General features: G+C 37.4%; 3 protein-coding genes, 1 long non-coding RNA gene and 3 other non-coding genes across 8 annotated transcripts in view; 3 read left to right on the forward strand and 4 right to left on the reverse strand.

Annotated features, from left to right (window-relative positions):
- Positions 1–4,644: 4,644 nt before the first annotated feature.
- LOC147948407 (small nucleolar RNA R71) lies at positions 4,645–4,751 on the reverse strand. Its single transcript, XR_015585900.1, has one exon. It is a non-coding gene; the product is annotated as a small nucleolar RNA R71 (small nucleolar RNA).
- A 26,228-nt stretch (positions 4,752–30,979) lies between these two features.
- On the forward strand, positions 30,980–33,689 carry LOC104720192 (uncharacterized). Its single transcript, XM_010438145.3, is given in 10 exon segments — positions 30,980–31,245; positions 31,388–31,699; positions 31,799–31,935; positions 32,024–32,090; positions 32,328–32,427; positions 32,570–32,733; positions 32,870–32,916; positions 33,008–33,058; positions 33,150–33,487; positions 33,489–33,689. Coding segments are annotated over 10 exon segments (1,335 nt in total). The 5' UTR covers positions 30,980–31,172; the 3' UTR covers positions 33,535–33,689.
- A 77-nt stretch (positions 33,690–33,766) lies between these two features.
- LOC104720203 (uncharacterized protein At4g08330, chloroplastic) lies at positions 33,767–35,219 on the reverse strand. The gene is made up of 2 exons (XM_010438152.3): positions 34,902–35,219; positions 33,767–34,383 (listed from the first exon to the last, which is right to left on the reverse strand). Exons 1-2 carry the CDS (start codon positions 35,006–35,008, stop codon positions 34,002–34,004), a joined length of 489 nt encoding a protein of 162 aa, XP_010436454.1. The 5' UTR covers positions 35,009–35,219; the 3' UTR covers positions 33,767–34,001.
- A 1,059-nt stretch (positions 35,220–36,278) lies between these two features.
- On the reverse strand, positions 36,279–37,395 carry LOC104720229 (uncharacterized). Of its 2 annotated transcripts, XR_015577911.1 has the most exons (4): positions 37,143–37,395; positions 36,908–37,038; positions 36,753–36,821; positions 36,279–36,571 (listed from the first exon to the last, which is right to left on the reverse strand). It is a non-coding gene; the product is annotated as an uncharacterized LOC104720229 (long non-coding RNA). The 2 variants fall into 2 exon arrangements; XR_015577913.1 differs by lacking the exon at positions 36,753–36,821 and having other exon boundaries at positions 37,143–37,388.
- A 6,075-nt stretch (positions 37,396–43,470) lies between these two features.
- Positions 43,471–43,577, forward strand: LOC147948408 (small nucleolar RNA R71). The gene has a single exon (XR_015586147.1). It is a non-coding gene; the product is annotated as a small nucleolar RNA R71 (small nucleolar RNA).
- Positions 43,578–59,828: 16,251 nt separating this feature from the next.
- Positions 59,829–63,659, reverse strand: LOC104720234 (uncharacterized). Its single transcript, XR_015577915.1, has 5 exons — positions 63,534–63,659; positions 61,454–63,129; positions 60,794–61,376; positions 60,311–60,705; positions 59,829–60,235 (listed from the first exon to the last, which is right to left on the reverse strand). It is a non-coding gene; the product is annotated as an uncharacterized LOC104720234 (transcript).
- An 8,259-nt stretch (positions 63,660–71,918) lies between these two features.
- The window catches only part of LOC104720252 (putative transcription elongation factor SPT5 homolog 1), a 6,423-nt gene continuing 6,252 nt past the window's right edge, over positions 71,919–72,089 (forward strand). Inside the window, exon 1 of the mRNA XM_087481194.1 lies at positions 71,919–72,089. This exon is cut by the window's right edge and continues 527 nt beyond it. The gene's annotated coding sequence lies outside the window, so the exon portion shown is untranslated.

The following is a 72,089-nucleotide window of genomic DNA, read 5'->3' on the forward strand; positions in this document are numbered from 1 at the left end:
GAAGAACCAAGGTCCAGAGTCCCACTCGACCGCCCACTCGACCAGACACTCGACCGTGTGCATAGAGGGACTCGACCGAGTGGAAGCTGCACGAGAGAAGCCAACTCGACCGGTCACTCGACCGAGCACCGGGTCGAGTTGGCCGAGCCGCCTAGCTATTTTGTCTTTTAGCATTTTTAGGGCTTCCACTACTTTTTCTATTTAAGGACCTTGTACGCAGCAGCCACCAAGAGTCCAGCTTTTTAGAATAGTCAAAAAACCTAGTTTTTACCCTTTTGGGAATTATTCCTTTTGTACTTTTATTTTTATTAGATCTTGTACTTCTTTTAAGAGAGAAAGCACTAGATTCTTCAATATTGTTGGTTTCATAACTTTCAGAATATTGAAAATTCGAGTTTGATTCTTTCTCCAATATTATAGATCTTAGCTTTATCTTTCATTTGATGCAAGTTTCAGCATTTTTTGGGTTTATGACTTTGATGTTCATCATGTGTTCTTGTGAGTAGTTGCTTAGGATCTTGAGGATGGGTTAGGCTGGGCTGTGTTTGAGGTTTGTTTGATTTGGTCAAGCTTGATTGTGGTAGAATCTCTTCTAGGCTAGATGTTCTTAATGCTGATCCTATAACTGAGAGGGTAGGGTTTGATTTCAAGCATCTTAGCATCACACCAATGTTTAAGAAGCATAGATAAGGCTAGATCTAGAACTTACCATTAGGCTTGCTAAGAGATTAGAGGTCTTGTTTGGTCTGAGATATATTGCTTAATGCCTGCTTGTGTAGATTCTTTACTTTGTGAGAACAAGTCTAGAGATGCATAGGTTTGATTTTTTCTTGCCATGAGAGTGGATTAAACATGTCTTAGACTTATATGTCTAGAGATTAGCTCAAGTTGTTTGAGATTTGTTGACCAAGTTAGATGACCTCAATCATTAGTCCAGCCCATGAATCTCTCCTCAAGGCCTTCCTTGTTTATTGATTTCTAAGTCTTAATCCTGTTGTTTGATCGTTGTTTGATTCGCTTGTGTATTGCTCTATTTTTCTTGCATTGCTCTGTTTCACGGATTTGCCCAGCTCGACCCTGCACTCGATCTACACTTGATCGAGTGCTTGCTCGAGTTCATCCCCAGAACTCTTATTTATGATTTGTAGTTGTCTTCTCTTAGTGTCATGTTCATTACTTGTCTTGCATTAGTTCATTAGCATAGTTTCTATTTCTGTTCTAGCTTCATATTAGTCATAATCATTCTGTTCCATTTATATTTAGCATCTAGTTCTAGTAGCTTTACTTTCTGCTCTTTACATTTCATCAGTAGGATTGTTAGTGACAAACATCCTTTGCATACTTGGCTTAACTTAGGCTCATATACACATCTTGATTGTTCACAAACTCTCAGATTTGATTGACACCTCTTATACTGCAACTGCATAAGGGGAATTGAAACACCCTGCCATCCATTCATTTCATATCTCACCATCACTTACATTCATCATCCATACCACAAATATATCATGTTTCACCTTCTCATTGCTTCGTGTGTCTGATAACACCGAATGGCATCCAGATTTTTGATCCACGTTCTCTTCAGTGTGTTTTCCTCGGCTATAACAGTCAATACAAGGGCTATCGTTGTCTGTTTCCTCCCACAGGAAAAGTCTACATATCACGGCATGTCATATTTGATGAAAATGACTTACCGTTCAAGAAAGTATCAATCATTGATCCCTCAGTATGATACACCTATCTTGCAGGCACGGCAAAAAATGCAGATAAATCCACCTCCTCTAATACCTGATCTGATTCAGTTGCTACAAAAACTGACTCCATCTAATAAAGAACCAGTCACTGCAGAAAACACACCTGAAGAAGTTCTGAATAATGAAGAAGAAGAGGATGTAGTGGGAGTTACACAAGAGGAGAATCCAATCAACAATGTCACAAACGCTCATCCTATGACAACAAGATCCAAGGCTGGAATTTTGATGTTCATATATTTCACCTTGTTTTACCTTAGAATATTCACATATTTTGCATGATTTACTATCTAGTTTGGCCATTATTGAGTAGCTTTAGTACTGTTTATGCATTAGAGTAGAATTTCATTGCATTTGCATAGTTTTTAGCATAAGCAGGTGATTTTGGATCCTAAGGAGCATGGAAGGATGCTGAGGAGGATTGGAGCTATCAAGTGAAGAAGACAAGGGAGCTAGAGAAGAAGAATCAAGGTCCGGAAGTCCACTCGACCACCACACTCGACCAGACACTCGACCGTGTGCGGAGAAGGACTCAACCGGCTGAAAGAAGCAGAAAAAGAGGTCACTCGACCAAACACTCTACCGAGCACCTGGTCGAGTTGATCGAGCCGCCTTCCTATTTTGTCTTCTAGCCATTTTAGGGCTTCCCCTCTCTCCTATATAACCCCATTGTACTCTATGGCCGCAAAGGGAGCCACTTTTCAGAGAAAACAATCTCTAAACCTAGTTTTTACCCTTTTGGGAAATATTTTACTTTTAGCTTTTTGCTTAGATCATTAGCCACTTGTTTTATTTTCTCTAGATTTTCATACTTTGTTGGTTTCATAACTTTCTGGGTATTGAGAATTTGAGTTTGATTTCTTCTTCAATATTGTAGATCTTTGTCTTATCTATCTATTCATGCAAGTTTCATTGATTTCTGGGTTTATGATTTTGTTCATCATGTTTAGTGATTGTGAGTAGTGTGTAGAGATCTTAAGGATGGATTAGGCTGGATAAGGGTTATGGTTGTTTAGATTGGTCAAGCTTGCTTGTTTATAGATCTCTTCTATATTAGATGTGCTCTATGCTGTTCTTATACTGAGAGGGTAAGAATAGATCTTAAGCTTCTTAGCATCACACCAATGTCTAAGTTGTTAGATAAGGCTAATGCTAGAGATTATCATGCTTATCCCAAGAGATTGGTTGTGTAAGGTGATTTTTGATATTAATGATCTGGTTGTTTATTGCCTGGTTTTATATGTTCTCAGCTAGTGAGAACTAGGTTTAGGAGTATCTAAGCTTGATTGTTATAATCATGAGAATGGATTAGCAAGTATTAGAAGATCATTGTCTAGAGATAGCTCATTGTTGATTGAGGTTTGTTGACCAGTTTAGATAACCTTAGCTTGAGTCCAGCCCATGAATCCATCCTTAGAACCTTTCTTTGTCTATTGATTTCCTTGTTTAAATCCTGTTAATCGCTCGCTGTTTGATTTGCTTTTGTTTTGCTCTGTTTTAGTTGTTGACTCTGCTTCTGTTCTTCGTACTAAGTCACTCGACCTAGTACTCGTTTCTGTTCTGTTTATGTTCTTCGTTTTGCTCTGTTTTAATTGTTGACTCTGTTTATGTTCTTCGTACTAAGTCACTCGACCTTGTACTCGATCGAGTGCTTGCTCGAGCTCGTTGCAGAGTGTGTTGTTTATGTTCTGCAACTTTCTGTTTCATTTGTTGTTTCATTCTAGTTTCATTCATGTTTCATTGCATTCATACCTGTTCAATCCTGTTTCATTATTTGCCTTGCCTTAGTGTAGAACATGTTCTTGTTTAGTATCATTACTGCCTTTTTTACATTGTTTACTTTGCATTTAGTATCTTGTCTTAGTAGTTTTACATTCTGCATTTCATTATTGTCATTAGGTTGCTAGTAATAAACCTTCATCATATTTGGCTTAACTTAGATAAGTGTTCACATCCTGATTGCTTGCATCACACTCATTATGGTTTGACATCCTTTATGCTACAACTACATAAGGGTAATTGAAACACCTTGCATCCACCTGTTCATTCATCATCTCTATCATCATCCATTCATCATCCACACCATAAAAATACCATGTTTTAATTTGGCGTCGTTGCCATTTGAGTGTTTGTTTGTGACATTTAGGATCTACATAAGTCTAAGATTAAGTTCTATTGCTCCTTTGATCACTACTGATTAAGATTCTTCCTCTGCTTGGTTGTTTTGAGTCTCAAGTACCAACTCGACCGTCTGTGCGATCAAGTACCTGATCGAGCCACAACCCGGATTCAAGCAGTATTCTCGTCTCAGTCGGTTCAGTCTTCAACTTAAGCTAGTGCTCGACCGAGTGTCAGTTCGAGTCAGTGATCGAGTCAGTTGATGCAAACAAGATCCAAGGGAAATCAGAATCTTTAGAGGTATCTTGATTACATCAACGCCTACCAAGAGACCTGAGACAGCAGAGAACAAGAATCCTCCAAGAACAAAAAAATCAGTTGCTAATGGAGCAACAAAATAATCAATATCAAAGGCCAAAGAACATTGGTGCAGGAGATGCACCAAATACACATAACCAAAGAACTGGTATAGTTCCTCTTGCAGTTGCCAACAACAACTATGAGATCAAGAGTGGTCTAATCACCATGATTCAAGCTAATAAGTTCCATGGTTTGCCCAGATCCCTTAGACCATCTTGATGAGTTTGATAGGATTTTTGGACTCACCAAGATCAGTGGTGTTAGTGAAGATGGCTTCAAGCTTAGACTGTTTCCTTTCTCACTTTGAGACAAAGCTCATCTATGGGAGAAGACACTTCCAACTGGTGTTATCACTACATGGGATGCTTGTAAGAAGGCCTTTCTAGCTAAGTTCTTCTCTAATGCTAGAACTGCAAGGTTGAGGAATGAGATTTCTGGTTTTGCACAAAAGAACAATGAAAGCTTTTGTGAGGCATGGGAGAGATTCAAGGGCTTCCAAACTCAATGTCCACACCATGGATTCAGCAATGAGTCTTTGCTCAGCACCTTATATAGAGGGGTCCTACCTAAGATAAGGATGCTTTTGGATACAGCCTCCAATGGTAACTTCCTCAACAAAAATGTAGAAGAAGGCTGGGAGTTGGTAGAGAATCTAGCACAATCAGATGGAAATTATAATGAAGACTATGACAGAACAGTAAGGTTTGTCTCCAATGATCAAGAGGAGAAGTATAAGAAGGACTTGAAAGTAGTTAATGAGAAGCTAGATAGAATTCTACTCAGCCAACAAAAGACCATTCATTTTATTGGTGAAGAAAACTCTCAAGTTCAAGATGGGGAGAGAGAGTTGGCTGAGATTTGCTACATGCAAAATCAAGGAGGATTCAAGGGTTACAATCAATTCAAGAACAACAACATCTCCTATAGAAGCACCAATGTAGCCAATCCTCAAGATCAAGTTTATCCACCGCACAAGCCCCAATAACAAAACAGCTACGCACCCAAGCAACAACATCAAGGGTTCCAGCCTCAATTGTGTCCCCCTCCAGGGTTTCAGACCTCCCAAGGCCAAGAACCAGATTTGAGAGCTATGATGCAGCAATTGTTACTTGGGCAAGCAAATGGGCAAATTGAGGCAGCAAACAGGTTTGTTGAGATGAACAAGCGGAGGGACAATACTTACAGTGATCTACATGCCAATTTTGACACACTGAATTCCAAGATTATGACTATGGAGAGCAGATTAGATTCTTCTCCAAAGCATGACCAACACAAGGGCAAATCTATTATGAAATCTACAGAGTTTTCCAATGCTATCAATCTCCGCAGTGGAAGACTCTTACCAACGAGACTAGGAGCACCGCCAGACACTGAGGACAGTGAAGATCAAGATGGGGAAGGGTTTCAACAAGAAGAGACTCAGAATAAGGAGACTATTGAACTCGATGAGCTACTCGACCGCACACACGATCGAGCAGCTGATCGAGCAGTTTCTCAGGAGAAAATCAAGCCAGCTGCTACCAAAGAAAAAGAAGTCCGGTTCATTCCTCCTCCTTACAAGCCTCCACTACCTTTCCCAGGAAGATTTAAGAAGCAGATGGTTGAAAAGTACAAGGCATTGTTTGATAAACAAATTAGAGAGATTGAGCTTAGGATGCCTCTAATAGATGCTTTTGTGATGATCCCTCCTTAACAGAAATTCTTGAAAGATGTTGTGATGGAAAGGATCAAAGAAGTTCAAGGGATGGTGATTCTTAGCCATGAGTGTAGTGCCATAATCCAAAAGCAAGTGAACCCTCAAAAGTTGAGAGATCATGGTTCCTTCACTCTACCTTGCTCTATAGGCCCTTTGACCTTCAACAGATGCCTTTGTGATTTGGGAGCCTCAGTGAGCCTAATGCCTCTATCAGTTGCTAAGCTCCTAGGGTTTACAAGGTATAAGCCATTCAATATATCTCTGATCTTAGCTGATAGATCTGTAAGATTACCACATGGTGTTTTGGAGGATTTACGAGTTAGAGTTGGAACAGTGGAAGTTCCAACAGACTTTGTAGTCTTGGAAATGGATGAAGAGCCAAAAGATCCTTTGATTTTGGGAAGACCTTTCCTAGCCACAGCAGGAGCAATAATTGATGTGAGAAAAGGGAAGATTGATCTCAACTTGGAAGAGGACCTCAGAATGACATTTGACATTGTAAAAGCTATGAGGAAACCAACAATTGGAGGACAAGTCTTTTGGGTTGAAGAAATGAACAAATTAGTAGGAGAATTGATGAAAGAGCTAGCAGAACAAGATCACCTTAAAACTGTTTTGACCAAAAGTGGAGAAGAAGGGTTTCTCTACAAAGAAAGCAAGGCTTATGAAGAAATATTGGACTCACGTAGAGAATCTGACAATCCAGAGGTTTTGAGGGGCTACTAGCATCAAGAGAGGAAGTCTGGTGAGTTCAGATAGCAGATACAGAGAGCTCGACCGCCTACTCGAGCATGCACTCGACCGAGCACCAACACCACTCGACCAAGTGCCCTGCCGAAACTTTCATAGATGACTGGTCTGAGCTAAAAGCACCAAAGGTATAACTAAAACCTCTCCCATCTGGGCTAAGGTACGTTTTCTAGTTGAGAACTCTACTTATCCTGTAATAGTGAATGCTAAATTGAGTAGAGAAGAACTTGATTTGCTAGTTGTTGAGCTAAGGAAATTTAGGAAAGCTATTGGTTATTCTTTGGATGACATTAAAGGAATTTCACCTAGTCTCTGCATGCATAGAATCCACCTTGAAAATGAATCTTACTCCACCATTGAACCTCAAAGAAGGCTTAACCCCAACCTAAAAGAAGTAGTTAAAAAGGAGATTCTTAAGTTGCATGGTGCTGGTGTGATCTATCCTATTTCTGATAGTACTTGGGTCTCACCAGTACATTGTGTCCCTAAGAAAGGAGGAATTACTGTAATAAAGAATGATCATGATGAATTAATTCTTACTAGAACCATAACAGGACATAGAATGTACATTGATTATATAAAGCTTAATTCTGCTACTAGGAAAGATCATTTTCCTCTTCCATTTATTGATCAAATGTTGGAAAGATTAGCCAATCATACCCATTACTGTTTCTTGGATGGATACTCTGGATTTTTCTAAATTCCTATTCATCCTAATGATCAAGAGAAGACAACATTCACATGTCCATATGGTATCTTTGCCTATAGAAGGATGCCATTTGGATTATATAATGCTCCAGCAACTTTTCAAAGATGCATGATGTCTATCTTCTCTGATCTTATTGAGGATGTTGTTGAAGTTTTTATGGATGACTTCTCTGTCTATGGAGATTCCTTTTCTTCTTGTCTTGCTAATCTATGCAGGGTTTTCAAGAGATGCGAGGAGACAAATCTAGTTTTGAACTGGGAGAAGTGTCTCTTCATGGTTGAAGAAGGGATAGTTCTTGGTCACAAGATTTCAGAGAAGGGTATTGAGGTTGACAAAGCAAAAATTGAAGTCATGGTCCAACTTCAACCACCAAAGTGTTAGAATTGGCAGAAGTGATTAAGAGTTTGAGTAGCTTTGAAAGAATTTAGTATGACAAACAAAGAGAATGTGTGAGAAGATAAGATTCCACTAGAATATCCTTTTACAACATGTGAATACAACCTTAAATAGGTGAACCAACTAGGGCAACCCCTTTTACCGAAATAGAAACAAACGATAGAGACATTAAGAGAGAGAGAGAGAGAGAGAGAAGCATTCCCAAGCTGATAGCGACCCCTCCGAAGTCAACTTGCTCACCCGTGACTCTTTTTGTCTTCTTCTTCCTAACAGCTAGATTAGAGACTTCTCGAACACATGATGGGCTTGATGGACTTCACTTCTTCTCTTCTCTTTGTGTCATCAAGAGGCCCGGTATTGTAAGTGTGTACAGACGTCCGTACGGTACGGTTGGCCCTCCGACTTTAGCTTGATCAATACAAAGACAGTCAATGATATAAGAAGCTTTCTTGGTCATGCTGGGTTCTACAGAAGATTCATCAAAGACTTTTCAAAGATAGCTAGGCCATTGACAAGGTTGCTTTGTAAGGAGACTGAATTCAACTTTGATGAAGATTTTTTGAAGGCTTTCAAGGAGATCAAAACTGCCTTGATATCAGCTCCAATAGTCCAAGCCCCAAACTGGGATCTTCCATTTGAGATTATGTGTGTTGCATCAGACTTTGCAGTAGGAGCAGTTCTAGGTCAGAAAAAAGATAAGAAGCTGCATGTTATTCACTATGCTAGTAGAACCTTAGATGAAACTCAAGGGAGATATTCAACAACAGAGAAGGAGCTTCTTGCAGTGGTATTTGCCTTTGAAAAATTCAAGAGCTACTTAGTAGGATCCAAGGTAATTGTGTATACTGATCATGCTGCTTTGAGGCACATCTACTGAAAGAAGGACAACAAACCAAGGTTGTTGAGATGGATTCTACTTCTCCAAGAGTTTGACATGGAAATAGTTGATAAGAAGGGTATAGAGAATGGAGTAGCTGATCATTTATCCAGGATGAGGATAGAGGAGGAAATACCAATTTATGACTCAATGCCAGAGGAGAAACTTATGCAACTCGAAGTCACTCGACCGACTGCTCAAGCAGGCACTCGATCGAGTGTGTTTGGCCACTCGGTCGAGCAGGATCAGATGGAGGAGTGGATGGCACTTAAAAGTGAAAATCTACCTTGGTATGCTGACATAGCCAATTACAAAGTGTGTGAAGAAATCCCAGCAGACATGGATCCTTACAAGAAGAAGAAGCTCCTCAAGAACATCAATGGATACTATTGGGATGAACCTTAGTGATGTTCATATATTTTACCCTGTTTTCCCTTAGTATTTTCACCTCTTTTGGATCATTTGCTATCTAGTTTAGCCATTATTGCATAGCTTTTAGGACTGTTCATGCATTAGAGTATAGTTGCATTGCATTTGCATATTTTCTTGCATAAACAGGTGATTTTGGAGCCTAAGGAGCATGGAAGCAATGCTGAATAGGAGTGAAGCTATCAAGAGAAGAAAGCAAGGGAGTTAGAGCTGAAGAATCAAGGTTCGGAGATCCACTCGACCGCCCACTCGACCAGACACTCGATCGTGTGCGGAGATGGACTCGACCGAATGGAAGAAGCAGAAGAAGTGTCAACTCGACCGGTCACTCGACCGAGCATCACGTCGAGTTGACCGAGCCGCCTAGCTATTTTGTCTTTTAGCATTTTTAGGGCTTCCACTACTTTTTCTATAAAAGGGCCTTGTATCCTTCAGCCACCAAGAGTCCAACTCTTTAGAATTCCACAAACCTAGTTTTTACCCGTTTGGGAATTTATGTTTTTTTTTTTATATTTTCTTAGATTTTGTTCTACTTTTGAAGGAGAAAACAAGAAATTTCTTCATATTTGCTTGTTCAATAACTCTCAAAGTATTAAGAATTCGAGTTTGATTCCTTCTTCAATATTGTAGATCTTTGCTTTATCTTTCTAATGATGCAAGCTTCGTTATTTCTGGGTTTATAGCTTTGTTCATCATGATTAGCATTTGTGAGTAGTTTGCGTAGGATCTTGAGGATGAAAAGGCTGGATTTTGGTTGTGATTTGTTTAGCTAGGTCAAGCTTGTTTGTTATAGATCTTTTCTAGGCTATATATACTCTATGCTGATCCTATAACCGAGAGGGTAAGGTTTGATTTTAAGCTTCTTAGCATCACACCAATGTCTAGGTTGCTAGATAAGGCTAGATCTAGAGATTATCATTAGTCATGCTAAGAGATTAGATGTCTTGCTTTTATATGATCTTTGCTATGTGAGAACTAGTTTAGAAATATATGAGCTTGATTGTTTTTGCCATGAGAGTGGATTAACATGTTCTAGGAGATCATTGTCTAGAGATTAGCTCAAGTTGTTTGAAATTTGTTGGCCAAGTTAGATGACCATAATCCATAGTCCAGCCCATGAATCCCTCCTCAAGATCTTCCTTGTCTATTGATTTCTTAGCTTAAATCCTGTTGTTTGCCTGTTCTCCTTGCATTTAGTATCTAGTCTTAGTAGCCTTTACTTTCTGCATTTTACATTTATCATTAGGTTGTTAGTGACAAACATCCTACATATTTGGTTTGACTTAGATATATATTCACATCCTGATTGCTTGCATAACACTCATTTAGGATTGACATCTCTTATACTACAACAGCATAAGGGAAATTGAAACTCCTTGCATTCCACTTGTTCATCATCACATCATATCACCCACCATAAAAACTCAAGTTTCAATTTGGCGCCGTTGCATTTTCAAGATGGGGACTATCAAGCTCCGCCTCACTGAAGACTTCATCATGAAGTTTGACATCAAAAACTCAAGTTTCAATTTGGCGCCGTTGCCCATTGGAGTACCAACTCGACCACCAACTCGACCACCAATTTGGCACCGTGTCACGATCGAGTACCTGATCGAGTTTAGACCCGGATACAAATAGACTTCTCATCTCAGTCGACTCAACCTTCAACTCAAGCCTGTGCTTGACCGAGTGTCAGTTCGAGTCAGTAAACATGTTTCAAAACAGTATGTTCAATTATGTACCCATGCACCAGCAACCAGGTTTCCAGGCTCAATTGTGTCCCCCTCAAGGGTTTCAGACCTACCAAGTCCAAGAACCTGACTTAAGAGCTATGATGCAACAAATTTTGCTTGGGCAAGCCAATAAGCAGATTGAGGAAGCAAGGCAGTTTGCTGAGCTGACCCAAAAGTTGAATTCTTATTCCAATGACCTGAGTAACAAGCTTGAGAGTCTGACCTCTACATTCAAGTACATGGAGAGCAACATTGCTTCCACTTCAGCTTCTACACCTCCTCAACTCCCTGGAAAAGCTGTTCAAAACCCAAGGGAGTTCACAGCAAAAGCCATTCTTATCCATGAGGAAGATGTCACTGAGGACAGTGAAGTTCAAGCTGGGAAGGATTGGTCATTTCTTGAAGCCCAGAGGGAAGATTGTGCACAGCAGACTGAATCCGTCAAAGCACTAGACCAGGTACTCGAGCTGGCACTCGACCGAGTGCCAGATCGAGTGGTCGATCAAGCTGAGGATTATGGAGCTATCAAGCCTGTCAAGTACATTCCTCCTATTTACAAACCGCCTCTACCATTCCCAGGACGTTTCAAGGCACAGAAGCTGAAGGAACTAAGGGAAATCATTGAGAAAAAAAAATGATGGCTTTGCAACAAGAGGAAGTGAAGGTTTTGAAGGAGGAGGTTGTCATATAAAAGAAAGAGGAAGTGATGGCCATACAAGAGGTTATCATTGCTTACCAAGAAGAAGAGAGAGGACCTGCTTTGGAACAGTATGCTCCATACCCTCTCTACCAAGATATGCTGCTTGAGATGTCAAAGAAGAGAGCTCAGAATCAAGAAAAGAAGGATCTTGAAGAGATTGAGGGAGTTATCATCCCAACTAAACTTAAAGATCCAGGTCCATTCTATCTGCCCTGCTCATTTAGCTATCTTCACTTCAACCAGTGCTTATGTGACTTGGAAGCATCTATCAGTGTAATGCCTTACTCTATAGCACAAAAGCTTAGGCACACTGAATTCAAGTCCACCAACCTTCACATAAGTCTTACTGATGGATCAAACAAGGATGTGGTTGGTAAGTTGGAAAGCCTTCCAGTCAAGATAGGCAAGGCCATAATCCCCACTGACTTTGTGGTTATAGAGATGGATAAGGAGCCTGAAGACCCTATCATTTTAGGGAGACCATTCTTAGCCACTACTGGAGCTGTTATAGATGTCAAGAAAGATCTTGTAACCTTGAACATAGCTGAGGGTTTAACCATGAAATTTGACATCTATAACCCAACCAACTTGCCTACCATTGGTGGTCAACCTTTTACTATCAAGGACAAAGGTGATTATGAGGTCTCAAGTGAAGTGGAAACTTCAAAGGCTAAGCTCTCATCTCAAGAGGAGTCAGTTGAAAAGCTCAAGGGTTCAGTTCAAGAGTTGACTGATCTGGTGAAGGATCTCCAAGTCAAGCTTAACAAGAGGTCTTTGAAGAAGGCAAGACCAAGGCTCAAGATTAAGAAGAAACAAGGGTTATGTGTGAAGGGTGAAATGATCAACGATCAGTTTCACATTGATCAAGTGGTGCCAGGGAGGATTTCATCACCTCCTTGGTCTCTAAACCAAGCCTGAAAAGGCATCAAAAGTCAAGCTTAGTGACTTTAAACAAGCTCACTAGGGAGGAAGTCCCTAAGGTATCATTGTGAATATGCTTAATTTTCTTTGTAGTTTTGATTTCTTTTCTTTTATGTTTGTGTTAGGCAGGCTTTTTAATGAAAGTGTAGATGGGTTTGGAGAAGTTTGGACTTGTGGAAGAAGACTCGCAAGCCCACTCGACGGGCCCACGAGAGGTACTCGACCGAGTTGTGTTTAAAGCATGGCTCACTCGATGCCCAATGTTCTTGCACGGTCGAGTGGAGGGAAGAAGAAGTTCAAATTTTGAATTATGGTCAAGGAACTCGACCACGTGCGGTCGAGTGGTAGGGTCGAGTGGCAGCAAAAAGCAAGTCAAAGATTCCTCATTTAAATTTGAATGGTATGGACACTCCACCCTTGTCCCCTTGTCCCCTTAGCTTCTTTATATAGAACTAGACTCGATCCTATGCTTCTCACACTCTTTCATTTGGCTTAAAATAATCAAATTCTTGTTTAAAATCTCTCTCAAGTTCATCTTCTTGCTCAAAGCTTTGTTCTTTAGGTTTTTGGGTTACTAATCTATTGACTTTGAGTTTTGAGTTTTTTCCTTTCAAGTTCTCTACAAAATGTCTTCAAGGTCTACAAGAGCATCCCAACAAGCTGCTGATTGCTCCCTAGATCGTCGTGATGCTTATCTTGCATCAAGAAAAGAAGCTGGCGGAAGCACTCGACCCCCTACTCGAGCAGTCACTCGACCGAGTGCTGGTTCGAGTAAGCGGTCGAGTGGAATGCCAAGTAGAAGACACCAGCCAGCTGAGGAAGACCCTAAGCAAAATGAGAGTGAAGAAGAGATGGAATGGACTCTTAGGGAGCACATGAGGAGAAACAAAGCAAAGGGAAAGAGGCCATCAGTTGAGGCTCAACAAGAGGAGGTTGAAGAAGAAGAAGAAGAAGAGGAAATGGCTGAGCGAGAAGAAGAATCTTGTGGCTTAACCCCAAAACAGCTTTATGAGGCTTTCATGAGGATGCAGTTCCTGGGGACTAGATACCCACACAAAGAAACCATGGAGAAGTTGGGCATTGATGAAGATGTGGAATTTCTTTTTGAGAAGTGCAGCCTAAGCAAGTTCATGGGGCTTTGCATGGAAGGGTATAAAGAAGAAAGCTGTGAGTTTCTAGCCACTATCAAGTTGCATTGCTACTTAAGGAAGGAAAAAGAGTTTGGACCTGGTCATTGTGATTTCACTATCAAAGGGAAGAAGTATGAGGTTTCATTGAAGAAGATAGCTAATATATTTGGCTTTGAAGTTGGTAGTGAGAGGAGCATGGTTATACCAAAAGAAGAGCTCTTTGCTGTTTGGGAGACCATTGGGGACAGCAACATTTATTCATCCTCTAAGTCCAAGAGCTCAAGAATAAGGAGCCCAGTCCTAAGGTACTTCCACAAGGCCTTAGCAAACACCTTCTTTGCTAGGAAGGAGACTGGAAATGTGAATGAGGGTGAGCTCAAGATGATTGATGTGGCACTCAATAGCATAATTCTTCAAGCAAGGGATGGAAGCATCAACCTTGGAAGCAGTGTGGGGACTGATCTTGCTATGGTCCTCATTGACCAAATGATGTATTATAGAAGCTGGGTGAGCAAGCTGCACAAGAGAGGTTCAATGGGAGCCCTAACCATTGGAGGCATCATCACTCAAATACTAGTAGCAGCCAAGGTCCCACTTAAAGGAAAGAAGACCATGCCAAGATGGATTGATTCCAACTATCTCACCTCCACTCTAATACTAGCCAAGGAGATGCATCAACGGAATCACCTCTTTAACTTTGAGCTTCAAACCATTGAGAAAGCTCAACTTGTTCTACCTAACAAGGAACTTACAACCATAAGTGAAGGGCAAAACATTGATTTTTGGCCAGCAGTTGAGTTCTTGTTTGATGGTACAGCCCAAGTGAGAGTTGATGAAGCTGGAGATGTAGAAATGGCTGATGGGGAAGAGCAATTCTACTTTGAAGAATATGAGCCAAGCCATAGAGATAGTAGAGGAGTGAGGGAGACTAACAAGAGGCTGACACTTCTACAAAGATGGAGCAAGTGGCATGGGAATAAATTTGAAAAGCTGAAGAAGAAGGTGGGAAGAATGACTAAGTTCATCAAGGGCTTAAAGAGAGATATTGCTGAATTGAAGAGTGGAAACTCATCACCAAGCCATTCTAGCCCTTTGAGGAGGTGTAGCTCAAATAGAGCACTTTCAAGAGCTGAAAACCCTGTGGAACCAGCTAGAGCTTCAAGTTTCGAGCCAATTCAGAGGAGGAGAAGTTCAAGTCGTCGAGAACAACAATTCGAGGCACTCGACCGGTTCACTCGAGCAGCCACTCGACCGAGTACCCCAGATGCACTCGGCCGAGTACCTACCCATAACTTCTTATGGCTTCCCAGCTCCAGCAGGATATCCAGGCTATCCAGGTTACCCTCCCTTCCCACCCCAATACTTCATGGATCCAGCACTCTTGCACCAGTTCTACCAGCAGCAAGGTCAGAATTTTTCACCTCGCGCATCAACTCGACCCCCCCACTCGACCGAGTACCAGTGGATGGCTATAGTCGAGTTGCCTCAATCTCCTTCTCTAAGTCAACAACAAGACCCCCACTACACATATGAGAGCATGAATGAGGATGTGGACAGCTTCTTTCACAATCCATGAGGTACCACTATCACCTTATCCTTGTAAATATCATTGCAAATCATGTTGTGTTTTGTTTTTAGTCTTGAATCTTCTTCCAATTTTCTCTTACACAAGGGACTGTGTAATTTAAGTTTGGGGGAGGGTTTGAGATAGTATTTGATGTTGTGTTTTGTTTTCTTATTTCAAATTTTTACCATTATCATGTTAGTATTTGCATTGCATCTAAGGCATAGAAAAACCCTAAAAATTTGAAATTTTTTGAAAAAATCTTTATAAAAAAAAAGAGTGTTCATGTAGTTTGCATTGCATATTAGAATCTTGTTTAGCATGTTTTATGTAGGACTGTTAAATATTTGCATTAGGGATCTATGATGAGTTTTGCCTTGTTAGCTTGTTAAATTCACTAAACTAGGATCAATGCCCAAGTTAATAGTATTTTGATGCTAGTTGAGTAGTTAGAAGCATAAGATTGAACCAAGCCTTGAATTCCTGCATTGCATTTGGTCTAAAGTGAAGCATGTTGTGATTTGATGCCATTTCCTACTTATAACAACGTAATATTGACTGTTAAATATCAACTTGTGCATTGCTTTAAACTCATGGATACCATATACATATTTGGATCATCTTTCTCCTTTTTACCACTCTTGTTGATCCAAGTAGCTAATTGAACTATTAAAATCAGTTTCCCTACCCATTAACCAACCCTTCTTTCAAGCCATGTTTATTCTTGTGTGTGTGAGGCCTATTTTGGGATTGAGCTTGGTAGAAAGTGTTAGGTTTGAACTGATAATAGTAAAGCCTTGTGTAGTTCTAGTTTGCAATTTTCAAACTAGATATGACTAGGTGGTTTACTTGTTGGGTTTGGGACTTGGTTGTTTTGAAAAGAAAAGAGGAAAAAAAGAAAGAAAAGGTTAGAGTCTTTAGGAGGAGAATGTGTTTAAGTAAAATCAAAGTCTATTGAAAGAATGAGAAGTATAAGATTGTTGAAGATGGTTCTAGTAAAAGAAAAGAAAGAAAGAAAAGAAGAGTCTAGCAAAATGCTTTTATGTCTTAAGAATAAGATAACCACAGCAAATAAGAAAGAATCTCTCATTCCACTAGAAAGATCAAATAAGAAGCCTCTCTTAAGACTTTAAAATCAAAGAGAAAAGGGTGAAAGAGAAGTGAAGAAGATAAAGGGTAGAACTAGGATAATTTGGGTTTAAATTGATAGGATTAAATACTTTGGGTGCCTTTGGGTAGACAAGGTTTTGTTCTTGTATGTGTCTAAGTGTTCTTACCTTTAGCATTCTTCTAAAGCTCAATCCATTTTTTATGAGAGAACCTTGATATTGGTAAGCCCCACTCTAAAAAGAGACCATCATTGTCTCTAAACCTTTATTACCTAGCCAAATGAGTTTAAGCATTGCATAAGATTGATTCATGTTCTTGATTAATGAATGTTAAAGGAAATGGTTGATTTGAATGCATGTGGACATCTAAGGCTCAAATCAGTAAAGATTGTGATAGGCTTGTCTAAAATCTTTAAGTACAGCTCATTCAACTTGCATCATAGTAATAGTAACTTGGACATTGATTCTAGCTAGTTTATTGGCCAGCTTTAGGAGCTGAGATCCCACTTTCAAACCTCACCTACCTTCTTATGTCTTGTTTATTTGCTTGAGGGCAAGCAAAGACTAAGTTTGGGGGTGTTGATGTTCATAGATTTTACCCTGTTTTCCCTTAGTAATTTCCCCTCTTTTGCCTATCTAGTTTAGCCATTATTGCATAGCTTTTAGGACTGTTCATGCATTAGAGTATAGTTGCATTGCATTTGCATATTTTATTGCATAAACAGGTGATTTTGGAGCCTAAGGAGCATGGAAGTAATGCTGAAGAGGAGTGAAGCTATCAAGAGAAGAAAGCAAGGGAGTTAGAGCTGAAGAATCAAGGTTCGGAGATCCATTTGACCGCCCACTCGACCGTGTGTGGAGATGGACTCGACCGAGTGGAAGAAGCAGAAGAAGTGTCAACTCGACTAGTTAGTCGACCGAGCACCAGGTCGAGTTGACTGAGCCGCCTAGCTATTTTGTCTTTTCGCATTTTTAGGGCTTCCACTACTTTTCTAATAAAAGGGCCTTGTACCCTTTAGCCACCAAGAGTCCAACTTTTTAGAATTCCACAAACCTAGTTTTTACCTTTTTGGGAATTTATGCTTTTTGTTTTTTACATTTTCTTAGATTTTGTTCTACTTTTGAAGGAGAAAACAAGAGATTTATTCATACTTGCTTGTTCAATAACTCTCAAAGTATTAAGAATTCGAGTTTGATTCCTTCTTCAATATTGTAGATCTTTGCTTTATCTTTCTAATGATGCAAGTTTCGTTATTTTCTGGGTTTATAGCTTTGTTCATCATGTTTAGCATTTGTGAGTAGTTTGCTTAGGATCTTGAGGATGGGTTAGGCTGGATTTTGGTTGTGGTTTGTTTAGCTAGGTCAAGCTTGTTTGTTATAGATCTCTTCTAGGCTAGATATACTCTATGCTGATCATATAACCGAGAGGGTAGGGTTTGATTTTAAGCTTCTTAGCATCACACCAATGTCTAGGTTGCTAGATAAAGCTAGATCTAGAGATTATCATTAGGCATGCTAAGAGAGTAGATGTCTTGTTTGATTTTTGACATAAATGATTTGTTGCTTAATGCTTGCTTTTATATGATCTTTGCTATGTGAGAACTAGTTTAGAAATATATGAGCTTGATTGTTTTTGCCATGAGAGTGTATTAACATGTTCTAGGAGATCATTGTCTAGAGATTAGCTCAAGTTGTTTGAGATTTGTTGACCAAGTTAGATGACCATAATCCATAGTCCAGCCCATGAATCCCTCCTCAAGATCTTCCTTGTCTATTGATTTCTTAGCTTAAATCATGTTGTTTGCCTGTTGTCAGATTTACTTTTGTCTTGCTCAGTTTTGTTTGCATTGCTCTGTTTCTCGTATTTATCAACTCAACCCTTTACTCGATCGAGCAAACGATCGAGTGCTTGCTCGAGCTCATCCCCAGAAACTCTTGTTTATGCTTTGTGTTTGTCCTGTCTCATTTCCTGTTTTATTTCTGTTGCATTCATTTAGTTTTCTGTTCAATCGTGTTCATTACTTGCCTTGCATTAGTTCTTTACTTGTCTTACATATCTCATTTGTTCTTGTTTAGTTTCATCATTGCTTTAATTAGTCTGTTCTCCTTGCATTCAGTATCTAGTTTTAGTAGCCTTTACTTTCTGCATTTTACATTCATCATTAGGTTGTTAGTGACAAACATCCTACATATTTGGCTTGACTTAGACAAATATTCACATCCTGATTGCTTGCATAACACTCATTTAGGATTGATATCTCTTATACTACAACAGCATAAGGGAAATTGAAACTCCTTGCATTCCACCTGTTCATCATCACATCATATCATCTCATTCATCATATCACCCACCATAAAAACTGAAGTTTCACTTACTTATACAAAAAGGGATCGGATGGTTTGTTTAGAAGGTGTATAGCAGAGAGTGAAGTAGAAGTAGTGTTGGGACACTGCCATGGTTCAGCATATGGTGGTCATTTTGCAACTTTCAAAACTGCCCAAAAAGTTCTACAAGCTGGGTTATGGTGGCCTACATTTTTCAAAGACACTCACAAGTTCATTACAAGGTGTGGTGCTTGCCAAAGAATGGGGAATATTACAAGAAGGAATGAAATGCCCCAAAATCCAATTCTTGAAGTTGAGATATTTGATGTGTGGGGAATTGATTTCATAGGACATTTTAATCCTCTTTCAAATGGGAATGTCTACATATTAATAGCAGTGGACTATGTCTCCAAGTGGGTAGAAGCTATTGCTAGCCCTACTAATGATCACAAAGTGGTTCTTAATCTTTTCAAGACCATAATCTTCCCAATATATGGAATTCTAAGAGTTGTGATTAGTGATGGAGGGACACACTTCATCAACAAGATCTTTGAAGGAATGCTAAGAAATATGGAGTTAAGCACAAGGTGTCTACAGCTTACCACCCTCAAACAAGTGGGCAAGTTGAAGTGTCAAATAAGCAAATCAAGACCATTTTATCAAGAATAGTGGGAGCAACAAGAAAAGATTGGTCTAGTAAACTTGATGAAACACTTTAAGCTTATAGAACAGCTTTCAAGACACCAATAGGAAGAACCCCATTCCAACTTGTCTATGGAAAGTCTTGCCATCTCCCAGTTGAGGTTGAGTATAAAGCTTTATGGGAAATCAAACTTTTGAACCTGGATCTAGAGATAGCACAAGCTAAGAGAAGCCTTAATTTGCATGAGCTTGAGGAAATCAGATTGAAAGCTTATGAGAGCTCCAAAATCTACAAGGAAAGGACAAAATCCTTCCATGATAAGAAGATTCTCATTAAGGACCTAAAGGCTGGAGACCAAGATTTGTTTTTCAAGCTCAAGTTATTTCCTGGGAAGTTGAAAAGTAGATGGGGAGGTCCTTTTGAAATAAAAGAGGTTTTACCATTTGGAGCTGTCACACTTCTCAACAAGGATGGTAGTGAGTTCACAGTTAATGGTCAGAGAGTTGAGAAGTATTGGGGAGAAAAGGAGAAACATGGGAAGTGCACAATGTTTCTCAAGGATGCTCCTCAAGCTTGAAAAGCTAGAAGAAGTCAAGCTTAGTGACTTTAAACAAGCTCACTAGGGAGGAAGTCCCTAAGGTATCTCTGTCTATATTGCTTAGGACTTTTGGTATTTTGATTTTTGCTTTGGTGTTTTCATGGTCAGGAAAGCAAGGGAATCTAAACAGAAGAAGAAAGGAAGGATTGGAAGCCAACTCGACCAGCCCACTCGACCGAGTACCAGTCGATGGCCATCGTCGAGTTGCCTCCTTCTCCACATCCAAGTCAGCAACAAGACCCCAACTACACATATGAAAGCATGAATGAGGATGTGGACAGCTTCTTCCACATCCCATAAGGTACCAACATCACCTCTGCATTGTAAATACCATTGCATCTCTAGTTTTATTTTGTTTTAAGTCTTGAATCCTCTTACAAATTTCTCTTACACGGTGGACTGTGAAATTTAAGTTTGGGGGAGGGTTTGAGATAGTATTTGATGTTGTGTTCTGTTTTCTTATTTCAAATTTTTAGCATTATCATGTTAGTATTTACATTGCATCTAAGGCATAGAAAAAACAAAAAAAATTGAAAATTTTTGCAAAAATCTTTATAAGAAAAAGAGTGTTCATTTAGTTTGCATTGCATATTAGGATCTTATTTAGCATGTTTCATATAGGACTGTTTCATATTTTTGCATTAGGGATCTATGATGAGTTTTGCCTTGTTAGCTTGTTTATAATCACTAAACTAGGATCAATGCCCAAGTTAATAGTACTTTGATGCTAGTTGAGTAGCTAGAAACATAAGTTTGAACCAAGCCTTGAATTCCTAAATTGCATTATGGTCTAAATTAAAGCATATTGTGATTTGATGCCATTTCCTATTTATAAGAACCTAATATTGACTTGTAATTATCAATTTGTGCATTGCTTTAAACTCATGGATACATTATACATATTTGGATCATCTTTCTCCTTTTTACCACTCTTGTTGATCCAAGTAGCTGATTTAATCATTAAAATCAGTTTCCCCTACCCTTAACCAACCTTTCTTTCAAGCCATGTTTATTCTTGTGTGTGTGAGAGGCCTATTTTGGGATTGAGCTTGGTAGAAAGTGTTAGGTTTGAGCTGACAAGAGTAAAGCCTTGTGTAGTTCTAGTTTGCAATTTTAAAACTAGATAGGACTAGGTGGTTTAATTGTTGGGTTTGGGACTTGGTTGTTTTGAAAAAGAAAAGAAAAGAAAAGAAAAGAGAGAGAAAGAAAAGGTTAGAGTCTTTAGGAGGGGAATGTATTTAAGAGAATTTAAGCTCTAGTGAAAGAATGGGAAGTATGAGATTGTTGAAGATGGTTCTAATCAAAGAAAATAAATCAATAAAAGAAGAGTATAGCAAAAAACTTTTATGTCTTAAAGTTAAGAAGAAAAGGGAACCATAGCAAATAAGAAAGAAACCTCCTTTCCACTAAATGATTCAAATAAGAAACCTCTCATAAGGCTTAAAAACAAAAGAGAAAAGGGTATTTGAGAAGAGATGAAGATAAAGGGTAGAACTAGGATCATTTGGGATTAGAATGATAGGATAAACACTTTGGGTACCTTTGGGTAGACAAGGTTTTGTTTTTGTATGTCTAAGTGTTCTTACATTTATCCTTCTTCTAAAACTCAATCCATTTTTATGAGAGAGCCTTGATATTGATAAGCCCCACTCTAAAGAGAGACCATCATTGTCTCTAAACTTTTTACTATCAAGCCAAATGAGTTTAAGCATTGCATAAGTTGATTCATGTTCTTGATTAATAAATGTTAAAGGAATTGGTTGATTTGAATGCATGTGGATGTCTAAGGCTTGAATCAGTTAAGGTTGTGATAGGCTTGTCTAAAATCTTTAAGTACAGCTCATTCAACTTGCATCATAGTACTAGTAACTTGGACATTGATTCTAGCTAGTTTATTAACAAGTTTTAGGAGCTGAGATCCCCTTTTCAAACCTCACTCTCCTACTTTTGTCTTGTTTATTTGCTTGAGGGCAAGCAAAGACTAAGTTTGGGGGTGTTGATGTTCATATATTTCACCTTGTTTTACCTTAGAATATTCACATCTTTTGCATGATTTACTATCTAGTTTGGACATTATTGAGTAGCTTTAGGACTGTTTATGCATTAGAGTAGAATTGCATTGCATTTGCATAGTTTTTAGCATAAGCAAGTGATTTTTGATCCTAAGGAGCATGGAAGGATGCTGAAGAGGATTGGAGCTATCAAGTGAAGAAGACAAGGGAGCTAGAGCAGAAGAATCAAGGTCCGGAAGTCCACTCGACCACCATACTCGACCAGACACTCGACCGTGTGCGGAGAAGGACTCGACCGGCTGGAAGAAGCAGAAGAAGAGGTCACTCGACCAAGCACTCGACCGAGCACCTGGTCGAGTTGATCGAGCCACCTTCCTATTTTGTATTCTAGCCATTTTAGGGTTTCCCCTCTCTCCTATATAAACCCCTTGTCCTCTATGGCCGCAAAGGGAGCCACTTTTCAGAGAAAACAATCTCTAAACCTAGTTTTTACCCTTTTGGAAAATATTTTACTTTTAGCATTTTGCTTAGATCAGTGGCCAGTTTTTGTATTTTCTCTAGATTTTCATACTTTGTTGGTTTCATAACTTTCTAGGTATTGAGAATTTGAGTTTGATTTCTTCTTCAATATTGTAGATCTTTGTCTTATCTATCTAGTCATGCAAGTTTCAATGATTTTTGGGTTTATGATTTTGTTCATCATGTTTAGTGATTGTGAGTAGTGTGTAGAGATCTTAAGGATGGATTAGGCTGGATAAGGGTTATGGTTGTTTAGATTGGTCAAGCTTGCTTGTTTATAGATCTCTTCTAGATTAGATGTTCTCTATGCTGTTCTTATACTGAGAGGGTAAGAATAGATCTTAAGCTTCTTAGCATCACACCAATGTCTAAGTTGTTATATAAGGCTAATGCTAGAGATTATCATGCTTATCCCAAGAGATTGGTTGTGTAAGGTGATTTTTGACATTAATGATTTGGTTGTTTATTGCATGCTTTTATATGTTCTTAGCTAGTGAGAACTAGGTCTAGGAGTATCTAAGCTTGATTGTTATTATCATGAGAATGGATTAGCAAGTATTAGAAGATCATTGTCTAGAGATAGTTCATTGTTGATTGAGGTTTGTTGACCAGTTTAGATAACCTTAGCTTGAGTCCAGTCCATAAATCCATCCTTAGGACCTTTCTTTGTCTATTGATTTCCTTGTTTAAATATTGTTAATCGCTTGCTGTTTGATTTGCTTTCGTTTTGCTTTGTTTTAATTGTTGACTATGTTTCTGTTCTTCGTACTAAGTCACTCGATCGAGCATCCGATCGAGTGCTTGCTCGAGCTCGTTCCAGAGTTTGTTGTTTATGTTCTGCAACTTTCTGTTTCATTTGCTGTTTCATTCTAGTTTCATTCCTGTTTCATTGCATTCATACATGTTCAATCCTGTTTCATTATTTGCCTTGCATTAGTGTAGAACATGTTCTTGTTTAGTATCATTACTACCTTGTTTACATTGTTTACTTTGCATTTAGTATCTTGTCTTAGTAGTTTTACATTATGCATATCATTATTGTCATTAGGTTGCTAGTTATAAACCTTCATCATATTTGGCTTAACTTAGATAAGTGTTCACATCCTGATTGCTTGCATCACACTCATTATGGTTTGACATCCTTTATGCTACAACTACATAAAGGTAATTGAAACACCTTGCATCCACCTGTTCATTGATCATCTCTATCATCATTCATCCACATAAAAGTGCATGTTTCGAATTCAGAAGCCTAATGCTAGATATGCGCTCATTGCCTCTAAGTTCACCACTAATGAACCAACAACAATTGTGTCAGCAATGAAGCATCCTAGTTGGAATGCAGCTGTTCTAGAAGAGGTAAGGAGAATTAATTTGTTATGCACCTGGTACTTGGTTCCTTCAACTGAAGATATGAACATATTAGACTCCAAATGGGTGTTCAAGACTAAGCTTAATCCAGATGGCACACTCGATAAGCTCAAGGCCCGTCTTGTTGCAAAGGGGTTTGGTCAGGAAGAAGGGGTCGACTACCTAGAGACGTTCAGCCATGTGGTTCGAACAGCAACAATTTGGCTAGTTCTTGATGTATCAACTGCAAGAGATTGGCCAATCAAGCAATTAGATGTCTCAAATGCGTTCTTACATGGTGAATTACAAGAACCGGTGTACATGTATCAACCCTCTGGTTTTGTTGATGAAAACAAACCAAATCATGTTTGTTGTCTCACCAAAGCTCTCTACGGACTAAAGCAAGCTCCGAAAGCCTGGTTCGACACTTTCAGCAATTTCCTTCTTGAGTACAAGTTTGACTGCATTACTGCTGATCCATCTTTATTTGTTTGTCGACTGGATGACAAGATGCTAGTTCTGCTTCTTTACGTTGACGACATTCTACTTACTGGTAGTGATCAGGCTCTTCTTGACGATCTATTGCAGGCTCTCAACACTCGTTTCTCAATTAAAAACCTTGGTCCTCTAAAATACTTCTTGGGTATAGAGATAGAGTCATACTCTAATGGGCTCTTCCTCCATCAGACAGACTATGCTTCTGACATTCTTCATCAAGCTGCTATGAGTGACTGCAACCCTATGCCAACTCCACTCCCTGAACAGCTGGACAAGCGCGACTTTGAGCCATTCTGTGAACCAACCTACTTTTGAAGCCTTGCTGGGAAATTACAGTACTTGACCATTACAAGACCAGATATACAGTTTGCAGTCAACTTTGTTTGTCAGAGAATGCACTCTCCAACCAACTCTGACTTTGGTCTTCTAAAACGAATACTAAGGTATCTAAAAGGAACACTTCACATGGGGCTACCAATCTAGAAGAACAACAGCTTCTCTTTATCTGCATATTGTGACAGTGATTATGCAGGCTGTAAGCAAACTAGAAGATCTACTGGTGGCTTATGTTTTCTACTAGGTACAAACATTATATCTTGGTCAGCAAAAAGGTACCCAACGGTTTCCAACTCCTCAACAGAAGCAGAGTATCGAGCGCTTACAGCTACAACAAGGGAGATCACTTGGTTTTCATAATATGAACCTACACAAGTCTACTGTGACAATCTCTCTGCCGTTTACCTGACAGCAAATCCGGCTCTTCACAACAGAACAAAGCATTTCGACACAGATTATCACTATATTAGGGAATGTGTTGCACTTGGTCTCATTGAAACACATCACATCTATGTGGAAGACCTGTTTACAAAGTCTTTGCCTAAGAAGTCCTTCGTCCAGTTGAGGTCCAATCTTGGCGTGTGTCTTCCCCCCACTCAAAGTTTGCGGGGGAGTGTAAGCAACACAGCGGGATCAAATGTGGAAAGACTAATGGACTCAACAAGCCCAACAACAACCAAAGCTGGTCTAGATAAGAAGAACACAATGCTAGCTCAAAAGCAGAGTGTCGAGTGTACGGAGAAGACGACGAAGACAACGGTCCTCCATGAGAATAGGTTCAATGCTCTGCAATCTCTATCTGATGACTCACCATGACAGCTATACCATTGTTGTCATGTTTTAGATTGTTCCATAAGATCTATATAAGGCAAATGTAAATCAATATTGTAATTATCCAAAAAAGTAAAGTTTTCTCAAATATCACTAAAGTCTTTCAGGATTTTTGGGTACGGTTTTTTGTCTAGCCCTATATAATATGTACTCTGAACTTGACTACAACACTGAACGACAAAATAACTACTCTAGACACTAATATCTAATGTATAACAAAATATCATATACAAAATAATAGAAAACATAATATCCGCGATATACCGGCGGTGTATTATAATAATACTAACCTACTCCAAAGTTATTGCTATTAGTTTAGTATATGTTTACATCTTTACTATCAATTCGGGAGTACAAAAGAAGAAAAAAAAAACTTTGTCAAAAATGCCATATAATACCCTTACGGCCAAAGAAAGAAAGAACAAAAAAAACAAATTAAGGGCAAATAGGTAATCAAATGTGTAGATGGGAAGCGGATCCTAAGTGTTTGGCCATAACCTTATTCGGATCTTAGATATATTAGATGTATCCAAACACTCTCTTCTTCTTAAACCTGTAGGAGAAATCAAAATCTAAACGGCATAATATTCAATACCTACCATATAAGTTCTGTTACTAATTAATTAGCGATTATATACAAAACAGTTTAGACAACTTACCATACGTAATAAACGGCAGCATTTTAAATAATTACCATTTCTTTTCGTCATTTAATATGATAAAAATCAGCCAATCTTAACAATACCGATTTCTACACCTTAACATTAATAATATCAATTATATCAAATAAAATCGGAAACTATTTTAATGCAATCCCTGATCATCCTCTCTCATATCAGATCAAACCGAAAATAAAGTCAAAATATTAACTGAAAGTCTTTGATATAATATTACTAAATTATATTAACCTTCTAAAATCAAAACTAAATATTCGTATTCTTTAACTTTTAGCAACTATCCCGGATCTTTAGTAAAGAAAATAATTAACGTATCTTATCACCAATATCTAATAAGCATATTCTAGAATTTATCATTTCCCGAAAACGTCTCTATTAGTCATATAAATACAAACCGATGAACAAGCTTAATACTCAATATTTTAGATCTATCAGCTAATTTTGTCATCAAGGCTGCTAATCGTGGGTGAAGAAAGCTCGCTAACATCAAGCCTTTCAAAACGGTAAGGTGAAATCGATGATAGTGTACAATGTACAACATAGATGGGAGGGACTAAATTATTGTTTTCTTATTTGTTTGTAACTTATATGATCTACAACAGAATCAAACTTGCCAAAAAGAACGGTTTTGAAGGATGTTACAAACATACCTGGTCTTGCCAAACATGGTCGAGAAGCACCATTGATCAAGAGAAAGCGATTACAAGGAACTGAAAACAATGTGATTTTCCTTAAACAACAAATAAGGTGATAGTTAGTTATGGCATTACCAAGTTATTAGATCTATATTGTAATCATATAAGTAACACACATTTGTTGATATAATGAAGCAGGATCTGCTGTTAATCCAGCTTAACATCTTTACAAGAATCAAGTGATGTTAGCTTCGTGCTTGCTCATCCAGTAATCCGACTAAACAAAGACAAACTCATGGAATCTCTACACAATTTAGTCCTCCATCTATTAATAGCAAGCAAGGTAAAAAGGTTTTGAATAGATATTGAGTAACTGCTGAATACTATCTATACATTATTGTGTGTCTATAGTCATCTAATCATGCATTAGAACTAATATCAAGTCGATTATCAGGTGTAGCTTCAATGTAAAATCTTTTATACAACATATAGACAAAACAACAATCCGAATATTATTACTTAAGTCAGAGCTATTTTAACTAATAACAACCATTAAAATAAGATCTTATGACAACTTTTAAAATTTTAAAAATGAAGTCAATTCGAAGAGTCTAACGTTATTATGTCATTTTGCACTCCATCAATTCCATTAAAACTCAAGGCAATTGACGATATAACTATTGGGGATTGGACATGTGTTCAATTAATTATATAGAAACACATCAATGTTTCGGAGTAGAAAAACTGAAAGACAATTTACCTTGCTTTATTTTTTTTTGTAATTGAAGGATCAGAGGCCTCCAAATATTGTACACATGCTAGAGGACGACAAGATGAAGCGGTGGATCAAAAGATAGGTCAGTTTCGTATAGCCATCGACAAAGCAGATCAGATCAAGAACCTGAAGCTGGATTGCAAAGAGAAATCGGCTTAAAGGAGTAAGCAGCGCGATAAGAAGCTAAGTATAGTGCATGTCGATTTAAATTCTCTAGAGATGAGGCAAGGGTAACTTGGCCATCTTCCAAAGTGAAGTCGCCGGAGAGGAGAGACCATACGAGATTGTTTCTTGGGGACTGATTCCCACCAGGAATGCATCGGATCTCGAATCGGTGACGGAGGAGATTCCTGAGATGGTGGCGACAATAATGGTATGTGTCGTGGTGGATTTATAATGGTGAGGAGAAGAGGATGCGGTCGTTGAGGACAGAGAAGGTGAGCCGCCGAGAGGTTTGACAGAGGAGAAGTCGATGAGAATTGAGATGGTGAAGAGAGTGAGAATTGACCATCGTGACTCCGTGATTAACGAAGAAAAAAATATTAGTAGAAGGAAATGACGTGACGTTTAGTCACTTAACACGAAAAACGCTTTTGGGCCAATATACAAAACAGGCCAACATAAATAAGTTTCGTAATTTGTGATTTAAATTAAGGTTCAAACAATTATTGAGTAATTAATCCATTCCATTTTTACTATTAAACTTTTATATATAACTTTTATGTATTTTATAATTTTTCATATATTTTCATAACCTAAAGTGTCTACGATATATTAAGATACATATCTTATTTTCAAAAATTCAAAATGATATATGTATATATATTTATTTATTTACTTATTTATCAAAGCAATAAAGATAGAATGAGACACACTTCTTATGAATTGTATGAATGGTTGTATGAATTATGTACCATTTCTTATGATATAATAAATTGATTTGCCTTTAAAAAAAAAAGACACACTTCTCTTATGAGTTTCGCGGGACGGATTTCCTACGGTAAAAAATATCAAAACTATTATAAGGCAGGCCTAACAAGATAGATTTGTAGGGCCACACATTTAAGTCATCCGATTTGATAAGTTTTAATCATTTTGGCAGCTTTTATCTGGTGTGATAGTTCACGAGACGGGTTTTTTGGTAATTCCGGTCTCGCAGAGGTTTTTTGTTAGTTCCGGTCTCGGATAGGTTTTCTGTTAGTTTTGATTTGGGATGGATTTTCGATTAGTTCCAATTTGGGACGAGACGTTTTGATAGTCCACAGGAAGGGAAAAGACGGGTTTAAACTTTAAACATATCACCTTTCTCTTACTAATTTTTTTATGCCACTAATAATAATAAAAACAATCAGATCATTTTTTTCTCTATACCGATTTAGAAACAAATCGACGAGTTTGGATTATGAATATTAATAATATTCATAAAAATACGCTTACAACATAATACATTGCAAACTAGATCGCAAACTTAGTTTTTGAAAACAACTCCGCACGTACGTGCGGGTCCGAACCTAGTTATATATTAGTATACAATATATTTAATATGTACAACAATACATATACTATTAAGAAAACACTAAATTATTAAGAGAATCTCCAACAAACCCTCAAACCTTCAAATTTGTAGGGTTTTTGAATTCCAACAGACCCTTAAACCTTCAAATTTTTAGGGTTTGAATAGTGAGTCTTCAAATTTGAGGGTGCACTATTGAGACCCTCAAATGTTTTTACAAATTTCATTTTAGTCCTTATAATATATATATATATATATCTTACAAATAATTTTGTCAAATTCAATTGTTATAAATATATCTATATAAATTCAAACACACTAAATTAAAATTAACATTATTGATATATAAAGGATATACCATTTACAAAATATTTTTTTTTACAACACAAATGCAATAATTTATTATATATGGGAGCACTATGAAAATAGTTATATTGAGTAATTTTATACTTTTACATGTAATTTTATACTTTTACATGTAATTTTCTTTTATGTTTTTTGAAAATTACATATTATATTGTTTTATCATATAAGGTATTGTATTTTTTAATATTGTTTGATATAATTTTTTATTGTGTTTTATATTTATATTTATATGAAATTTTTAATCGTTACATATGTAATTTATATTATCATGTAACTTTTATTATGTAATAATGTGTGTTGTATAATAAATAAAGAATATTGTATGTTGTATAATATAGAAAATATATGTTATAGATTTATTTATGAGTTTCTATCATTATTAGTGAATTTTGGAAATATTAAAGAATATATTGCAAATTAATTAGTTTTTAAAGATTTTTTTGAGGGTTATTGTTGGAGCAAACCGCGGGTGCATATCTAATTGCACCGTAAAATCCAAACTAACCAAACAAATCCGACATAACTTACATCAAGATCTAACGAAACTTTAAAACTAAACTATGCAAAAGTTCAAATTCATATATTAAACATTAAGTATTCAAAGTTTGAAACAACACAACAAGACAACATATTCGAGCAGAAACAAGTTCCAAATATACGGACTGGAAACTGAAAAAAAACAGATAAATGACATTACCAAAATCAATTCCAAACTTTCAAAAACAAAGATGATTTCCAATTTCCAATCATTCTCCTCTCTTAGTCAGTCCAAATGTTGAATAGTGAAGAACATGTGTAAACCGATTAGGAAGAAATCAGTTGCGGAGACTTGATTCAAAATTTTAAATAGATTCAAAAAGTATTTACATAAAGCAATTTATCATGACAAGATTTAAATCTCAAAAGAACTAAAGAAGTTTGTGGCAAATGATAAGTCCACTGAGAGTAGGCACTATCACATCAAGAATCAAGTCTCACTCTCTACGAATGTAAAGATTTGATTAATGGGTCGACCAGTTGTGCCCCAATATTGACAAAAAAAAAACTAAAAAAGTTTAACAAGACAAGAAATAAGTTAACACTTGAGACTTGTTGAGACTCAAACTCCGAAAACAATCAAAAAACACAAACGTTAACAAGTACTACTCAAATTCACAATTGATCAAAAGATATAATGAATAGAACTTACCTCTCTGAAGATTATTTTGCAATTCAATTCGAGCAAGCATCTGCTGAATGGTAACCACTTCTTTCTCGGTCAATTGAATTCCACTCTTTAACCACTGCTCATTGTACATTACAACTCCAATCATGTAAAGTTGATTAAAGTTACCCTTTTTAATTTCAATTAAATGACTAAATTTTTCCGGTGAAAATTTTCGTAATAACTAATAACATACAATATCTTATTTTGTACTTTTTTAATTATAAGAAGATTTTTATTAATTTATATGGCCTTTCTAAGTAAATTAATAAAACTCAAATCATTAATTCATTGCATTTTTCTTCTGATAAATAGTATAGATTTACATTTATTTATTTTAAAAATTCAATCTATAGCATATACGAAAAAGAATCAAGGGTTTCCTTTTTTGGTAGTGAAAATCAAGGATTTCTTTAATTTTATAAATACTGTGATCATTAAGAGAGAATATAATGAAGCAGTTATTGGATAACTGCACTAGCATAACCTCTGTTTCCAAACCGGGAATAGCCTAAACCGGGTTACATAGTATAAACAATGATAACCCTGTTTCCAAACAAGATTTTCAATTGGCTCCTTCGACAACACTCTAAAAACGCAGAGAAGAAGAAGGAAGAAACTTCTCCCTCTCTCTCTCTCTTTCTCCAATGGCGAAACTTACGACGGACTCACCTATCTGCCGGAAAATTGTCCTTTCATTCTTTGATTTTCTTGATTCCGGTAAGAACCACCAGTCACTTTCTACGAATTGCGTAAATCGATTTCACTAATCGTATCAGGGTTTGATTTAGAGATAGAACAAATGGTTGGTTTCGTGATATTTAGGGTTTTAATCGTCTATGTATTTTGTTGTTCTTTGTAGTTGAGGTTGCTCCAGGTGTTGATGAGGAAGGGCTTGAGGTTGCTAGAGAATGTTTAGGTGAAGCGTTTAAAGTGAATTCAGATTCTTCGAGAGATGATCGTTTGAAACCTGTTTCACTTGTCAATTTGTTCACTTCATTGGACCAAAGTGAACCTCTAGAAAACATACCACCACCACCACCATCATCATCATGGCCACCACCACCACCCCCAGGTCCGCCACCTGCTACTCAGGATCCTAGTTCCTCCTCAGGTTCTGACTTTATGGGTTCTAATGTCTCCGTTGATACGAGTAAAGAGCCTATTTTTACTGGTAAGTAATTGTTTCTTTTATGTTCGTTGGACCAATGTGAGTGCTGGATAGTATAATGGGGGTAGTTCTTATTTATATTGTTGATTATGCTACCTGTAGGGACTTCTAGAGATGAACTCTTTGGCCAACTCTTTGGTGCGCTTGAGAAAGTACGGTATTTCAGGAATACACCTGAGGGTGATGATGATCCTGCTCAGCTGGAAAAAGCTACAACAATATTTCATGATGCTGTGAATGTAGGTTTGATTTCGTTGTTTGACTTCATTGAAGGTTTAGTACTACTTGATAATTTGTTTGGTGATAATTTTAGTATCTGCATATCAGGAAATGGAGAAGTCTGGATGCCAGACCTTTGATGTGAAAAGCTTGGCAGAAACACTCAAGTGCCAAGGTACTTGTGATTGCTTGTGTTATCTTGTTAATATATAATATACTTGTCATACTGAGATATGATGACTAAGAATTTTTTTAACGTGTCTGCTTTTAACAATATGTCCAATTTTCTTGGAATCATGGGAACCTTTTTCTGAGTCTTTAGTTGTTCCCAAAAGCATATGTTAGAATGAGATCGATGAAGGGTCTATCTTTGGGTCCTTGTCACTTCTATGTGACATTTGCTGCTTCTCAGGTAACAAGGCTATGCAGTCTAATCTTTATCTGGAGGCAGTCGAACTGTATTCTTTTGCAATTGCACTGACGGATAAGAACGCTGTTTTCTACTGCAACAGGTGTGTGATCACTCGTTAACTTTAGTTTTAAATTCTAGCTCTTTGGTGGGGTGCTTCCTGCATAAATCTGATTTTGATGTGCTTAGATAATTTTTTCCGTTGTCCAATGATCTGTTTAACTAATTAAAAAATCATTTATCAGGGCTGCTGCATATACCCAGATCAACAGGTGCTCAGAAGCAATTAAGGACTGTCTTAAATCCATTGAGATTGATCCAAATTATAGTAAGGCGTACAGTCGTCTTGGGTTAGCATATTATGCTCAGGGAAAGTATGCTGATGCCATCGAGAAAGGGTTTAAGAAAGGTATTTATGTGTTCTTAGAATTTATTAGCATATTCCTTTCATAGGATCGATTGCTGTAGAAAAGGGCTAGAACTTTGCTTCTCCGAGTTAGCTTAGCATTTATTCTGTGTAACATTTTTCATTACACTGATGGCAGCTTTGCAGTTGGATCCGCATAACGAATCTGTGAAAGAAAATATCAGGGTCGGTTATTATTTTTATACATTTCTCTGTTATAATATGGTCATTCTGTGATTTACATGAGAATCTGATATTGACATGTTGCGAAACACAGGTGGCTGAACAAAAACTAAGAGAAGAACAGCAACGACAGAGACGCGGTCAGGTACACCTCTGACTCTTGAGTCATCATCTCATGGATTAGAAATAAGAGGAGAAATTAAAGAAACTAAAGTTTTGTGGTGTTGGAAAAGCAGAATACAAGCACAAGTCACGGTCAAGAACCAGGAATGGGAGGAGGACAGGGAATACCATCTCAGTTCTCAATGCCTTTAAACCCCGACTTGATGAGCATGTTCATGAACATGGCGGGAAACACATTCCCGGGAAATCATTCTCATAACGAGGGAGGAGCAGGAGCAGGAGCAGATGGAAACAGAAATGGTTCGGATGAGCCTGAGATTCGTTTAGGTGGGAATATCAACATCGATCTCGGAGGCACAGAGCAAATGCCAGAAGACATATCAGGTGCATTACGATCAATGATGCAGATGTTTGGAGGAGGATCACAGGGAGGCACTGGTTCTAATAATCCTCAATAATAACGGTGCACATGGAAGACCATCTGGGAATCAACCTTAGAATCACATCATGTGATTCTATTCTATGATGTTAATTTCTGAGTTTGTGCTACAAAGACTTTGTTAGGTATTTGAATTTTTAACATAAAAAATGTAGTGAAGTGACATGTTATTACAAAATGATGAAGGGATACTATTGGCTTCGTGTTGATAAAACCTTTTTGCATTACATTACACTTGAAAGTAAAATTTTAACTATCAGATACATGCATCATCTGGATGTTGGTACGCAGTTTTTGAAAATAAAATTGGTAAACGCTAATGATGAACGAACTTGAGCTAGTAAATATTCCCAGAAACAAAAGGTAAACTGTTTTTACTTTTTACTATACAACTGAAAATCCAAACCAAGCTTATCAAAACAGTACCAAGACAATAACAAACACTTCACCAAAGATCTAAATTGGATACTTTGAAGAAGATGTATAATATCGGCGCGTATATACAGTACAGTAGTACAAGAAGCACTCACATTAACGCGACAGCAGAAGAGGGTTGAAGCGAGCGGATCCTGATATCGTACTTTGTAACACTACCAGTCCTAGGCGATGTCGGATCTGAGTTCTGCGTTACAAGTGCATACTCAGGAGGAGCCTTCTCCTGAGAAGCATTGCCGATATAGTTATTACATTTGCGACAGAGAAGCTTAGTTCTACGTCTGAACAAACCCCAAGAGTATCTGGAGAAGTGTGGCATGCATTGGAACTCATCGACCTGACTAAATCTACCCTCGTCGATGTTGAAGAAGGATATGATTCCACTCTTCATGGACTTGCCATATTTTGATCCGATTGTTGATGTGATTCGATTAGTGGAGCTCAAGTTCAGTTCATACCCACAAGATCCGCAACTGCAAGAAAGTTAAAACCCATTCCTCATTATCTTAAAACACAACACCGATCTAAGTTCAGACAACAACTAATGCTTCACCAAAAACTTAAAAAAAAAAAAAAAATTCTTAGATTCACATGATTCCTCGCCTCCAACTCCCAAGTAAACGAATGAACAATCTTTTTAACCTAAATCAAAACTATTCTAACTAACAGAAGAGCTTTTTAATCTAAGCATAAACATCAAATTGATTACTGATTCCTGATTCACATGATAATTACTCTCCTCAAGCTATACATCAAAAATATATCACTCTTCCAAAGAACACACTTACAAAGATAAAAGGGTTCTGTCTCAATACAGATTTTTTTAACAAAACACAGTTAAAAAAAAAAACCCTGCTTCATTATCATTCCAAGGGTTAAAAAAGAACAATCCTTTCTAATCAAAGTATCCACACTCAAAAACCCTAAAAAAAAAAAGGCTAGATTAAGGCACAAGATACCATACAAGAATTCAAATTAAATTGATATGAACCTGTAATTGACATGTCTCATGGAAGAAGACGAAGAGAAAGATGGAGAATAGAAATGGTTTCCACCAAAACGGCCGTCGTTAACACCCACCGACGCCGATCTCTCCATCGTCGCCGAGATCACTCAGTTAAACGCCTGAAAATGATTAGAAACGGTTTCGATCGGGACAAAAGTTTGGAATTAGGTTGATGAAGAAGAACGTGTCGCAATCGATTCGGGTGACTTTGACTTCTTCTCTCCTCCACGACCAATGTCGCGGTCGCTGTTTCTAGTAACGATCGAATTCGAAGTAGTCAGAGATCTAATTCTTTTTCGTTTTAAATACATTTATTATTATATGACCTAATTGTTTTGGTATTTTTTACTATTGACTGCTGATGTGGATACTTTTATTGGTTTTTTCTTTTACTATATAGAAGTATAGAACATTAGAGCATGTCTAGTGGCAATTCTTAATGGGTTGCTCAATGAATTTCTAACCCAAAAATAAATCAAAAACATAAAAAAATGTTCAAACTGTTGAGAATCGTTGCTCAAGTGAGCATCAAAAGAACGCTTAAAGAAACGGTATGTGGCAACTTCTGGTTGGATGTCTTTTAAAATATAAAAGTCAAAAAAAATTTCTTCATTTTCTATTTTTCTTTTCCCGACTCTCTCTCTTTTCTCCTTCGACGAACCGATGAATCTCTTCTGATTCTTCAGTTTTCATAGATTTCATTGAAGGTGAACCGATGAATCTCTTTCTTTCTCTCTCAATTGGCGATGTGATTAATTCAGAGAGAATAACGATTAGTGACTAAAGGTTTGGAGAAAAATCACTCCTTTGTGCTTGTGTGCCGTCTTCAGCAAATCCCCAACATTGCTGTCTATTACACCTCCGGCGAACCTCTTCCGTCGCTGCCCATTACATTCCCGGTGAACCAGCTTCTTCTCCTTCTTTACATTGTTAGAATCCTTGTTGTACTTTTCGATAAATCCAGGTTCGTTTTTATTTTACACTACAAAAAATATGCGTATTCTTAGCACAAGAAATATGCGTATTCTTAGCACACGAAAAATGTTATAGTATAGTTTCGATAGCGATTTCGTAAATGCTGTCTTTGCCGGTACTATCTTAGACGGGACATATATAATAGCGTTTTTTCCCTATGCTATTAATTGTATTTTTATAATAGCGCTATGTTATCGCTATATTAAAATTATTAGTAGCATTTTTTATTTGCCATATTATAATGAGTGGTAGCGAAATATTTGTACTATGATTTTGTCAACTGTATCTATATATTATTGCTATAATATATTTTTCAGGCAGCCTGATTATGCTCAATATAAATGATTTATATATATTATATATATACAGCTTTTGCAAAAAAAATCATTATGTAAGACAAAACTTTATAGAAGCCTCAAAATACAGTATATATCATCTTAAACATTTCAACTACAATATACTACATACATTACAAGTCTCAAACCAAGTCTTAACCTAACATTACAAGTGACACAATCAACAAAACCATGAAGCTAGAGACTCTTCTAGACATTCACATGCATTACAGGATTAGGACGCAGCACTAGAATACATATGAATAACTAAACTGTCTTTGACAATTTTTCTTCTTCCTCATGATCCAGCTCAGTAAAGAACGTTTGCAAGATAAAGGCAACAATCTGAAAATACACCCAAAATTAGTCAAACAATGGCATGTAATCATCTACTCTTATGTTAAGTTGACAATATACATAACATTACAAGATAGAAGAACACATAAATAAGGTTGCATTAATCATAGAAGACATATAAGTTAGATGTGAAAAGTGTAACAACATCTCAAAAAAAATAAAAACTGACCCTTTGTCTCAATCCGAAAATTCCACCTCTCCAAGACTTCACTAGTGGCTTTGCTCATTATTACTAACACTATTCTCTGCCACTTCTCAGATCTTCACATTCTCACACACAAAACTCTAACAAAACTATGAAATGCTAGGAAAGAAAAACAGTACCGGAGATCTGAGAAGTGTGATTAGACATGAATGATTTGACGAATTCGTCTTCAATAAGCACCATTGGAAATCCACATTTCTTCACTTTCACGAAGCTCTCCTCAGGATAAACCGCATGATTGTAGAGAATACTATACACCAAATCAAAAACAAAATCGAGTCAATTTCACTAAGAAAAAACGAAATGAGAGATTTATCTAGAACTGAATTTTGAATTCGCGATTCCAACTGTCACCTGGTCGCAGCGTAACATAAGAGGAAAAGAAAGAAGAAGAACCGTTAAATTATGGAGAAATATTTTCCCCCAAATCAAAATCTAATCTAGGTCACTCTAATTAACGGAAGACGACGGAGCGGCTCCCCGGAGACGGTGGTTCACAGAGAAATAAAAAGGGGTTTTGGATCAGTTTCTTAGTGAATTTGCAAACGAATAATGAAACCATCACAGCTAACTAGCAGTAATCTCAGAACAACATCAGAATTAAACATCCACTGTCTCAAAACAACAGATCTAAGAAAATACAAAAACTTACTTTTTCACGGCTTCGCCATTAACTTTACTTCTGAAACGACCCGACCCGTTTTTTTTTTTATAATAATAATAATAATAATAATAATAATAATAATGAATATTCCACAACTAATGGTATTATACCCACTAGCCGCCTAACCACAACACACAACCGCGGATACAGAAACAATATAATTAACCAACAAATATCCAATAATAAATAAGCAATATCAAAGTATAACACTAATCCAATAACCAATCATCATAAAACATGAAACCAGCAATCTAGTTTGTGTCGAAAGCCCTAGTTTGTGTCAACCGACACCTCCACATGGTGTCGATCAATACTCGTCAAAGTTATCGAGCCGTCCTCGCGTTGGTGTCGACTGACACCCTAAAAGGTGTCAACCGACACCAATGCCGAGCATCGATTTCCTTTGATCAGAAACTCCGAATCTCGCCTCCAATCTTCTTCAATCTGCTCCATGCATCCCCAGAAGCCAAAACCCAGCCATAGCAGCCACGAATAACCACAGAGAACTCAAAGAAACAACCACATAAGCACCAAATCTTAGAAAAACTAGAGGTCTTAGCTTAGATAAGCCATGGTCATGCACTCACCTCTTTGCAGGAAGATTCTGACCAACAGCAACGAATCCATCCCTCCTAGCAAGCGTCTAGCTCCTTCCTAGCTTCATATCTCCCAAGAAAAGCCAACAAAACTCCCAATCTCACTCAAAATCTCAAGAACAATGTTTTTCTCTCTTTTCTCACAAAACAAGATAACGGCGACCAAAAACACTTTCCAAAACCCTTTTTCGTCGACCATACACTTAATCTTGGTTTAGTGGTTTTTCCTAAACCAAACTGGTCGAAATCGATAATTAAATCGAACTGGTCGAACCAGAAGATATTGGTGTCGATCGACACCCATCCCAAAAACCCAGTAATTGGTTAGTGGATTTTACAACTTCCAGAATCTGGGACCTTCTCGTCTTCTTCCTCGTAATCCAGAAGCTCCTCCTCATACGCACCGTCCCATACTTCACAAGTTCTACAAACAGAGAAGAAATTTCAGAAAAAGTTTGCAATTGAAAAGCAAAAAGAAAACCCTAAAATATGGCTCGATTTAGGGTTTGGGTGAGTTGGGTCAAAGGAATGGGAGATGGATGAAGTGGCTGAGCCACTGAGGGGGAGGAGGGTGGGGGAGATGATTCATCAGCGGCGGAGGAGTAGATCAGCGAAGAGGAGAATAGAAGGTAGCTGTTCTCTTTTTTTTTGTCGGCCTATTTTTTTTGTTTGCGTCTCCAAAACGATGTAAAAGAAAGGATATTATGTTTTTTTTTTTCTAAGTGTCGGCGCTTAAGTGAATATTTTGGCACAAACGTTGGCGGAATATGTGATTTTAGTCTCCCGCTTAATGATTTTTTTTCATAGCATTGTTTTGTGCTATTGTAGTGATAACAGGATTTTCACCCAGGGTATCAATTTCCTATGCAGTTGTAGTACAAAGGGTTATCAATCTAAATGGTTTTTATGCTAGCAGATAGGATGCAATCAGAAGCAAGCTAGTCAAGCCAAGCAATTGTGGGTTTTGTCTAACAATCCTAAAATAATAAAATAAAAGAATATAAACAAGAAACCACACGATCTAAGCACTCGATGCAAGCATTCGAGTACAGGATCGGGTGGGGTGATCGAGTAAACAAGGAAAGTATGAACAACTCGAGGGGTTACTCAAAGCAGGTGATAGTGTACCTGTTCAGGTAAGGGATCGAGTGATGAATATAAATGCAAACAATTAAAATACGAAAGCTTCTAAGGATGGGGTAATCGACTCCTAAGTGTTCTTGACCAATACAAATGTCTTACATGCCTCAAGCAAATATTCCCTAGAAAATGAATCTCTAAAATCTTGTTAAAACACTCTCGTGATAGAAACAATCATTCTTGATCACTCGCCTACCCAACTCTTGTTGGAGAAACATGACTAAGCGGGCAATAAGAACCGATTCATTATTGTCAATAAACCCCTTACTCATCTAATCTCTTAGGCTAAGTGAGTAAATCTCTAGCATTGGTTGATTCAAGCATTTCATCTACACGTCTCGGTGGTAAAACACCCTAGATCTAATCTCACCCTCTCTGTTTGTTAACAGCATTAAGAACACCAATCTAGAAGGGAATTTATAAATCATAAACAATCAAACTAAGACATCCTAACCGATCAAGAACACAAAATCATCTATCCATCCCTAGAAACTTTACTACACTACACGGAAATCATTGCAAAAGACATAGAAACAAAGATGAACGAAAATTGCATTGTATTAAAAGATAGAGTAGAAGATAAAGAGTACAAGGTAGAAATCTAAAGAAATAACAAAAAGATATTAAATAAATCCTAACAAAAGTGAAAAGAAGTTTGAGTCGCTCTAGATCTCTCTCAGAAGCTCTCGCTCTCTGTTTGAGGGTCTGCGGCGTGCTCGTTTGCGAGGAAGAAGAGGGGGGGTTTATATATTGAAACCCCTTTGACCTAGCTTCCCAGTCCTGCCCGAGGGTCTACTCGATGGGGTGCACGAAGATGAGGTCGGGTTACTCCTCGGGTAGATCTTCGGGTTGTTCTTCCTGCTCTCGGATCCTCCTCGGTCGTGTTGGGGTTCAGACTGTTCTTCCAACTCGGCTCCTTCGGGTACATGTTCGGATTCGTCCTTGTTTTTCCCCATTTTAGGCTCTTAAGCACCTATTTTCATCCAAAGTATGCAAATGCAAGAATATAACACCCTAAATGGCCTAAATGCGAATTCTTACAGTTAATGACCTAAAAATGCTAAGGTAAGGGTATAAACAATGCAAAATATGGACAAAAAAGGATGCTAAAAACATGTAAATTAGAGAGTTATCAGACCGCCAAACTTAAATCATGATAGTCCTCTAGCAAGAAAGTAGGAGGGTGCGGGTTAAAAACGGGGACTCATAACCTTTATATACTAAGCGAAGGATTCAAGCTATAGTCCTTAAAGATAGTTTAACGGTGCTAAGATCAATCAACATACTTACAAATATTTTTCTATGCTTATTACCATGCATCGATCTAGTTCAACCTCCAACTAAAAAGTAAAGAACATCTCTTTCACATTCAATTAAGTGTTTGGCGAATTCTTGCAAATGGAAGGTGAATCAAGCTCAATCGGTTTCAAGGGTAAGGCTTTTTGGTAAGGTGGTTTCAAACAAATTCTTTGGGTGTTTTTCTCTCAAAAGAAGGAATGCTAGAAAGTTGTGAAAACTATCTAATATTGAGAACAATTTGGGCATACAAAGCTTAACTCTTGATAATCTACCCTTTTCTCATTCACTTTCTCTTTTTTTGTTTTTATATTTAAACCCCATAGAATTAAACTGCCTACAACCTTGATTTTAACTCTATTTTTTTTTTTGTAATCCCTAAGGTCTAAGCTTTAAACATCTAGCTCTCTTTCATCTCTTTTTTTCTTCTTTTCTTTCTTTGCTGAACTCCTAATATGTATATATCCCATATATATATATATATATATTTTTTTTTTTCTTTCTAGGAGACTAAAGCAAGATCTTTCTCTTTTCTTTTTAACTTAGAGCTAATTTGAACTGAACCTTAGGGACTTCTTTTCTTTTTTTTTTATTCCTCAACCCAAACCAAATAAACATGCTAACCACCTATCTTTCAAAATCGATTCTATTAACTAGTCTAAATGATTCTAACTTAGCTAAATCAAGAGTCAGTTCTTTGTCGTTCTCAATACTGTCAAAGTTTCACAACCTATAACACAATGAAAAGGCCTCACTCAACAATTCACAACAATGTTTGAAAGAAAGGTTTGGGTTCAAAGGTAGGGAAAAACAAATCGGGTTAAACGAAAAGATTGGTAAAAATGGAGTGCTAACCCGAGTTTAGAGTTACCATGAGCAAGTGGAGGAAGCATTCAAAAGACACAAGGTTCTAAGCAAAGATTTTTTAGTTTTTACCAAAGATTGATCTAGCAACAACAAACTGTGATTAAGGGCTATAGCTTCAATCCTAAGGTTTGATTTTAAACAAGGTAGTTTTAATCATTGTCCCCTAAGATGCATATGCAACAATCCTATATGAAGCAAACTAGACTCAATCCTAATATGTAAATGCAACTACATGAACACTCTTTTTTTTTTTTTTGTAAATTTTTCAAATTTTTTTAGGTTTTTTTCAATGCACATAGATGTAGACTCAAATGAATAAAACTAGCATGCAAAAATTTGAAATAAGAAAATAGGAAAATAAAACACAATGTTAAATACATTCTAGGATCCAAGAATCACAAAATGGAACAAACTTTAATGCAATGTTATTTACAAAGGTTTGATGAATGTGGTACCTCATGGGTTGGTGAAGAAAGACGTCACTACAGCTTCCATGCTTCCCAATGTACACTCAGGCTTGTTCTCAGCTCCAGTGGTTGCTAGATTTGGCTCATCAGTGAGCTCGTTGATGTGTGCAGACCTGTTGCTCGGACCAGCATCCGAGTCATGCATCGGGTAAGGCATCGAGTACCCCATCAGGTTAGGCATCAGATATGCTCTAGCTCATTCAAATATCCCCTTAACAATTAATGTCTTTTATTCCTAGAATTCAAAGACACTAAAGAAAATAAATCAAAACAACAAAAAACTTTAGCCATATTTAGAAGGATACCTTTGGGACTTCCTCCCAAGTGAGCTTGTTTAAAGTCACTAAGCTTGACTTTTCACCCTTCTCATGCTTTGGAAGATTTATAGAGAGGAGATGAAGTCCTCTCTATTCCCTGAGATTTCGTTTTTCTTCTTTTTCCAGGATCAATGCTAAAAGTGTTATTCCTCATCGTTATATGCAGCCCTTGCTTTGCTTTCTTTGAGGAAGAACCACTGACTTTCCCTTGAAGTTTCTTGATTTTCCCACTGATCTTATTCACTGTAGTTGTCAACTCCCTCACATAAGCCTTGAGAATGTTAGTAGTTTGAAGTGCTGACAACCCATCAGAGACGGGATTTCTTGACTCTAGCTGTTGGGGAAGCTTGGAGATTGAATCTGAGCATTCTGGAAGAGCTGGAGTGTGATCCGACCATGAATCCAAACATGAACCCGACCATGGGGTCGAGTTATGGGGTTGTGCTCTCCTTGGAGCTTCCTCACATGCTGTAAAAATCTCTGCTTTTGGCCCATTTACACCCTCAAAGATTTCAGACTCAGTTTCATTACCTTTCTCCTTAATCCGGAAAGTCTGTCCATGAATAGTTGGCTTCTTCCGCTCAAGCTCTTTAACTTGTGTCTTATCCTTCATTTCATCATGTTCTAACAAAGGTTCATAACTCAAGACCATCACTATTTTGCTTATTAATATAAGCCTTGTTCTTTTTCAGCATTTGCTCTTTAAACCGTCTTGGAAATGGCAAAGGTGGCTGATAGGAATGAGGAATGAACCGAACTGGATTTTCAGGATCTTGAGCAATGACTTGATCAAGCACTCGACCATGTGCTCAACCATGTGTATGGTCAAGTGGTGGCTCAAGCTCAGTTCTCTTCTCATTCTACACTTCTGGTTGGAGAAAATCCTCCCCATCTTGGTTGTCACTGTCCACAGTGAGCTTTGTAGGTAGTTCTTTGAGAGATACAGCTTGGGCAGTGGCAAACTCTTTGAGATTGGTAATTGCTGTCCCATTGAATAGTCCAGAAGAAATAGATGCACTCTTGCTCTCTAGGTGAAGCATTCTGCATGTTAAAGCTTCAATCTTGATATTAAGGGCACCATATGTGCAGTCTATCTTGTTATTCATCTATGTGAGCTTTTTACTTGTTTCCATAGCTTCTATAGCTTGACCTACCCTTAAGCTGGGATCATATTCCTCACTGTAATTTCCATTGCAGTGAGCAAGATTCTCTACTAATTCCCAACCTTCAGCGATATCTCTATTCATGAAACTTCCATTGGAGGTTGTGTCTAGAAGTATTCTGATACTGGGAATAACACCTCAATACAAAGTACTCAACAAAGATGCATTGTTGAATCCATGATGTGGGCATTGCCTCTGGTAGCCTTTGAAGCGCTCCCAAGCTTCAGTGAAAGACTCGCCATTCTGTTGGAGAAATCCTGAAATTTCATTCCTCAAACGTGCAGTCCTTGAACTAGAGAAGAACTTTGCAAGAAAGACCTTCTTACAATCAATCCAAGAGGTGATTATTCCAGAAGGTAAAGTCTTTTCCCACTAATGGGCTTTATCTCCTAGAGAAAATGGAAACAATCTCAGCTTCAAGGCATCCTCACTAACTCCATTTATTTTGGTGAGACTACAAAACCTGTCAAATTCACCAAGATGTGCAAGGGGGACTTCAGTAGGCAGTCCATGAAATTTGTTGCTCTGAACCATTGAGATCAGACTACTCTTGATTGTGAAGGTTGTGTTGTGGACAGCAGGAGGCACTATCCAATACCTCTGAGTATGAGTAGTGGGAGCATCACTATCACCAATCTTCCTTCTCCTTTGAGGTTCAGTTTGATCCTGCAGGTTTTCCATTCCCACTTCTTCTTGTTCTACTTGGATACCGTCCTTTGATGTCTTGGTTATCTAGGCAAACAGTTGGTGTATACAAGTACCCGATCAAGAATCCGAAAGGTCACACGAGCAGGTGCTTGGGTAGACAGGTTCAGGTAGGGGTTCACGTAAGTTCACCTGAGATCCAAAACAGAAAAGCAAACACTTAGTACCGAGATATAATAAAAAGAACTTGATCAAGCAATTGCTGAAATCCTAAATGTAACAAGAAACAACCAAATGGCAACGGCGCCAAATTGATAACAAGATTTTCACCCAGGCTATCAATTCTCTATGCAGTTGTAGTACAAAGGGTTATCAATCCAAATGGTTGTTATGCTAGCAGATAGGATGCAATCAGAAGCAAGTAAGTCAAGCCAAGCAATAGTGGGTTTTGTCTAACAATCCTAAAATAATAAAAAAAAAGAATATAAACAAGAAACCACACGACCTAAGCACTCGATACAAGCATTCGAGTACAGGATCGGATGGGGTGATCGAGTAAACAAGAAAGGTATGAACAACTCGAGGGGTTACTCAAAGCAGGTGATCGTGTACCTGTTCGGGTAAGGGATCGAGTGATGAATAAAAATGTAAACAATTAAAATACAAAAGCTTCTAAGGATGGGGTAATCGACTCCTAAGTGTTCCTGACCAATACAGATGTCTTACATGCCTCAAGCAAATATTCCCTAGACAATGAATCTCTAAAATCTTGTTAAAACCCTCTCGTGATAGAAACAATCAACCTTGATCACTCCCCTACCAAACTCTCGTTGGAGAAACATGACTAAGCAGGCAATAAGAACCGATTCATTATTGTCAATAAACCCCTTACTCATCTAATCTCTTAGGCTAAGTGAGTAAATCTCTAGCATTGGTTGATTCAAGCATTTCATCTACACCTCTCGGTGGTAAAACACCCTAGATCTAATCTCACCCTCTCGGTTTGTTGACAACATTAAGAACACTAATCTAGAAGGGAATTTATAAATCATAAATAATCAAACTAAGACATCCTAACCGATCAAGAACACAAAATCATCTATCCCATCGCTAGAAACTTTACTACACTACTCGGAAATCATTGCAAAAGACATAAAAACAAAGATGAATGAAAATTGTATTGTATTAAAAGATACAGTAGAAGATAAAGATTACAAGGTATAAATCTAAAGAAATAACAAAAAGATATAAAATATATCCTAACAAAAGTGAAAAGAAGTTTGAGTCGCTCTAGATCCCTCTCAGAAGCTCTCGCTCTCGGTTTGAGGGTCTGCGGCGTGCTCGTTTGCGAGGAAGAAGAGGGGGGTTATATATGGAAACCCCTTTGACCTAGCTTCCCAGTCCTGCCCGAGAGTCTACTCGATGGGGTGCACGAAGATTAGGTCGGGTTATTCCTCGGGTAGATCTTCGGGTTGTTCTTTCTGCTCTCAGATCCTCCTCGATCGTGTTGGGGTTCGTACTGTTCTTCCAGCTCGATGGCTCCTTCGGGTACATGTTCAGATTTGTCCTTGTTTTTCCCCATTTTAGGCTCTTAAGCACCTGTTTTCATCCAAAGTATGCAAATGCAAGAATGCAACACCCTAAATGGCCTAAATGTGAATTCCTACAGTTAATGACCTAAAAATGCTAAGGTAAGGGTATAAACAATGCAAAATATGGACAAAAAGGATGCTAAAATCATGTAAATTAGAGAGTTATCATGTAGAATACTCAAAAAAGAAACGCGCTATGGTTTTCTGCTTATCTGGATTACGAACAAGTTGAACTTTTGATTTATTTGGATTTCGACAATACTCATCTGTGTGTAAAACAATTTGATGAATTTGGGATTTGAAATCATCGATTCATATAGAAATATGTGTTTGTTTTTTTAAAAAATTTTAGTAAGGTATGTTAGGTTGGTTTGATGAACGTTTTGTGATATGGTCTCAGTGTTTGGCTTTTGTAGTGTGTTAAGGAACCTATCTGTCCTATTTGTTATGGTTTTTGTATATTGTTCGTTACGGTGATTGTGTCTTTGGGTTGTGTGCAGCTACGGTGATTGCAGACAGAGAGATAGGGAGGCCGAGGTTTTTTGATTTGTCAGCTTCAACAGTGAATATTCTGCAAACACTGCCGTATCAGAAATGGATGAAATGGTTAGAGAAGATTTCTATTTGCTAATGCATAGTGTTGATTGTTCTATCTAAAATGTCTTGTCTCTTATATATGTTACATAATCAGGAGCTGAATACAGAGTGTTGATTGTTCTGTTTAAAAAGTCTTGTCTTTCATATGGATTTTGGTAGCTGAATACATAGTGTTGATTGTGTGTTTATATACCTTTGTTCTGTTATCTTATGAACACATTAGTAGTTTGGTCCTGATTGTCCCTAAACAATGGAACCGTATAACTTGACTTTGTTTGACATTATTAGTTTTGGCCCATTTCTTTGCCCATAAGATCAGACTAAATTTAGCATTTGGATTCAATAGATACATGTGGATCCTCTTTGCCACACGAATCTTTTGTGAAAGTATGTTGGTTCTCATATTGAAAAACGGTTAATGCATCATACCCTCTCATGATTCACCTTTCCAATATTTGTTGTCGATTATTATTCGTGATCTGAAATTTCAAAAACGTATGATTATGATGATGCAACATGGATCGTCGGGTTTGTTCAAACACTGCTCTATGCTGACTTCTTCTATTATTATTTCCTAAGGCAACACTTACCTCATCTTTTGAAATTGTTCCTAACACAATGAGTTCTGCCTTTGACTGTTTTTGTGTGTTTCGTTATGTTTGCAGCTGGAAGAACAACAAAAAGCTCCAGTTACCAGCTTAATATCTAAAACTTGTGCTTATTACTCTCTGTGTCCAATGAACTGTGGTCTCATTTTCTTTTTTGAGGTAGCTGCTCTCTGCTAACAAGAATCACCATGTTTGATGGAACAGGCAGTTAAGATTGACCTGAACATTGATACAGATTTGGCTAATGCTCTTAAAGCTATGGAATGCCCATAGATTCTCTTCTTACGCGGAAACTTGATTTTGTACATAGAGAAAGGTGATTAGATGTGTTGCTAATGCTGTTTTCATTTTTTTGCAATACCTTTGAGCAATGGAATAATAAACCATGTTGAACTTGAAGCAGACTTTCGCACGGCGGATGAATTGGTTCAAATGATTGCGCACTTCTACTATAAAGCAGAGAGACCTTCGTGGGTCGAAGGCTAAGGTAAACCTGTTCTGTTAGTTTGCAACGAGAACAGAGTACTAGTTTTACACAAAGGTCAGTCTAGGAAAGGAGATATAAAAAACTTCAAACATATAGATTATCTTGTGAATTAGTTTAATATTGATTATATGATCAAGTCATAGCTGGGTTGTTTTTAAGCTTGATATAGATCTTAACTGTAAAAATGTTGTGACTTGGCTATATACAATCTTAGGTCTATGGTTGGGGAAGAGGAGAACATGGAAGGGTCGGGTTAGGTGACAATGGCAGAGGTGACAGTAGCCAACCTAGTAGGCCAATTTGACTGTTCCAAATGGGGATGAATCTGATCTTGCTAAAGCCATTGGTATCGATGTTTGCGGCAAGTTCCCTCTCATTACGTTTCCATCTTCTGTTATGTAAAATGCTTTCTCTTTCACATTGTTTTGTAACACTACTAAGAAGATTTGTAAGAATTGATAACCCTTCATTTTGGAATATATTTAAGCAATTGTTTAAAAAATTTGAATTATGATGATTAGGCATTCTTAATAGGGTTTCTCCATTGGAAAATTATTTTTTAAAAGTACTTAGTAGGTTGCTTTGATTAGTTTAATATTAATTATATTATTAGTTTAATTTTGAGCAACTTAATAGAGGTTCTAGAGTGGACATTGTAATGACCCGTATCAAGAAGTACGTACCGAACGGAGAAGACGTGACCCAAGGACGTGCGATATCCTTGGAAGACAAAGGAATGAAAACCACGAAGATTGAACGAGTGACTTGCAAGAGAGGCTACTAAGTCCAAGAGGGAAAATAGACGTGGAGAAACGGACATCAATGACCATAGGACCGGAGTGGTCGGAGTCACGGACGAGAGGTCCGGAGATAGACGCAAAATTCCGAGATTACGGACGAGAGAACCGGACATGGACGAGAAGTCCGAGGTCACGAACGAGAATAGTCGGAGTTACGGACGAGAAGTCCGGGAACGGACGAAAAGGATGGAAGTCACGGTCAGGAGGACCAGAGAGTAACGCGGAATTAATCCGCATATGCTCGGTGTGGTTTTTGCGGTCAAGCACGGGAGCTTGGGACGCAAGAGAGACGCAGATTGACGAGGAAGTGGAAAGGTCTCTCTGCATGCAAGAGAAACGCCACGTGTCGTGCGATTAAGTGTGCTCCGCCAGATAGTGAGATACACACGCGAGTGAGTGAGAGTATGCATCAGCGACATGCAGAATTTTGGACATTTGTCACTTGATTTTTGCCACTTGCCCAGCCAAGAGAACGAGAGAGAGGGCTATATATACCCCATCACTCTCTTATTTTCGACCAAAATTCTCTCTAGACAAACAAACTTTGCCAAAATTTTCTCTCAAACTTTTGAAGAGAAAATCTCTTGATTTTCGACCAAGGAGGAGGGAGAAAGAAGAGATCTAGAGGAAGGTGAAGCGTAAGAGCTAGTGGAGGTGCTGTCAGATCGGCGTGGTGTGGTGTGGTGAAGCTCAATAGGCCAAGATCTACAAGCTAAGGTGAGTTGAGGCTTTGGTTGTAGATTTGTTGTGATTTTGAGAAAGAGCAAGTGGGAGGTGCATTAGCTCTCTAGCTCTTGCATCGGCCTTGTTGAGTGGTAGTTCTTCCTTGTTGCATGTAGATCTAGATGATTGCATGTAGACTTGGGTGATTTGTGGGGTTTATATGCAATCTTGGAGTAGATTTGCATTTTTCAAACTAACTGCAAGTGTGAAATGCCTTGCATGTTAGATTTGAGGGGTTTTAAGCATTCTTGGGGAAGAATTGCATTTTAAAAATTAGCTGCAAGTGTGAAATGCCTTGCATGCTTAATTTTTGGGGTTTAAGAATTTTTAAAATTGGAGAAATAATTTTAAAAACTAACTGCAAGTGTGAAATGTCTTGCATGTTTAGTTTGGAGAACTAGAGAAGTGTCAAGCATAATTAAAATTATTTATTTAATTTTTGCTCAGGGGGTTGTGGTGGTAATCCCTCGTAGACTGGGTGAGAGATCAATTCATGAGTGAAAATTTTTTGGTTTGGCCACGCAAGAATCTCCAGGGAGGAAAGAGCCACATGTAAGCCCTAAAATTGAGTTAGTTCCTCATGAATTTGGATGTGAGACCAGTCTACGGTATAGGCTGTTTTGGGTGAGGCCATGCGAGAATCTCCAGGGAGGAAAGAGCCGCATGAGGGCCCAAAACTTGAGAAAAATGTTCCCATGGTCTTGATTGAGATCGGACATGGTGTATCATTTTTGTGAAGTCATGTGAGAATCTCCGGGGAGGAGAGAGCCGCATGCATGTATGAATTTGAGAGAAATGTTGAAAATTAATTGAGGAAAAATTATTTTAAAAATAAACTTGGGGTTGGGTGCATGTTAGTTTTGCATGCATGTGTAGTATCTTAAGTTGCATGTGAATTTCCCTTGCATCTTAAGCATTGAGTGAATTGCGTGGTTGACTGCTTGCTTGTTACTTGCTTGTATTCTTGTTTCTTGCTTGCTTTGTGTGATTGTATGCTTAATTCTAGTGTGGTAGACAGAGAATTAAGTGAGTGTTCTAGCTAGAGTCTGATTTGGAGTCTCAGGTCGTAGCTAGAAGTCGATCTCTGTTCCCATCATGAGTTGAGTGGTGAATTGTCCGGTGAGCTAATCCAGAGGGATCTCATGTTGGGACAATTTTCGGTGTCTAGCTAGCTACTAGCCCGAACCGCATGACGATACGGCTTGTGTGAGTCTGGTTAGTTACTTGTGTGGTTTCAACGCGAAAGTGTGGACCTCCGGTTGGTTACCTATGTGGTTTCAACGCTGAGAATTTTGTTGTCCTGTTGGTTACCTGTGTGGTTTCAACGCGGAGGATTATGTTGTCTGGTTGGTTACCTTTGTGGTTTCAACGGCGGAGTGTGTGGGATGGGCCAGAGGATCGAAGGGCCCCAGGATGAGTTGTTGTTCCTAGGAAGTTAGTTCCTTAGGAAGTGTGTGTTGTTCATGGTAGGATTCAAGTGTTGATGGGATCCACTTGGTGGTCCTATTGCATGAGAAGTCTAGGGTGATCAAATGAGTGATGCACCGCTAGTAGTTCTACCTGGCAGTGATTGCGAGTAAGGTGGCGAGAAGGCCAAGTTAGGTGGAGAAGTCTAGACGAGTCAAGTGTCTTGATTGTTGTTTAGATTGTTTGTGTGATTGCTTGTTTGTTTGCTTGCTTGGTTTATTGATTGATTGTTTGTTGCTTGCTTGTTACGCTTCTGTATTGCGTTCTTTGTTGGGGTGGTTGGGGGGTAGTGAGATGAGATGAGTTAGCATGTTAGAGGATAGCATGTAGTTAGTTACCCAACTCACTGAGTAATCCTAGATTACTCACTCCTCTCCTCCATTGTTTTTCTTGCAGGGAAAGTAATTGGGTAGAGTTGGATTAGGAACCCGGATAGGGTGTTTTCGTGCTGTGATGCAAATCCGTGTTTCATGAAATTGATGTTTTATTGATTAGATCCAACTATTTTCTCGAACTTTTTTTTTAAGTAAACCTTGCAAGTATATATGTACTAAATCGTGTATTTTAATATACATTCGGACAAGTGGTATGGTATGGTCTAGTCCAGACCAGCACAACGCCGTGTGCGTCCCATAGGTTTGCAAAGCCTGAGGGGCGTGCGTAGCCGATGGGCGTCTGCCGGCAGCCCGGCTGGGGATCCTAATTTGTTGGTGGAACCTCGGCTGGATTGCGGGCGGTCGACCTACGTGGCGCTCACCCGGGCTGCGTCCCGCGGTTTGTCCGACCGAGTGACGGGATGTAGTTCGGGGGCGTTACAAGACGTGGTATCAGAGCGAGTTGTGAGACTCGTGTCCACTTGGGCTTTACAAATGTTTTATCAGGTAAATGAGTCGTACACATCACTTAGAAACCGGTTTTTGCTTGATTAGTTGTAATTGAGCCTTAGACTAACTAGCGAAACCTTGTTGTTGTGGTGGTGTTGTTGCAGATGTCTTTAGGTAGCAGGAATGGTGCCATTGGTTCAGAGGGACAGAGTGCAAGGCAGAGGGAGTCAAGTCATTGTAATGGTTTTCTCTCGGCAGAGTCGGAGAGTACCCACGCGACAATCGACCCCGATAACTAGAGTCTCAATGGGATGCTAGATGGTTATGAGCAGGAGGTTGACCAACGTGTTTAGTCCAGTCCTAATGTGAGTGAGGACAACGGTGAGGAAGTGAACGAGTTAGTCGAGACTGATCCTTCCGAATGCTTGGGAGATGATGAAGAGGTCAATGATGGGTGGAATGACCAAGGAGCTGCAGTATGGACCGAGGTGTCGATGCAGATTCAGATCACTATCAATGGACGTGGTTTGACCGTGACAATTCCGGATTCTGTGCCGGAACACCAGAGAGAAGAGATGAGGACCCGAGTTATGGGTATGCTGTCGGAGATAATAGATGAGATAGAAGGTGAGGAACCGATTGGAGTTGAAACCAATGGCGAACCTGAGCACAATGATAGCGGTGAGACCAGTGCTAGAGCACCATGAGTTGAGGGTAGAGGAGACGCTAACTTGAGTGATGATGATCAGGAGGAGGACCTGGAAGTGGTTGAGATGCTGTCCAGTGACGACGAGGGCGTACCAACCCTCATTTTCGAGACAAAAAAGAGGCCAAGAGGAGCGGCCAGTGAGGGAACTCAACCCAAACTAGTGGCAATTCCAACACTGGTACCCAGCCAAGGAGAGACGTTTGCTGACCCAGAGAAAAAGACGAATCAAGATCAAGATCAAGACTGGAGTGCGGAGGCACAAGAGAGGGAAAACCAAGGAGATGTGGCCAGGAGGATGGGTTAATGGGATCCAATGCTGCTCGAGGTGGAGATTAACAACGAAGACTTGATGAGACGGTTGAGATTAAGTGAGGCGAAAGCGGAACTCGCGAAGGTATCAGTACCAATGGCCAGGTCTGAACCGAGAAATGGTCAAGAACAAGTGGAGAATCCGAATGCGGAAGGTGAACCAAGAGAAGACGGAAGTGAACCCAAGGAGGAACAAGAGATCGCCGGAAGTGAACCTAGAAGAAACCCGGAAGAAGACCCTGATCAAGAACCAAGTTATGAGGAAGTGGAGGAAGCGAGTCGTTTATTGAGAGACTCAATGATGGAGTTGGTGGAGAAGTTAGCTGAAGAAGGGAGGCTAAGGAAAGAGATCGTACAGTTGGAACATGGTCAAGGAAGCGAGAAGCGGACCAGGCTGATGAGTGAGATCATCGGACCCGTGGAGCGTGAAGAGATACAACCACATAGGGGAATGATAAAAACCTGAGCACAAGCAAGGAAGCGAGTGTCTAATCCTTCCCGAGTGCAGTTAAGGAACACGATCCACTGTGCGGTGTGTGGTGAGAGTGGTCACTGAATAAGGTGGTTCTGGAGAGCAGCGTTGTGCACTCCAGGGCCAGGAGATATGGTTGTGTGTTGGGAATGTGGTGCGGTAGGACACCAAATCCAAAGTTGTCCGACTAGACCCGCAAGAGCGGAAGAAGGTGGACTGAATGGATGTGAATCTCTGGAGCCTGCAGCCTCAACCTCTGAGAACCCGCCTGCTGAACCAAGTGCCGACCAGCCGCCTGAATGATGTGTATGCAACTGTAGGACGTGTAAGTCCCTGAGATAACCCTAGGCACCTGTTAGCCATGTTATAGGGTATTGTGTAACCTTTTGGAGCAGGTTAGAACTTACCTTTTGGTGTGTAATATTTATCTAGGTCGTGAGGACTAGATATAGAACCCGGTAGCAAGCATTACCTTTTTATCTTTTGTGTAAGATACTAAGGAAGAAGTGCTAAGAGTAGCCTTGTGTGGTTGTGTGTTGAGTGATTGCTTGCTAACCCTCTTGCATGATTGTTTGTGGTAGTTGTTGTGGTAGCTTGCATGTTGGTATAGATTGTATATAGGTTGCAAAACTAACCAAATGCTTAAGCTTGCTTTGACTTGGCATGATTGATTGAAGATTCACCCAAACACCATTATAACGCGATCTAACAAACGAGAAAGCACGAGAGTGATCAGGAGGACACTCGGAATGGCTTAGATGAGAGAGGAGAACTGTTGTGAGGAAAATCCTTAGGAGGTGGTCGAACTATTGATCCGGGAGGGACAATCATTTGTGGAGAGGAAAGAGAGAAGACAATTTGCATGGGCAAAATGTGAAATGGTCGAACGATTGATCCGGGAGGGACAATCCGGTTCGGAAAGAGAGAATGTTATGGCAGGCAAAGGCAAGGTGGAATCTAACCAAGAGAGTGGTTAGATAACGAAATGGTGTATTAGTCTGATGCGAAAATTGACTAAGTCAAGAAAGAGAGTGCAAGAAAATAATGTGGAGAAAAAGAAGGTGCAAGAAGATAATGAGTTAATCAACTAAACTCTACGCGAATAGTCAAGTACCAAGTGAAGTTCTAACGAACCGACTTGAGGAGAAGAATCGAGGAGTTCGCAACAAGTCGTTATAACAACTAATATAATTCTCTAGAGTTAAGTGGTGAGAGCAAAGCGTGCTGGAAAGTAATCAAACGGACGCAAAGGTGATAGGTTAAGAAGAAATATGGTGAGCTTGAACTCGTAACCGAGAGAGGTAGGGATCCAGATGAACCCACTGAATGCTGGAGATGAAGAAGCTTTGATGATGCAAAACCAATCAAATAAAACATAGTGATCCAAGCAAATTCAGCGATGGTGTCACCAGAGACGATACAATGACGGTCAAGAGAATACCCCGAGGAAGAAGTAATTGACAAGAAGTTATGGACATCACGGAGTGGTGATTGAGACACTAGAATTTGAGGATGAATTCTTTTAAGGAGGTAGAATGTAATGACCCGTATCAAGAAGTACGTACCGGCCGAAGAAGACGTGACCCAAGGACGTGTGATATCCTTGGAAGACAAAGGAAAGAAAACCACGAAGATTGAACGAGTGACTTGCAAGAGAGGTTGCTAAGTCCAAGACGGAAAATAGCTGTGGAGAAATGGACGTCAATGACCATAGGACCGGAGTGGTCGGAGTCACGGATGAGAGGTCCGGAGACAGACACAAAATTTTGAGATTACGGACGAGAGGACCGGACATGAACGAGAAAGTCCGAGGTCATGGACAAGAAGAGTCTGAGTTACGGACGAGAAGTCCGAGAACGGATGAGAAGAACGGAAGCCACGGTTGGGAGGACCAGAGAGTGACGCGGAATTAATCCGCATATGCTCGGTGTGGTTTTTGCGGTCAAGCGCGGGAGCTTGGGGTGCAAGAGAGATGCGGATGGACAAGGAAGTGGAAAGGTCTCTCTGCATGCAAGAGAAACACCACGTGTCGCGCGATTAAGTGTGCTCCGCCAGAGAGTGAAATGCACGCGCGAGTGAGTGAGAGTATGCATCAGCGACATGCAAAATTTTGGACATTTGTCACTTGATTTTCGCCACCTGCCCAGCCAAGAGACGAGAGAGAGGGCTATATATACCCCCTCACTCTCTTATTTTCGACCAAAACTCTCTCTAGACAAACAAACTTTGCCAAAATTTTCTATCAAACTTTTGAAGAGAAAATTTTCGACCAAGGAGGAGGGAGAAATAAGAGATCTAGAGGAAGGTGAAGCTTAAGAGCTAGTGGAGGTGCTGTCAGATTGGCGTGGTGTGGTGTGGTAAAACTCAATCGGCCAAGATCTACAAGCTAAGGTGAGTTGAGGCTTTGATTGTAGATTTGTTGTGATTTTGAGAAAGAGCAAGTGGGAGATCTTGCTTAAGGAGGTGCATTAGCTCTCTAGCTCTTGCATCGGCCTTGTTGAGTGGTAGTTCTTCTTTGTTGCATGTAGATCTAGATGATTGCATATAGACTTGGGTGATTTGTGGGGTTTATATGCAATCTTGGGGTAGATTTGCATTTTTCGAACTAACTGCAAGTGTGAAATGCCTTGCATGTTAGATTTAAGGGGTTTTAAGCATTCTTGGGGAAGAATTGCATTTTAAAAATTAGCTGCAAGTGTGAAATGCCTTGCATGCTTAATTTTTGGGGTTTTAGAATTTTTAAAATTGGAGAAATAATTTTAAAAACTAACTCCAAGTTTGAAATGCCTTGCATGTTTAGTTTGGATAATTAGAGAAGTGTCAAGCATGATTAAAATTATTTATTTTAATTTTTGCTTGAGTGGTTGTGGTGGTAATCTCTCGTAGACTGGGTGAGAGATTAATTCACGAGTGGAAAAATTTTGGTTTGGCTATGCGAGAATATCGAGGGAGGAAAGAGCCGCATGTAAGCCCTAAAATTGAGTTAGTTCCTCATGAATTTGGATGTGAGACCAGTCTATGGTATGGGCTGTTTTGGGTGAGGCCATTCGAGAATCTCCAGGGAGGAAAGAGCTGCCTGAGGAGGGCCCAATACTTGAGAAAAATGTTCCCATGGTCTTGATTGAGATCAAACATGGTGTATCATTTTTGTGAAATCATGTGAGAATCTCCGGGGAGGAGAGAGCCGCATGCATTCATAAATTTGAGAGAAATGTTGAAAATTAATTGAGGAAAAATTATTTTAAAAATAAACTTGGGGTTGGGTGCATGTTAGTTTTGCATGCATGTGTAGTATCTTAAGTTGCATGTGAATTTCCCTTGCATCTTAAGCTTTGAGTGAATTGCGTGGTTGACTGCTTGCTTGTTTACTTGCTTGTATGCTTGTTTCTTGCTTGCTTTGTGTGATTGTGTGCTTAATTCTAGTGTGGTAGACATAGAATTAAGTGAGTGTTCTAGCTAGAGTCTGAGTCGGAGGCTCAGGTCGTAGCTAGAAGTCGATCTCTGTTCCCATCATTAGTTGAGTGGTGAATTGTCCGGTTAGCTAATCCAGAGGGATCTCATGTCGGGACAATTTTTTGGTGTCTAGCTAGCTACTAGCCCGAACCGCATGACGATGCGTCTTGTGTGAGTCTGGTTGGTTACCTGTATGGTTTCAACGTGGAAGTGTGGACCTCCTGTTGGTTACCTGTGTGGTTTCAACGCGGAGGATTTTGTTATCCGGTTGGTTACCTGTGTGGTTTCAACGCGGAGGATTATGTTTTCTGGTTGGTTACCTTTGTGGTTTCAACGCGGAGTGTGTGGGATGGGTCAGAGGATCGAGGGGCCCCAGGATGAGTTGTTGTTCCTAGGAAGTGAGTTCCTTAGGAAGTGTGTGTTGTTCATGGTAGGACTCAAGCGTTGATGGGATCCGCTTGATGGTCCTATGGCATGAGAAGTCTAGGGTGATCAAGTGAGTTATGCACCGCTAGTAGTTCCACCTGGCAGTGATTGCGGGTGAGGTGGCGAGAAGGCCAAGGTAGGTGGAGAAGTCTAGACGAGTCAAGTGTCTTGATTGTTGTCTAGATTGTTTGTGTGATTGCTTGTTTGCTTGCTTGCTTGATTGATTGATTGTTTGTTGCTTGCTTGTTACGCTTCCGTATTGCGTGCTTTGTTGGGGTGGTTGGGGGTAGTGAGATGAGATGAGTTAGCATGTTAGAGGATAGCATGTAGTTAGTTACCCAACTCACTGAGTAATCCTAGATTACTCACTCCTCTCCTCTATTGTTTTTCTTGTAGGGAAAGTAAGTGGGTAGAGTTGGATTAGGAAATCGGATAGGGTGTTTTCGTGCTGTGATGCAAATCCGTGTTTTATGAAATTGATGTTTTATTGATTGGATCCAACTATTTTCTCGAACGTTTTTTCTAAAGTAAACCTTGCAAGTATATATGTACTAAATCGTGTATTTTAATATACATTCGGACAAGTGGTATGGTACGGTCTAGTCTGGACTAGCATAACGCCGTGCGCGTCCCATAGGGTTGCAAAGCCTGAGGGGCGTGCGTAGCAGATGGGCGTCTGCCGGCGGCCCGGCTGGGGATCCTAATTCGTTGGTGGAACCTTGGCTTGATTGCGGGCGGTCGACCTACGTGACGCTCACCCGGGCTGCGTCCCGCGGTTTGTCCGGCCAAGTGACGGGGTGAGGTTCGGGGGCGTTACAGACATGGTCTTATAAAAAGTTAGAAACTGTAACAGATGCGTTAGGAAAACTTTTGGATTAATATAAAGTTATAAACTGTTCTAGAAGTGCTCCTTATGATACGTCTAGGTTCTACACGTTTTAGCATTTGCACTGCTGAAAATCATATAAATTATGGTATGGGAACCACGTTTAAACGAAACGTTTTAAATGATCAGAAAAATAAGAAGCGGTTCAAAAGATTATAGTGGTTACAGAAAAGGCAGTTAAAAAAATGGTTACAAATAGCATATAGAAAAGATCATATGGTAAAAAAAACGAAAACAATAAATTAACTTGATTAGTATAAGTTATAATAAATTATAAATTATTTGAAATTATTTTAGATAAAAATGAAGAATATGGATTAATAAATCATTATCTAATTCACAATATGAAATATTGATATAGTTAAATAAGAATTGTTATAATGCTAAAGAATTACTCTTGCCATTACAATAAAAATGAGAATTAATATTTTGTAATAAACTCTAAAAATATATTAATACTCTCTTTTTTAATAAAGAGTGTCATTTTGACACATTTTACACAAATTAAGAAGTGGTTAATGATTTAAATTCAATGAAATGAGATTTGTATTTGGAAAATTTAGCATAAAACACATTGGAAATGTAGAATGACACTCTTGAAACAAAAAAAAAATTCTCTAAAATGATACTCTATTAAACAGAGAGAGTAATATAAATATATTTAATTATAAAAATGATAGTTAGTTTAATTAAAAAAGTATGAAGGGAATATCATTTTTACTTGATAATGTGATACATAATAAAATTAAATTACAAAAAGATGATACAAAATATTGACAGTTTAAAAATGATAAAAGTAAAAGTTACATTCTTTTGGCTACATAAATATTATTTTTGTCAAGCAAAAATTTAATTCAACAAATTAAAGATATTGATCAGCCACTTATTTTCCACTAAACGCCCCATGTTGACAGTGGTTTGGACTGTAAAGACTTTAAATTTAAAATTTTAGCTATAAAGAATTTGGATATAGATGCTTCGATTGTAGAAACTTTAACTGTTAAAATATGATTGGTAACAAACAGTTTTAAAGCTGTAGCTGTTACTTTTTTTATTAAAATATATTGAAATGATGATATTAATGATGATAATGAAAATAAAAATAATTATTATTGAAATAGATCTTAAAAGGAAGAGAAAAAAATAAGAATAATTAATTTATAAAAATAAAATATGTAAATATATATATAAACTTGTGGAGAGTTTTTAAATATATTGTGGAGAGAAAAAAATAAAGTTTTTTTTTTGTCATCATTGAATCGACAAGGCCCGATTCATAGCCAATCCCTACAACGCGGGGTAACACGACTTAGTGGAGTCGAACTCCGGTGGGACCGGTCGCAGAGGTGGTGCTAACTACTTGACTAAAGACATTTCCTAAAAATAAAGTTTTTATATTTGTTTAATTTTAAAGTCTGGTTCTTTAAAAAATCTGAGAAAACAAAGAAGAAGAAAATAAAAAGTGGCTTACAAAACTTTTAAACAAAATAAAAGTCAAAAAAGTGTGATTGACAAATAAATAACTGTCAATGCTTTAATTTTTTGAAAAATCTTAAAAGTTTTGTACCAATCGGGGCCTCAACCATTCATAGTATACGTACTGCTCGTTTCAATCGTCTATCTGATTGGTAGTTATTGGAGCGGTTTGTTTGTAACTGCTATTGTTGGTTGAATATAACCAATCAGATCAGACCCTATATATTTTAGACTTTTAATGTATTTTTCTAACTTTTAATTATATAGATTTATAACAATAAAATTTGTAAGTTTTATCTTTATCCATATAATTATAAATGTTCAATTATTTTAAAATGGGTTGTCAAACTTTTGTTTACAATATTTTTTTTTGTCAATAAATAATATATATATATATATATATATATATATATATTTAGGGAAAATCCCATAAAAAACTACCAAGGTGGCAATGACTTCTAGTTTAAACCTCCAAACTATTATACTCCCAACTAAAACCACCAAAATGTTAAATTTATTAAACTAAGAGGGAGTTATTGGTTCTATGATTTTAATGGATTTAGAAATCCAACCAAAAATCATGTGTTATTCAATCATTGATTTTAAAATACTTATCAAAATTATGTGTTATTGGTTCTATGATTTACAAATACTTGTTCAAATCTCATGTTATTCATTTAATGATTTGTTTTTGGATTTCAAAATCTACATTATGTTTTAAATGGATTTGAAAGTGTAAAATAGAAGGATCCAAATCCAAAGATAAAACATGTTATTTCAAAATCCATGTCTTTTGATTTCTAGAATTTACAATTCCATATGGAATTAGAAATCATCTATCCAATAACAGCCCCTAAACCTTCAAAGTGGCAATAGTATTCGCGGGCCCACATTTATCACAGTAACTGTTAACTGTTAGTTCACACCGTGAAGTAAACATTAACTCCGTTCATTCTATTAATTAACATGCTTTTTCATAATTTAGGATTTTAAACGTGAATAAAAACGTAAAGACATTACAAAGTAAAAAAAAAAAATCAAAATTGAAAAATCAGATGAAAAATAAATAATTCCATAAAACATAAACCATGTTCATACAAAATGCTTCTGAGTCATTACAAAAAGACAGTGTCAAAAAAAAACATAAACCAAACATAAACTCTAGATTTGAAGCAGGAGGTTAAGGATCATTTCGAGACCTATCATAAATCTTTGTCTCCAAACACTTCAAAAGGTCGATCTGTGAAGGGGCTCCAAAATGTTCCAACCCCTCTTGGAATGTTTTCCAATTTCCTTACCTTAAGTGGGCGTCCACACTTCTTTGGCTTTGGTTTGTTAGAAGAGACTGAAGGCTGAGGTGCACTAGAAAAAGCAGGAAATGTTTCATTAGTAGCTAATGGTTGGGATTCACCAACTGATTTGGCCTTACTCTTTCTCGACTTTGGCTGACGCAATGGTGGAAACTGATTCATGAGAAGAAAACATTAAAAAGCAGAACTTGAGGCCTACACTGAACATAAGGAAAATAGAGACAATACCTCATATGGTTGTTTGCGTGGTCTACCACGCCTGTTTTTTGGTCCCTCCACAACCGCTGGTTCATTTTTACATCCACTCTTGATATGTCCAGCTTGACCACAACGGCTGCAATGTGGTATCCTACCATGTCTTGTTGATTTTCCATGGTTTTTAAGTGATTCAAAGGGCTCTTTCTTCCTATCACGTTTTTTTGGCCGACCTCTTGGCTTACGAATGTTTGGAATTGCAATAGGAGATTTTCCTGTTTTACTCCAGAACTGCTCACCATTGACAGGTTTAATATTTTCCACATATGTGTTCTTGAAGCATGAAGTTTCATAATAGCTAGCCACATATTTCTCGGGATCATCTTGGTTGTCATCTAATACGCATACAGCATGTTTGCATGGTATTCCTGTCAATGCAAAACATAAACAACTCCAAAAATAAGCAATCAACATAAACCACAACAAATTCAATGTTTAAGGAACCACAAAACAAACCTGTAAGATCCCATCTTCGGCATGCACATTGGTGTCTTGCTAAGTCAACTGTATATCTAACATTAAATTCATTTACCTCATAAATGTAGGAGCTACTGCGTAATGTTCTGCAATACTTCTTCTCAATCCGTGCTTTCTCCAATATTGCCATTGTGATTGGTGTGAGAAAGGAATTACACTTATCTGCTTTTGTCCACCTACGTGAAATCCTAACCATGGCTTGTCTTCTAATATCTTCCAACATGGTAATGACAGGCTTACTTCTTGCAATCTTAATTGTTCTATTAAACGCTTCTGAAAGATTGTTGTGCACATCAGCACAATGAGACTCAGGATTAAAGAATGCTCTACACCACTTCTCTGGTTCATAGTTTAATAAAGCCTCATAGGCAATAGGATCATACGCATACACCAACTTCATCTTCTCCTCATACTCCCCTTGATGGTAGCTGTATGCAACACCCCAAAACAAGTTTTTGTATTTTGACCTTGAAAAAGTCTTCTTCCAATTACCATAAATATGCCTTGCACACATACGGTGCTCTGCTTGAGGAAGTTCTGAACCTATAGCAATAACAAGACCCTGAAAATATCAATAACAAGACATCAATAACAAGTTTACGAAGCAATTAATAATCATGAAACATATTTAGTGATTACCTTTTCTTTATCAGAAATGATGGTGAGATTTTCGCCCACGCCTAAGTTTAAATCTGTCTTCAATTTTTTGATAAACCAACCCCAAGTGTCTTTGTTTTCACCAGTTACAACTGCCCATGCAATTGGATACATCTTGTTATCTGCATCTCTACCAACGGCTGCAAGCAAATCACCCTCTAAATCCCACTTCAAGAAGCATTCATCTAAGTCAATCACCGGTCTACAACACTTCAGCCATGTTCTCCGAAATTCATCAAAACAGATATAGAAAGCCTGAAATTGTTGTCTACCATTGTTCTCAACTGTTACAATCTCTGTTCTGATGTCCTTGTGAGACCGTTTAATCTCGGCCTCATAATCCCAAAGCTTAGCAAACTGAATTGCCTGAGCTTCTAGAACTGAATCCAAAGCAATCCTTCTTCCTTTATAACACTTTGATATGTTAACAACTATATCATACCTTTCTTTGATGATGTCCTTTATATCTGCAGCTGATAAATTGACATTCCTTCTTATCTCCTCTCTGAATAACCCTTCTATAAGACCTTGCTTCAGCATTGGAACTCTGCTAGACTTCCCATGGTTGTGCTTGTAGTGACATAATTTAACCATCCACTTGTTTATTGGATGCTCAACTGAGCAAAAAAATTTCCATGGACATTTATCCTTGCAACAAACAGCAGCAATCCTGTTTGCTTCTGAATTTGCCATTTTAACATCATACTGAGTATTTAATGAGTATCTGAGCAATTGGTCTTTGAACTCTAATCCGCTGTTGAAAGTCTGAAACAACCAGATGTAAGACTCTTTATTCAAATCTCCATGAAACTTATCTTTCCTCTTCTCTCTTCTTGGATTCTTCCACTCTTCCCACTCTTCTTCTGATTCTAATGGTGTATCTGGATACTTTGAATCCTCTAATCCAAATTCTGGATCAGTTTCTACTTCCTCTTCCCTTCTTTCTGTTGCTTGCTCTTCCGCCAGTTTTTGAGTTGCATTATCTAACTCTGCATTTCTCCTTGAACCTTCCTCAAATACGAACTGAAACCTATCATCATCACGACCATCTCCTGCATCTATAACAACCTCATCCCCATCATCAACCTCAATTTGATTTGCATTCAAACCCTCTGACCCATTCTGATTTACAGTCTCTTGTTCTTGAATTTCATCTAAATCATCACCAAATTTCCCCTTTTCATTTTCACCATCACTTGCAGGTGTTTCATCTTCAGATTCCTCAGGCTCATCATCTTCTTTTGGTGGCTTATCATCTTCATCTGAATTGCCATATTCACTTCCTTCTTCTGCTCTTATCTAATCCTCATCAGGTTCATATCCACCATCAATTCCCCATTTACAATCATGTTCAAGATACACATCAACCTTACCGGCTGCTTCTGTAGAAAAGCGCAGATCCATCATGTCATCACTAGTCTTATCAAACACATACTTTCATCATCTTCGTTTCCTCACTTGCTTCTTTGAACCAGACTAAGCTAATAGGTGTCGTAACATCTACAGATTTAATGAATTTTTCAAACTTCAGCCATCGAATCTCAGAAAGTTTCCAGGAAATGCTCTTACAACCCAATTCACAAATATAATTGTAACCATCATCTTCTTTCTTCATCGTTCCACCATAGTGGATTGAGAGTTTTACTAGCTAGTCATCACTGTATTATATAAAAAAATTGAACTCAATCAAAACCCAACTTAGATGCTACAACTAAAAATCAACTTAGATGTTACACTTTGAAGAAACTCAATTGTATAACAAGAAACTTAAATCAAAACTTTGAAGAACTCAGATTGTATAACCTTGAAGAACTCGATCTCATATATATATAAAAAGTTGAAGAACTTGATTTTAAATAAAAACCCAGAAAAACCCAGAAATTGTATATCTCTTAAAATCGATTTTAAAAACTCAATTTGACATAAAAACCTAGAAATTCGTATACCCACTCCTTTGAAATCGAATTTGACATCAAAACCCAAAATAATTTGGAGTTACAGGAAAGATGAAGGTAAAAAATCGACAACAAAGCAAAATAATGTAGATTCATAGAAAGCATACCTCATCTTAACTGTCTGTGTATCTGTCACTCTTCTTCTTCTTACGTATAAGTTTTTTTTTTTTAACTAACCCTAACCCCCAAATCGATTTGATTTTGGGAGGTTTTTTTTTATTTTGTTACTGTTTTGATTATTTTAATTGTTTTATTAATAGAAAAATATATTAAAATTTAGATGTGGGTTATTAAATGACCGGAATTTATGCCGAAAGAAAAAAAAAATGACCGGAATTATTATTTACATGATGGAGTTAACTGTTCTGTTAACGGTGTTAATTGTTGTGTTAACAGTGTTAACTGTTCTGGTGATAAATATGGGCTCAGGAATACAAATGTCATATTGAAGGTTTGATTTAATAAATTTAATACTTTGATGGTTTTAGTTGGGAGTATAATAGTTTAGAGGTTTAAACTGGAAGTGATTGCCACTTTGATGGTTTTTTTATGGGATTTTCCCTATTTATTTATATGTATTGGCCTAGTTCTTTTGCATGTATCTAACGGCACCTACATCCACTGAAAACTACTCTTTTTCTCAAATATTTGTTGTTGGAGAGAATTCTATTCTACAAAGTTTATGTCGCTAATAATATTTTTATCGGTCTATTTTTCACTGTCTCTTTTGGAAGACACAACGACTCATTTATCTTACGTTTATCACTGTTTCTCATCTCTAATCACTTTATAGCTTTAGATCAAACTATAAATAAAGTAGCTTTTTCGATCGCTCACAAAAAAAGCAACATGGCTATTGTTGTCTAATTTTGTATATAATACTAGTATATCATCCCGTGCTATGCACAAACACATTTTTGCTGGCAATATACATATATAAATTACATAAGACTCACAAATAAAATTTTTACAAAAGAAAGACTCACAAAGAAATTGTTAACGACAAATATATGAAAAGTTAAATTAGATTAAGTTGAAAAGATTACATTGATCTAATTTAAAATTAGTTCCTTGGGTACAAATAGTAATGTAATCTTTAAAGCTTCAAGGTTTACCTCATTGTGTTTCTCTTCTTATATTTTTTCCTAACTTTTGACCTGGTCTTTGTGGCTTATTTGGCTTTCTTACATCAAGTGATTCACTCATAATATCCATCTGCGTACAATTTTATAAATCAAACCAAAACAATCAAATTAAAAAGTCAGCCTGTAATACATAAACTTTGAAGACAAAACAAGAATTAAAAATTAATACGAAACAATAGAAAACTAATTAAATGACCCAAATTACTTTCTCATTAGTCTGCCAAGTGTCAATAGGTAATATTCTTTATTACGTAATAGCGTATTTAAATTTAAATGACATAGATGATAGTAGATGATAGTAGATGATAAGATATACATCATGCCTAAACCATCAAAGCTCTAATCGAAATTGCATATTGATGTGGAAGCATAGTTATCAACTTATCATATATATATATATATATATATATATATATATATATCTATATATATATATATCTATATATATATATATATCTATATATATATATATTTCACTTTCCTAACTTCTGGTGCTACCACATCAGCAACTCTTTATTTAAATTTTTGGGCCTATTCTTAAATAAGCAGTTTGTAATCGATTTGTTCGTAACATTTGAAAGGCCCATATTAAACCCGAATGTTTAAGTTACCCTAACAACAACTCTCTACCCACGGATCTCCTAGCTGCCATCTGTGCGACTTTCAAGCATCCCTCTCCTCCTTCGTTCTATGTTCCTTGCGTTTCACATTCTCAAGTTGCAATGGTTAGAGAAATGAATTAAATGTTTCCCACTCATCTACACCTTTTCCTAGCCTGCCCTCTCTTCCATTTCCATTGTAACGGATTTTTTTTAAACGGAAATTTGTGTCGTTCAAAGCTCTCTCATCTAATGATTAACCCACTACTCATTTCTTCAATTGAGGGAAGTCGCAGTCTTATATAAAGCTACCACTTGCAACTGCATGATGATTATACTCTGTCTTCCACTTTTTTTCTTATTAATATGAATTCCTCTGTTGTTCCATTCTCTGACCTTAAAGTTGACCATCTTCACCAACAAATTGTGGGAAGCATGCTCCATCACTAGCCTGTCCGCAATGTCAAAAAAGGAGGCCAACTCATGGGCGTCGACTTCCTTCTCATTGATGAGAATATACAAATTAATTGTGAAAAATTAAGGGTGGTAAGTAGATAACACCTGGGAAACTAATCTGTTTGTTTTGTTTCTCTGCTTATATATATATACAGGACACCTAAGTGGCTAAAGAAAATGTTTTCAACAATCACTAAGAGCGAGAGGAATGGACCTGTGTTCCGTTTTTTCATGGATCTTGGTGATGCAGGTGCATTGACACTTCTCTTTGTAAACTTTTTTTATTATTATTATCCAGTAACAAAGTCTAGCTGCTACTTGTCTGTATGTTGTTTTAGAGCTTTCTGGTTCTGAATTAGGCTGTAATATTCTAAAGGCATTTTAAAACACTGTCATTGCCTACAACTTCAAATTATGTTTGTCTACTTTTTGCATGGTTTAGCGATATTATTGGGTTTGGATCCTTTCCTGACGTGATGTTTGTCTTCTCAGTTTCATATGTTAAAAACTAAATATTCCAAGCGGAGTGGTTGGGGCTTGTCGGCTTGATTTGGCATATGAGCATTTCAAGGTAGGCCTCTATTGCAACGAGTATGTTGTTCTACATCTGAATTGTATGTTTGAATTAATCAATTTTGTTTCATTTTCCTCAGGAGAAGCCTCATTTATTTCAGTTTGTTCCAAATGAAAGACAGGTGAAATCACGTCAGTGTGATATGTATTTCTTTCCTCCCTTTTAGTAACCTACTTATAACTGAAATGGTTTCACAGGTGAAGGCTGCCAATAAACTTCTCAAGTCTGCCACAAAATGGTGGAAAACAAAAGGTGGATGGCGTTCGTGTTTTTGGTGCTCAAAATTTGGACATCGCTGTTGCAACTGCAGATGGGATTAAGTGGTGAGTTTTTACTGATGCAAAAAAATGTGAATTTCGATATCCTCTCCGTGTAATCAGCTTCTCCAAGTTTTACTATTTGAACACATGGAACACATGGCCTTTAAGTTTTCTTGCAGCCTTGGCTGCAGTTTAATATGATAGTTGTGCAATTTTTTTCTTGAATATGAAAGATCCTGGGATTGTTTTTGGTATCTAATTCTATTAACCTTTACCAGGTATACCCCTTACTTCTTTGATAAAGTTGTACTAGATAACATTCTTGAAGAGTTTGTAGATCAACATTTCCATACTTTAATACAAACCCGGCATGTGCAACGACGATGGGATGTTGTTGATGATAGCTTAGCATCAGAGTTTATGGAAGAGATGGGAGATAGCATGCTAGAGCCACCAGAGGTACACAATTCTATTTTTTTTGTCAATGCAATTGATTATTGTTAATTGTTATGATAAAATCGGATTAGAACTTGTCAGTTGCTATGCCTATTATCCTGCTGGGTTCCTGTGGGTAGAGATCATGTTACTTATCCATGGTAGCTTGTCATTTTTAGCAGACAAAAGTATTGATCATGGCTATTCTTGGGTTATCTCTTGGGGTTGGTATTGTATTGGAGTTCTAGAAACTTATGGTATTTGTTTAAGTTTCAAAGATGAGGCCCATCTTCTTTTGTGTATTGACATTTTGGGCTCTTAACTTTCTTATTGTTTAAGTTGACGTTCCATAAAAGTTTCTATAATATGGGTTGAAGAGTAAACAAGGTCATGTAAAGCATATTTACAAAGGAGTCCTATTTATATATAGGCGGTATCATCTTGAGCATGCCGGGTTTATCTGCGCTAAATGCACATCATGTGTTGTTGTTGGTAGATCACGTTCTGGTGCTAATAGAAATGTAAGTGTCTTGTGATGTGGCCATGTGTTTTCATATTTTTATCAAACTGTAGCGTCACCTTATCCTCTAGGGTGGTGATTCTTTTCCAAGGTATGGCAATTTCAAGGCGCCTGCTCCAGTATCCTCATCTCCATGAAAATTCCAGCGCGGCAGAGGCAGATATAATTGTATGTTCATATTTTTACTTTCTATTTTGGCTATGAGTAAGAATACCTAAGGTTTTGTTTAGTTGATTTGTATTGTTTACTGGTCTGTTGATCTTACCATTTCTCCATAATAAGGCTATGTTTTATACTATATATGACTACATTTTTTTTTTGTAAAATAATGATTCATTGCTTCAAACCAATATTTCTTTGCATATCTTTAGTGAAATTCTTATACAACTTATCGACGTAGAGTTTGTGCATACTCTTTAAATGCAGCTGGAGGGAGGCATAGGGTGGAAGAGGAGGGAGAGACGATTCTTTGTTGGGTAGTATTGTTAAAATCCGTCTAGGACCTTTCAAGGGTATAGGGGATCTGTAGTAGAAGGGAAAGGAAATTCAGTGCATGTAGAAGTTGAGATGAAGATTGTAAGAGGATGAAATTCAGTACATTTGCCCAAACCATCAGCTAACAAAATGCAGGAAAAATATGAACCCACAACTACTCCTAGAAAGAGATGCTAAGATAAGTCTTCTTCATTGAGGTCAACAAACAAGAGTTCAACATTTGCCACTGTAATCGCGGAAAAAAAAAACACAACATAACTTAAAACAAAAAAATATATATATTACTATTACAAAACTAAAAAAACCAACAAACAGGCTAAAAACAACTAAACACCATTAAAATCCAAACTACAGAATCACTTACACGCAAAGAAAATCAAAGTCACAATTAACTTCGACAAGCTGTCTGATAATTAATTATACAAACAAAGGAACACATCATTTCACATACGTCGTCCAAAAAAATAAGTATACCACCATACCCAGCTACGAATCGGAATTGAGGGCAAAAGCAGCGGATAACGCTTGCAACTGTCAGAGAATCGGAAACCATCCAATTGGTGATAGAAAATGTAGTTGAAGATTCCAAATCAGAGTTGCAAACTGCATTATATTATTGACTCGGAAACATTGATTCTCTTCATCAGTACCCGACGAGATCTGAGATGGAGCAGACAACAGTCTCAATCCACGAGCTCAGAGCCGGTCCTTGAATTTTGGTGGTCTTAGAAAAATAATTTTGTTTATTACATAAAATTAATATTTTTTTCATTACAATACTAAAATATAATTAGAAACATGAAAAAAATATAATAACAATTTAAAATTTAATTTTTCTAACTTTTATTATAACAAATACTCGGTAGACATCATTGCTAATCAAAAGTAGTCGGTAATAATGTACTATTATAATAAAATAAAGATTAGAGAGAAAAAGTAATTTCGATGTTCTTGTATAACATTTTAGTTTTGTTTGAATATTATAATATAGTCAAGATAATTCAAATTTTTGTAGAAAAAAACAAAAACCAAAACCTGTAAATAAAAAGAAAAAAAAATGGAAAAAAACTGTAAACGAACTAGAGTTGAAAGCTAGAACCCATGACTTGCCACATAATTGCACTTTTACCAAAGCTACTCCCACTCATTTTTACTATTTTACCAATTTGTTTTAATTTTTTAATGACCCAATAGACCCCTATGTTTTAACGCTTTATAAAAACAAGCCCAATAGTTAAGAAACAAAATTACATAAAAAACAATCCAATTCTAACTTAGTTCTAAAATTTATCAATCATCACAACTCACTAACCCACGAAGTATTATTAAAATAAATATTACTCCTACATATCATTAAACTAACTTAGTTTCTCAAATATTGTGTAATGTACTGACCAGGTTTTCAATGATTGTTACAATAACAAATATAATAAACAGTTAAAGTGTATATGTTTAACAAAGCTAAAATAAAACAAATCACAAAACCCTTCACACCCAATCCTATATGTCTCATGTAGTGGAATAAACAATCAAATCAACATAAGACCAAAGAAAATTAAAAAACCCCCCTTCCTCCTACAACCCCCAATCAATCTTATACTATACAAACAGACCCAATACCCAAACTCAACCACAGATAGATTAAAAATCATACTACTCAGACAATTCAACATAAACAACCAACTTACACAATGATAAACACTAATAAATAATAAATATACAAAGGAACCAGTTTTAAAAATATATGAACAAAAAATAAAACAACCTAATATACATAAGAAAATACAAACAAACTTAACAACCTAAAATATACCCAATTTTAACTTCCGCGCGTAGCGCGGGCAACACACTAGTATATATATATGTGTGTGTGTGCGCACATCTGCACACATTAAAGAACATGAAGAGCAAAACAAAAAGTGATTTCAGACTTTTACAACCATTCTTAAGAATAATTTCTTTTGTTTTTGCCATAAGCCTTACCTTAGAAAATAATTTCATTGCTGAATTTGATTGTGACTGTCTGAGAACGCATAATTTCATGGTTTATGCTAAACATCTGGAAAAAAGAAAAGTGAATAACATAGACTTTGAATTAATTAACCGAGAACAATGAAATAACTAATAACTGATATATTCATGCATGTAGCCAAAATACCTCTGTTATTTTGGTTATAGAATTTGGATTCTATCATCACAAGATATTCCTTTCGCTCCTACAAAGATACACACATTAGTTTTAAAAACCAAAACTCATATATAACTGAAACTATAGAGAAAAAATGTTGAAGTACTCACTGTATAAACGTTGAAACAGATAAAGATAAAAATTCATTTTTTTGATCGAGTGAAAGGTTTTCAGTTTTCTGATGATTGTGTGTTGAAAAACTGATATATATAGGGGTACAAAAAGATACGGATCGTAGACTTAGAAAAAGATCATGGGGCAGAAAAATGTGGAGGTTGATAACTTCTTTTTAGTGATTTATCCAAAAACATCTCGATACATTTTTACTTGCTATTTAAAAAAAGAAAATTTGTTAAGTTTTCCATGTGGCAAAATTTTGACTGGTCGTGTGACTTATGATTTATAAGATAAAGGATCACATGTAATGATTTGCAAACGGTTGGACCGCCCAAAATCGCTTAGATCCCAATTAGATATTTTAAACATGCGACGTTTCGCTTTCTCAAACGTTTGGACTGGAGAAAAATAGAAAATCAAAAGAAAAAATTGCTCAAATAACTTTTTCTTCTTGAATACTAAATAAGAAATTATGCATTAAATTGTATATTAAATCTTATTATTCTATTAAGATTAATACATTTGATGTTTAAATGTGATTTGTAAAATAGAAAAATTGAAGCGTAAAAACAAAAGTCAAGATCTCAAAATCCTAACTTTTAATTCGAATTCTCAAATTACATTTTGTAAAAATTTCCTATCAAAAGGTTACTCTAGTTTAAGGGTTTAATATATTGCAAGTTACCACCAATCCCTTCCAAGCGCCATTTTATAAGGTCTCCTCCCAGGTAATTTTTATGTTTTATCTTTCATTACTACACTATTTCATTTGATATAAATAATTAATAAGCTAAAAGATAGTGTTAAAATTGGAAATTTGATTCATTAAGGCCTGATTGGTGAAAACTTTTAAGACTTTAAAATCATTTAAAAGTCTTAAAAACATTTTATTTGCCAATCAAGCTTTAATGACTTTTTTATTTTTTAACGTTTCTACAGCCACTTTAATTTTTTATTTCTTTATTTCCCTTCTTTTTTTAAAGCTTCAAAATGACGCTGTAAAACTTTAAAGCCAACAAGTTGAAAAACTTTTTTTTTCTTTCTCCATCATAATTAAAAACTCTATATAATGTTATATATATTTTTATACAAACCTTTTTTATAGATTAATTATCAATATTTTTTTCTCTTTCTTTTGATATCCACTTCTCTTCACAAATTTATTATTTTTATCATCACCTTTGTATTTTCTTATAATTGTGTTTTTAATAAAATTACAGTCACAGTTTTAAAAGTTTATTTTTTAACAATCAGATTTTAACAGTTAAAATATCTACAACCAAAGTCTCTACAGCCAAATTTTATACAGCCAAATTCTTACAGTCAAAATCTCTACAGCCACAAATAACAGTCGTTACCAATCGGGGCCTAAGTTGCATCGTAAATACAATATTACAAGTAATATAAAACAAAAATTTAAATCTTGACAAGTATAAAAATCAGAGGGAATATATATTAAATTTAATATCTGCAGGATTGTATTAAAAAAACAAGTAATATGTATACTCAACTTTTTTCCAATTTTTTCAAACTTTCTGAAAATAAAAGAATTGAAAAACGCACTTAAACACTAATAACACTAAAAACAAGAATTTGTGTAAGGCAAACAAATAATAATATTAAAATGTTTTGTGTAATTGCGTTATTTGATAAAAGACGTCTCACACTTGTATATTTATGTGTTTAGAAACCATTTATAATTTGCATGGTCCAACAGTAAATACCGCACTATTATGGCTTCACCATTCACGGCCTAAGGATGAAAGCATCATCTTAAATGTTGGTTTAAACTTTAAACCATTAAAACCGCGATTACAAACCATTCCGGTTCAGTTTTCTCTTAAGAAACCAAGAAAACAAATTTGGGGTTAACC

The sequence above is a fragment of the Camelina sativa genome, chromosome 2 (genome assembly GCF_030686135.1).
Source record: "Camelina sativa cultivar CO46 ecotype springtype chromosome 2, ASM3068613v1".
Lineage (NCBI taxonomy): Eukaryota > Viridiplantae > Streptophyta > Magnoliopsida > Brassicales > Brassicaceae > Camelina > Camelina sativa.

Excerpts from the sequence above, each read along its gene's own strand:
- LOC104720203 (XM_010438152.3), bottom strand. The coding sequence starts at position 35,008 with ATGGAGAGATCGGCGTCGGTGGGTGTTAACGACGGCCGTTTTGGTGGA. Across the intron at positions 34,384-34,901 it reads ATGAGACATGTCAATTACAG|TTGCGGATCTTGTGGGTATG; the intron begins GTTCATATCAAT and ends ACTTTCTTGCAG.